General features: G+C 49.9%; 3 protein-coding genes across 4 annotated transcripts; 1 reads left to right on the forward strand and 2 right to left on the reverse strand.

Annotated features, from left to right (window-relative positions):
• The first annotated feature begins 2,568 nt into the window (after window positions 1–2,568).
• Window positions 2,569–12,242, forward strand: SHISA8 (shisa family member 8). Its single transcript, XM_054280000.1, has 4 exons — window positions 2,569–3,381; window positions 10,578–10,702; window positions 10,807–10,947; window positions 11,470–12,242. Exons 1-4 carry the CDS (start codon window positions 2,834–2,836, stop codon window positions 11,781–11,783), a joined length of 1,128 nt encoding a protein of 375 aa, XP_054135975.1. The 5' UTR covers window positions 2,569–2,833; the 3' UTR covers window positions 11,784–12,242.
• Window positions 12,243–13,702: 1,460 nt separating this feature from the next.
• Window positions 13,703–38,441, reverse strand: SREBF2 (sterol regulatory element binding transcription factor 2). Its single transcript, XM_054279932.1, has 19 exons — window positions 38,319–38,441; window positions 33,705–34,091; window positions 32,615–32,796; window positions 31,344–31,484; window positions 29,328–29,549; window positions 28,112–28,226; window positions 27,735–27,916; window positions 26,756–26,948; window positions 25,645–25,826; window positions 24,340–24,613; window positions 23,467–23,636; window positions 23,101–23,269; window positions 22,414–22,534; window positions 20,806–20,915; window positions 19,387–19,519; window positions 18,710–18,878; window positions 17,366–17,551; window positions 16,361–16,472; window positions 13,703–15,744 (listed from the first exon to the last, which is right to left on the reverse strand). The coding sequence occupies exons 1-19, from the start codon at window positions 38,398–38,400 to the stop codon at window positions 15,524–15,526; spliced, it is 3,351 nt and encodes a 1,116-aa protein (XP_054135907.1). The 5' UTR covers window positions 38,401–38,441; the 3' UTR covers window positions 13,703–15,523.
• A 1,633-nt stretch (window positions 38,442–40,074) lies between these two features.
• On the reverse strand, window positions 40,075–52,099 carry CCDC134 (coiled-coil domain containing 134). Of its 2 annotated transcripts, none has more exons than XM_054280086.1 (7): window positions 52,079–52,099; window positions 42,632–42,749; window positions 41,692–41,813; window positions 41,401–41,485; window positions 40,985–41,166; window positions 40,663–40,734; window positions 40,075–40,303 (listed from the first exon to the last, which is right to left on the reverse strand). In XM_054280086.1, the coding sequence occupies exons 1-7, from the start codon at window positions 52,082–52,084 to the stop codon at window positions 40,178–40,180; spliced, it is 711 nt and encodes a 236-aa protein (XP_054136061.1). In that variant the 5' UTR covers window positions 52,085–52,099; the 3' UTR covers window positions 40,075–40,177. The 2 variants fall into 2 exon arrangements, with proteins under 2 accessions (XP_054136061.1, XP_054136069.1); XM_054280094.1 differs by lacking the exon at window positions 52,079–52,099 and adding an exon at window positions 46,751–46,839.
• Between the last annotated feature and the right edge of the window lie 18,148 nt (window positions 52,100–70,247).

Consider the following 70,247-nt stretch of genomic DNA (forward strand, 5'->3'; position numbering starts at 1 on the left):
AGGGTCCATGGATGTTGCAAGCACGTTCTTTGATTTTTCTCCGGAGGTCCTGCTGACCTGTATTTTCCTGCGGGTCCTGCCGCTGCTTCCCGGTGATGTGAGAGTGTAGGTGCCGAGCTGCAGGATTTCCCTCTCACAACCCCCTCCCTTTGGGGATGCAGCTAGAGGCCGGGTCACTTATTTGACAAAGATGAGCTGACGGCTCAGCGGGGCTGCGGGCTGCAGCCCCCGGTGCCAGCACCGCACGGAGCCGGCCCCGGCTGGCCCTGCGCGCCGGGGACGTGCCGGGCGGATGCTCCTCCAAACCGTGCCCTTGGCTTTGCTTTCCTTCTGGGTTGATGCACGCAGCTAACGCCTGCGAGCGGCTCTTCCTCTCTCCTTCTCGCTCCCAGAGACCCTTTAATTCGGTTGCTTCACACTCAGTAAACACCCTCCCCCGCTCCTTAAAACCGTTCCCTTTCTCCCAGGTCATGCCAGGCAACCATTTTCCAGCAAACTCCCCGATTTTGGCCAGTTTTTCGCTCTGCATGTTAACAGTCTGTTAAACCCTGCGGGCCCCCGGGGCGGCTCTGCTCGCACACACGTCGGGAGCGATCAGCCGGTGCCTGGGAAACGACTGCTGGCGTTACCTGGGCAGCCGCAAACTTTGCTTGCGCAGCTTCTCTCAAGGCCGATACGGCTCTCCGCTATTAGAGGTAACGACCCCCATGTCTGCAACTTCCAGACGATGGGGCTTTTCATCAGAGAGTCCTCCGAGAGGCAGGGAAAGTGTGGCTTTTCCGCCTCACTACATTTTTATCTCTTTCAGGAAGCTCTGGAGGCTACAAGCTACCTTACCTAATGGATCTCTATTAGGCTGAGGCACTTGGGACCGATGGACACGTCCCGGGCTCCAGCTGCTCTCCTCATCCATGCTTTCAATGCCTTTGACTTTTGCCAGACTCCAGATGGGAAGTAACCGGGGGCCTGCAGGGCTCAGGCTTGGTGAATAAGGAAAGGATATTTTATCCTCTAAATCCATCCCCCAGAAAAACACACGAGTGTTTCACCCTCGATGGGGTGGGAAGCTTTTTGTGCAAAGCTCCAGCCTGAAATATCAGATTGCCATGATGCACAGGGAGGATGATGACAGAGTGCTTCATCCCATGTGAGACCCTCAGCCTGTCCCCTGTGGTGTGGCAGGTAAGGCATGGCTCCTGAGGACAGGCTGGTCCATGGGGCTTCAGTGTTGGCCTGAAGGAGGCATCTGCCAGAGGGAGGTGAGCCTCCCTGACCTGTTTAATCCCACCTCCATTATTATAATCTTTTTGGATCACCACTTGCCTGGGGGCTGGGGTCTCCTGCGCCAGCACTACGCACAGCCCAAGGGCAGCCACATCCCCCAGGTTAGAGTACAAACAGGGCAAGACAGAACAATGCATTATTCATCCTCTCAAAGAGCATGGAGGGAATGCATGTCCAAGAACACAGCGGTGATGTCAGATTTGCTGACCTTCCCTGCTACAGGATTTAGGTCTGTCTGGAGGTGATGAGGCTGCAGCCACAGCTCCCATATGTCACTGCCCCTCACCCCAGCCACCCTTGTTACAGGCTGTGCAATGTGTTAGTGCTGGGCAAGGGGCCCAACAGCCCCTCAGTTCGCCCCATCCTGCTGTTATCACAATGGCCCCAGAGCAGGAAAAGGAAATCATGCCCTTTTGGGAAGAGGAGCTGGCAGTGAGGATAAATACCACCTTTGTGGGTGCACCAGCCTGGGACCAGAGCAGTGGGTGCACATTCCCCAGAGAGTCTGAACTTCCAAGTCCAAACACACGGCCAGCCAGTGGCTAGTTGAAAATCATCCCGGCTCTGTGGAGGATGACTTTCTAGGGGTGCCCCAGTAGCCCCCCACTTTGCCTATCCTACAGCCCTCCCGTAGACAGCTCCCCTTGGGGGATGCTCTGATGTTCGCAAGGGACTGGGACTGCTGCTCTCCCTCCTTCTCTAAGTGTCCCCTTCGCTGAGGGGCTGCAGAAGGGCACCCCACCACTCCGGGGGCTCTGTTCCCTCAGCATACACCTCTCCATTACCGCCGAGTGCCCGCCTGCGGCCCCGCAGCTCCCGTCCGGGCGAGTGGGGGTGCCGCGGCGGGGCTTGGGGTGCTCGGGGGCGGGCGGGCAGCGCGGGACCGGTGCCACGCGTGTCCGGCCGCCCGCGGCGGCTGCCCGACGGGGAGGGCGGGTGTCCTGCCGCCCGGTGGCGGCGGGGAGCCTGGCATAGGACTCGGTGAAGGACCTTCTCCGGTTTCCTCGGGAGGCTGTCAGGCGGCGGGGGAGCCGAGCCCCCTGCGCCTCGCTGGACGCGCCGGTTCCCTCCCCCTCTTCCCCACACTCCTCCTCCTCCCGCTGCTGCTCCTCCTGCTCCTCCCGCCCTGGTGCGAAGGGCTTTTGCTGCTTTTCCATTCTCTCTCCTCCCTGTCGCCTCGGCGGAGCGCGGTGCCGGGAGGCGCGGGCAGAGCGCGGGGATGGGGCGGCCGCCGGCGCCCGACCCGCCCGCCCGCTCCCGCCGCCCGCCGCCGCGTCCCCTCCCCGGCCGGCGGGAGGCGGCGGCTCTCCCACGCCGCCCGCCTCGCCCCCTGCTCTGAATCTCTGCCTGTCGGCCGATCTGGAGAGAAACGGGAAAGGGGTACGTCCCCTCGCACTTTTATTTTTCACCCACTTCTTTTTATCTACCCTTTTTCGCCTTCCCTCCATTACGCCCCCCTTCTCCCCAGCCCGTTTCTCCTCCATCGGGGCTCTTCGGCGGCCATGCGGCCGGTCCCGGGCGAGCGGCTCTAACTCGTCTCCTCGCCCGGATGGCCCCCCGGAGCCGCGGGCGCATGGAGCCGAGCTACGTCGTGGGTATCTGCTGCCTGGTGCTGCTGGAGCCGGGCCGGGTGTGGAGCGGCGAGCCCAGCACCGGGGGGCCCGGGGACAGCGGGAACAGCAGCCAGGCTCCGCCGCCGGAGACCACGGTCCCTGCGCCCACCGGAGCGGCACCACCGGGGGGGGACCGCTGCCGCGGGTACTACGACGTGATGGGGCAGTGGGACCCGCCGTTCAACTGCAACGCCGGCATCTACCAGTACTGCTGCGGGACCTGCGGGTACCGCTTCTGCTGCCAGTTCAAGCCCGGGCGGCTGGACCAGAGTGGCTGCTCCAACTACGACACCCCCAACTGGGTCAACACGGGCCAGCCGCCTGCCCGGGTGGACGAGACCCCCGAGGACCCCACTCGTGACAAGACCAACATGATCGTCTACATCATCTGCGGTGTGGTGGCCATCATGGTGCTGGTGGGCATCTTCACCAAGCTGGGCCTGGAGAAGGCACAGGGGCCCCAGACAGAGATGACCGTCTCCAGGTAAAGGGGTCCAGTCCCCCCACCTTCCCTGCTTCATCTCCCCAAGGGTGGCAGCTCATGTTCCTAGCTGATTGCATAGACTCCTTGGGACTGCCAAGAGGGTGAGGTGATCCCTAAAATCCCTGTCCAGCATGCTGAAACACCAGGGGGTGGGTTGGCTGCAGCCCACTAACCTGGTGGGGAGGGCTAGCAGCCAGGACAGCCTCCAGGAGAAGGGGTGGTTGTACACCCATCTCCTCTCAAAATGACCTGCTCTGTCTCTTGAGGAGGCATGTCCCTGGCTCAGGAGTGCCAACCCACCCCGCAGTGGGGTGGGTGACATGTGAGCTATAGGATGTGGCTTCCCCCCGCCCCCAACAAATGTGTGGTTCCCAATGTCCCAGGAAGGTGAGACCAGGTCTGACTGTGTGTGGGGTGACTCTGGACTGCAGTCTCCTTGATCTCAGCCTTGCTTGCAGTCCTGGGGGAGACGAGGTGGCAATGACAGTTCCACCGTGGCTGCTGCGCCAGCTCTGTGTGCATGTGTGCACACACGTGTATGCGTGTGCCCGGGTGTGCCCTGGTCTCTGCTCTGTGCACCAGCGTGGGACACCGCCCTTGCAGGGGGTGTCCGCACTCTTATACCGCCTGGAGCACACCCTCCAGTGGAAAGTTGGGCAGCTTCTTCTTGAAGCCCATGCCCTGTGGCTCCAATCCCTGCTTTTCAGCCCACTCCTGCGGCTGAGCACGGGGCTGGCAGGGGGAAGGTCAAGGTGTCAGACACACCTGAGCACTGGAGACCCCCTGCGTCTCCTCCAACTCCTGTGCTGCTGCTGTGGCTGTCCTGCATCTTCCCCTCTCCCTCCTGATGCCAATGCATGCTTCTCTCCCCATCCTGGGGCTCTACTTTGCATTTTCCTGGTGAGGACATCAAGCCTGGAGAGAAACACATTTTCATGCCATTTTGTTAAGGGATTTTAGCTTTTAAAAAAAGGAAAAGCAGGGCTGGTGGAAATTATTTCATCAGGATGATCAGGCAACTGTCCTGATTGCAACCCCCAGCACCAGCACAGTCTCTCCTTCCCCTGGAGCACCCTTTTTTCCCCTGCCCATTTGGGACTTATGCAGCCACTGGGTGCTGCACCCAAAATCCAGACCCATCCTACTTCTTGCACCCACCCAAGGGAGCAGAGGCTGATCACCCCTGGTTGGAGGAGGGGTCATATACTGAGCCATGGAGGAGGGTCACAGGACCCTCCTGAGACACAGGAGGCAGTTTTGGGGGGATCCATGCTGTGCCTCCACCTTGGTAGGGAGCGTGGCTTGTGCTGCTCCGTGCCCACGCCTCCCCCCGTGTTGCCTGAGGAAGTGCTGGCACCTTGACAGGATCAATACGGCCTCCGCCAGCCTCCTGATCCCCTTCCACTCGCCTGCCGCCGTGTCTTTTTTTGGTCATCCCCCCCCACCTCCTGGGAAGGAGATACTGTGCTCGGGGAGGGGTCAGATCAGACCCTGGGACACCCAGACCCATGTCCTCATCCCCTGCCTTTGGGTACTGCCTTCTCCCACCACCAGACACTGGTGGGACTGCTGCCACTCGCCAGGGGCTGTTTTCTGTGGGTAGCCTCAATTCTGCGCTGCTGGAGCCGGGTGATTCCCCTGGTTCTCCCCTCCCTCTAAACTCATGCAAGCCTGAATTTTCCCACTGAGTTTGGAGAGATAGGTGCCTATTCTCCATAAAGCCACAGATCTTTTGGACACCAGCATACAAATTGGGAGAAGATGAGTTTTTCTCATCCACCTTTGAGGGACAAAATCAGAAGGGCACCTCCATCACTGCAGAAGTCAGGATAAGTCTTGCCCTCTTCTGTGCCCTGTGTCCTTCAGTGCAAGTTGTGAGCAGCTCTGGTTCCTCAGGGATGGTGACTGGAAAGCTGTGGCAGGGCAGGAGTGGTGCATCAAGTGCAGGCAGAGCCCCAGGAACCAGGCAAGACACCAGGCTGACATGACTTCGTAGGCGCTGGGCTGATGGAGACAGTGCCAAAGCCTGGGTACACAGCATCAGCATCCTGAAAGGGACACTGTCACCTCCATTCCACTGTGCCTGGGCAGCTGGGGGAATATGCTTCATCTTGGTGCCTCTGAGACAGCAGGGCTATTTCTACCTGCCTTGCCACTGTACCCACGCATGGTCCAAGGCATGGGCGGTGCCACCTTGCCACTCTCCTGGCGCCTCAGGTAGGAGCTTCTCATTTGCTCCTTGGGCACCGCATCATGGCCTTGGGCCAGCTCCCTGTTGCACGGTTGTCTTGATTTCCATTCCTGTCCCTCCCTCCTGCCGGGGTTTTTCCGTTCCTGGGGAGCACTTGGTGCTGCCCTGGACAGCTCCCATTGCTGCTGCTTGCAGGTTTCTCACTAGGGGGTTAAGGTCAACCACTTCTGCACCTCCAGATGTTGTTTGTCATGGTTCTGGTCCTGGTCCAAACCCAAGAAGAGTGACCAGGTGCAAAAAGTCCATTAGTTTCTCTCTGATGGAGACACCTGAGTCTGTGTCCAGCTTGTCCTGAGACCCCCGCACCTTGGCCATCTCCAACATGTCTTTATCTCCTCATGGGTTTGGCTGCTGGTCCACCAGGGAAGTGGGCGCTCAAGTGACTGCAGCTACCTGGTTTGTCTTCCCGTCCTCATCCGCCTTCCTCCTGCAGGACCTTATGGCAGCTCCTGCAATCCCCTCTCCTTCCTGCTCGGCTCATGCTTGGCATCTGTCCCCGGCACTTGCTTAGCCTGTCCAAACCCCGCGTTGAGTCAGGAACACCTGCCTGTGTTTTTCTTCAGTCCCCAGATCTCCGAGGACGTTGGGTCCTTGGGGGCCTCTGGGATCTGTCTGTGCCCATTACACTGAGAGCAAGCACGTGCCCCAGACCTCCCCCAGAAAACCTCCTGGGTGGGAATTGCAAATTTATAGCTGGTGTGAACAACCCTATGGGAAGAACTGGGCAAGGAGCAGCCTCCTAGGGAGTAGGGGGGATTCTGGAGAGGGGCAAAACAGCTGTTAGGAGCAGGTGCCCTGGCAGCTGCAGTAGGTGAGTGCTCAGCTCTGGCTTTTTACACCTTGGGTCTCCCTGTGCTATTTGGGGTCCCCAAATTTGGCCCCGCTGTTCCTTCAGCTGTGCTGGCTGTTTCTCTGGCAATGCTCAAGTCCAGGGCCATGCCTGCAGTTGATGTCCCTGGTAGCTGGTAGTGGTGAAGATGTAGAAAAAGTGTTTGCAGGCAGCATGGTGTGCTATCACATGCGACCCTGGCTCTCTGGGGGACGAAAGAGGATCCAGCTCCAGTAGGGAGGGACACCTGGAGGTCTGTCCCTAGACTGAATGTAATGTTTGGGGATGCTCATTTCCACTTTGCCCAAGCTCCAATACCCACCACCGCAATTTCCATTTTGCAAAGACACCTTGATAACCCCACACCTTCCTGAGCATCCCTGGGTGTACCAGCCCCACTGGGCAGGTGTCCCACAGTGCCGATGCCGCTCAGTGGCATGGATGGGCACCCCTGCCCTGGGCAGACACGCTATAAGCTGTGGGAAATGTCTCCCACAGGAGGTGAAGATGAGGCTCTCACTGGGCACAGAGGTGGTGTGAGCAGCCAGGATGCTCACCTGTGGCTGCAGCGTGCTCTGTGCCTCTTGCAATGCTGCACCTCTGCTCCAAACCTCCTCACCCCACTCATCCAGTGGCTGCCACCTTCTGTGTCCCCACCAAGGGTTCATTGCCACCAAGCTCATGGCAATGTCACTTCTCCCCATCAGTTCATTATCTCTCCTCTCTCCTAGAGACTGTGCTCCTGTCTCCCCACATTGCTCCCTGTCGCCTTGCCAGGACTTCCATACTCTTTCCTAGTGGGCTTGCCAGGTATGGGGCTTGGGCTTCCCAAAAAGTGGGTCAGGCCCTGGACTGGGCTGCTGTGCCAGGTCAGCATCCTGTTCCCACACACGCACCTTGGGGATGGATCAGGAGCACTGAGTGCTTCATGCATGGCTTCTGCTGCGAAGATCTCTTGGCCTCCATCACTATTGCTTCTGTATCTGCCTCTGTAGTTGGTATCAGGTCTTGTACTAAGCTAGTTTGCAGCATCTTTGTCGCACCCTTAAGCAGAGCTAGGCTCACCATGGTGGTGGCTGCATGCCTGTCCAGTTGATGCCCAAGCAAGCTGGGTGGCAAGCCACCTGCACACATGGCCTCATGTTCTCTGCGTCCATGACCAGTGTGGATGGAGGCCTCAGCAGTTCCATTCATCAGGACTTTTTGCAAATGAGCAGTGCAGAACTGAAGCTACATCTGCTCTTTGTTCCCTTCCTCCACCTGCACTCCCAATCCATCTTGGTGCTGCAGACCACCAGGTGACCTAGGGAGATGTGGCTTGACCTTCTTCCCACCCCCAAGCCACAAAACCAGACTGAGGCTCAAAACCCCCAAGGTGATGTTCAGTGAGACAACTCCTCCATAGTGTCACCTTCCACATCCACCTTTCCTGCACTGCATTACCTGGGGATAAGCCAGGGAAGGGGTGCAATCCCTGAGAGCCCTACTGGCAGCCCTGGCCAGTGGCGCTACTCGTGGTTCAAGGGCAGGGTGAATCCAAGTGTTGCTGGTGTTGGGGACTCGTGTACTTCTCACCTTAGCAAAAGAGCTCATTAATTGCTGCCCAAGCCATTGTTGTTAATTGTTACTGTCCACACGCCCCAAGCGGCCAGCACGGAGGGCACGTTTGTGAGAAAGAGCATTGATGGATTTATGTGGAGAGAAGTCATAGATAAAGGATTGCTCAAGCTTCATAAATAGACCCGAGGAAAAGAAAAAATAATGTTAAAAATAGGTCAAATTGCATTGGACTTTCTGTTGAAACAAGCCTGTTTGAGCGCTGGCCCCGAGGACAGGCAAGAGCAGGCAGCGTCCAGTGGGGAGGGACTGGTGAGCAGTGCACCCCAGGGAAGGTGGGAGTTGACAGGCCAGCAGCTCCCCGAGTTGACAGCCCACACCCATGGCCTCGGGGGACCTGCCTCCCCCTGCCCTGCCTAGGCACAGCCCCTGCCTGCCTAGGCTTGTGCCCAGAGATTCTCTGACTGCAGCATCCATGGCCTGAACCCTGGTTGGGTCAGTCTGTTGCAGGAAGGTTCCTGGGAAGGTGCAGGTTTTGAACAGCTGCAGGATGGAGATGCCACAGTCTCCCCAGGGAGTCTAGTCAAGCATTTAACTACTCCTGCAGGAAAAAAAAAAAGTTTCTTCTGTTTAAACAGTATTTCCCATTTCTGTTTGCACCTGTCACCTCTTGTCAGCTTGACACTGTCCTTGTTGCACCCTCCCTTCAGCTACTCATGTACATTGATAAGTTCCCCCAAAATCTTCTGTTCTCCAGGCTGAACAGTCTCCGCTTTCAAAGCCTCTCCTCCATACAACAGATGCTCCAGTCCCATCTTTGTGTCCCTTCCCTGGGCTCTCTCCTGTACATCCATGCTTCTCCTGTATTGAGCTGGAGCCAGCTCTCCAGAGATGTGGCCTTACCAGTGCCGAGCAGAGAGGAAGGATTGCCTTCCTAGACCTGCTGGCAACACTTTGCCTAACTCAGACCAGGAAACCATTCAGCGCCTTTGTCCCACGGGCACTCTGCTGGCTCATGGTCCACCAGGATCCCCAGGCCCTTTTCTGCCAAGCTGCCTTCGAGCTGGTCAGCTGCCAGGGTTTGTTCCTCACTCGTTTTCAATTTCTTCAACTCTATCAGGGTTCTCTTGGCCCATCTGGAGATTAAGTGATCCCAGAGGGATTGCTACACAAAGCTTCCCAAGAACGATGTGAAATTAACCCACAGAGCAAGTGACTCTTCCTTGTAGCTTTGCTCTTGCCCCTGCCCTGTGATGTTGACTGATTCCAAACTGGGAGGGAAAAGGCTTCCTCAGGTCCCCACAAGGATAAGCATCCTCCAGGTACAATTCATTTTTTTCTTCCTTGCTCTCACTGCTTTTCCCAGAAATTCTGAGCATCACGTTCACTAGGTTTTTGAGCACTCTGGTGCCATGAGCTGACACATCTACCAAGTCAGGATTATTCCCCCCTTCCTCTCCAATTTGCATTTATGCATGTTGAGTTTAATCTGCTGTTTTATCGTCCAACCACTCGCTAACCGTCAGCTCACGGTGTGCGTCTGTGAGCCAGCCAGAGTCTTCGAGGCGCAAGGCATGCTGACAGTGAGCTGGGGATTAGCGAGCCAAAAAAAGCCCTGAGTGGACACCCCTGCACTCTCGCAGTCATGCAAGCATGGTCTCTGCAGGGGGAATGGTGTGTCTTCTCATCACAAAGCCCTACGCCAGCAAGAGGATCCCATCCTGTTCTGGGACTTGCTGCCAAAGGCTGCAGTGGCACGTGGCTAGGTCCTGCTCCAGCACTGCCAATGTGCTCCCTCTGTCACTGCTGTTGTACCCTCCTCTGGCACCACCAGCACTGGTGTACCTTGCTCCAGCATTGCTGGTGTGCCCTGCTCTGGCACTGCCAGTGTGTCCTGCTCTGGCACCACCAGCATGCCTCGCTCTGGCATTGCCAGCATGCTGTGGTGGGACTGCAGAATCTCTGTCCATGAATGTTAAACGAAATAGGGCTCTATGTTATGTAATGGTGCTTAATGTTTAATGCTGTTACTTACAAGGAGGGTGTTATGCACAGACAGCGCCTGCGCCAGAGGCTGCCACTAGTTTATTTCCTTCCCCGAAGGGGCACAAGTGGCCTCTCTAATCCTTTCCTTGGGGTCTTCTCTGTTTCAAAGGGACCTGAGTGGAGGTGTTGCTTCCTCTCCCCTGTTCCACCAGGCTCTCGCTCCAGGGGAGGAGCCCAGAGGTGTTGCTCCATCTTCCATCAGATCAGTTTCCTCTGCCTCAGTTCATTGTTCCCTTGCAGCCTGCTCCAAGCCATGCATCTCCCTCACCACTCTTACCCACTGATGGTCCCGGCTCTGGGAGGGCTCAGCCCCAGGCAGATCCCAATTAGCTGTTAGACTCGTTAGCCCAGGCTGCAAAAGCCTGGAGGCACTCTGGGTGCATTGCTCCCAGTGGCTCTTTCCTAGCCCCAGGTTGCCTAGCTCTGCCTTCAGAGTGGAGTTCAGGGCTGGGATGAATTAGGGGTCCCAGGGGAGCAGGATACTGTTCTAACAGCCCTTCACCGCCTCTCCAGGACACTGACAGATCTGCTGAAGCAGCCAGGCCACAGCCCCTCTGAGAACATGGACAGCCTCATGGGGGGTGTGCAGGTCCCACTGAGTGAGGGGCTGGCTCGGGGTCCCCCCAGAAACAGCACAGGTAAGGCACTGGTGTGGTGGGGAAAAATAAGTTCCTTTGAGTGAATAAAGGTAGTGGGAGGGCACAGCCTACAGCTGAGCCCCCACCCGTCTCTGCCCCTCCAGACAAGCCACCCTTGAACAACGCAGTGGCCATTGCCCCCTCACTGGGGCGGCCCCACAGCCATGGCAAGCGCCTGCCGCTGGCCAGCAGCCTGGCCCTCTCAGCCCCGGACTACACTTCCTACACCACCCTCAAGGTTGGAGGTGAGTGCCGCTGCCGTGGGGGGTGGGATGGTGGCTGGGGGCATGCACCCTGTTGACCCCAGAAACCAAGTGAGGAGGGGCATGGGGCCCACAAAGGGGCACAGGCAGGACAAGCATCCCAGTTTCCCAACGCTCCTGGGGTCACTGCTCACAGCAGAAACCCTGCAGCTCCTCCACCACTCCACCAGCCAGCTGTGCCGCCCAGCCAGTCAGTGCCCAGGGTCCTCCACGGATCCACTGTGCTTCCCGGTCAACCAGCACCCAGGATCCCACAGAGCCCTGACGCACTGCCCACCCCATCAGGGTTCAGGATCCACACGGACACTCTGCACTGCCCAGCAGTCGGTGCCCTGGGATCTCCCAACAGCACTGCCCAGCCAGTATTGCCAGTATCCCTCCCTCAGCACCCGGAATCCCTCCTACAGCCCCATCCCAGCCTTCTCCACCACTGCCCCCTCCCTGCTCCCCCATGCCAGCAGAAAGGGGTGTCCCTGCCGGGGTGACACTGCACTGTCCCCACAGAGAGCGCCACCGAGGACTTCTACAGGCGGTTCGGGGGGCTGGAGCCACCCCCTGCCAGCACACTGACCTTCCCAGCCGAGGCCCCGGTGCTGGCCGAGGGCTGCCCCCTGCCCAAGGCCAAGGGCCCCAAGGTGCCAGGGGGTCTGGCCTTCCCGGGGGGCTGGGAGGGGGGCCCCCATCGCGGCCCCCGCCGGCCGGGCCTGGCCACCCTGCGCCCTGAGGGGCCACCCGAAGCCTTCGGCCCCTCCACCTCGCTGTACGGGCAGCACTCCCGGCACCTTGCCACCAACAGCAAGACTGAGGTCACCGTCTGACGGCCGGTGCCAGCGGGGACCGGGGCTGCCCCTCAAGAGGGAGCTGCGGCCATCGGGGGCAGCCCACCGGACGAGGAGAACACCACAGGACTTACACACACTGCGACGCTGGCCAGAGCGGGAGACGCGCCGTCCTTCCTGGCCCCAGGGATGGGCTCTGCCAGCTGCACTTCACCATCGAGGAGGCACTGGGGACTCATCCGGACAAGTTTCAGGCGTTCTCAGCCCACGTCCGGAAGAGGCTGAGCCGGGGACACACTGGCCGTACCCTGCTCAGGGGATGGGGGCCAATGCTGGACAGACCGGGAACAGATCCTGCTGGGGCCAGGCACCCCCACCTGGCTCCTCTGACGAGGTGGGGGAAGAGCAATTGTCTCAAAGCACCGCCTCCCTGCTGCCTGCACAGCCCCAGCAGCCCCCTGCCCTCCCCCGCCTCCTCCCTGCCCCACTGCCCCAACCTCCACCTTGTCAATAAATAACACATTAAACTGTATGGCCTTGGCATGAATTGGCTGGGGAACTTCACACTCCTTACAAAACCTTCCCCCGGGGCAGCAGGGCTCAAAGCCCACTCCCCCACAGGGCCTGGGGAACCCTCTGCAATGGGGGATGTGGTGGGAACACAGCTTAAAGGGCCAACTGCAAAACCCTTCAAGCAGCTGCACAAAAAACAGATCTCCTCTGTCTGAAGTTTAATGGTTCTGACAGAGTTTTACCAGGGGGAGCAGAGAAACAAAGAGATGGAGCGAAAGGACATTGTTCTAAAGCAAGGTCAGGTAACAGCCTTCCTCCCCTAGAGAAGCTCCTAAAATTGCAGGCTTCTGGCCCAGCTCCACCTTGCTTGGCTCTGCTCGAGCCATCATCCTCTTGAGCTGCTTCCAGAGGAGCATGGAGACACCACACTTGCTCCTCCAAGGGACTTTCACTGCAAACGGTGCCGTTCTGTTCTCTAGGTCATCCGGACAAAGGACTGACAGCTTCACGAGACGCCTCTGAGGTTTTATGTCTCTAAAGGACTTTTCAAGCTCACCTCTGCTTAAGAGCAGCTGCTGGGTGGGATGAATAGAGCTAAGAGAAAGAGGGCAGGTGGGAGGTGGTGATAACATTCATCTTTATTAGTTAACAGATGCTCAGAAGCCCTGGAACAGGGTTTTCAGACAGCAGGTATGTTCCCTGGGGAACTTCCCCACCACCAGTTGCATCTCATAGCACAAAGCATCCCTACTCTGAACTCCATGTGGATAAATAGACTTTCTTCACATAATCCATAAAACAATTTCCTCCCACCCACAAACCAAAAAGTTACAGTATATACACACACATATAAAAAAAGTTGTAGGGACAGATGGACAGCAAATTTTTGAATAGTGTAGAAAAAACAGGGCAAAGATCCCTCACTCTGGAGGGGGCAGAGACATACCAGCCATGCTAGGACCCTTGGTACTTCATGCTATTCGCTACCTGGGTTTCAGCCCAACAGCTTCTCCCAGCTCCTGGCCCAGCCAGTACTCCCTGCAGCCCAGCCCCCAGGGCTCAGACTACCATTAGTGACAAAGTGAAACCTCAGCATCGCTGCTTTCCCAAAGCCTCACCTCCCATTTTACTGAAGCACAGAACCGCCCATGTGCTGCACGCAGACCTGGAGAAATGCAAGGTAACTCAGAGGTTGCCACAGGCAAGGAGTTTCAGTATTTCAGGAAAAAAACTCCTTGACAAGGAAGACAGCATGAGAGCCACAGAAGAGGGGAAAAAAAATCAGGAGGAGGCAATCTACTCCCCCAAAACAGGATCACTGGTAAGCTCGTGAACTTGGCAATGGGCAATCAAAATGTGTCCAAATCAAGAGCTGTTCTGCACACTTAGGGCACCTGCTCAAAGCTGAAGTTGCTGCCGCCAGAGTGTCCCCTACACTGATCAGACACTCTTGAGAACAACCTCTTCCCCTCAAACAATGAGCTCCCCCTCCAACCACCGACTCCAGGAAGCAAGGGACACCCCAGCCAGTAGGACAGTACTGGCTATTGCAGCTGGGTGTCCACCATCTATTCCCCAAATAAAGTGGGGGAGGTAGGAAAACACCTTCTGGTCCCCATGCTTTTGTCCACAGCTACAGACCACAATTCCTACTGGGAACAAGCTTTGCTGGGAGACAGGTTTCTCCTGGCCCCAGTTTCCATCTCCTTGAAGCCAGGCAACTCCAGGACTAGCATTACCTGTGTTCAATTACTGCAGCACATGAAATGGCCCTCCCAAATGCCAAAAGACCCTGTGCAAAGGGAAACCACAAGCCCCTATCTTTCTCCTCTTATTTTGAAGAAGCTCATGCCTCTCTGCAAGAACTGGACACACGTAAAAGCTTCTTGCAAAACAGTCCAAGTTTGCAGGAGCTGGGCAGTAGAGGCTTGATTGGGACAGGAAGGGTTTGGATGGCTGCCTGTATCTAAATGCTTTGAGCTGCCAACATGGAGAACATGCCGGCCATACACATGGCGGAACAGCAATGCCCACTTGCCAAATGCTGGCTTCCACTTATGCACATGTGAGAGGGCAACCACTCTGCACTTCTTCTTTGGAGAGATGCAACAGGAAAGGCAGAGAGAAAGAGGGCGAACCGTTCTCTCCCTGTCCCAAATCCACCTCCCACTCCTGGAAAGTCACAGGCAATTCAACACCTGCAACTCAAACTGCTCGGAATAACAACAGTAACAAAGCTGGGAGACTTGCACCCTAAACCAGTGCCTCCCAAATCCTGCAGGAGCTGTGGAGGAGTTAGAGAAGGTAAGGAGAAACACCTGAAGACAAGTTCTGGGACTGGGAGTTGAGTAACATAAAAAAAACCTGTTTCTAAAAATTGTTTCTGCGTCAACAAAAAGGCACCAGAGAAGCATTCACCCTTCATGCCAAGTGCAGGGCACTGCATGTCCACCTCTGCTGCCACCCAGCACCAGATGACCAGGGATGCCAAGGTCTTCTATCAGGCTCTGCTTGTTGCAGTCTGCCACAAACCCACCCCGTGCTGAAAACTGGAGGCAGCTATCACAGGAAAAGACGTATGAAGCAGAAGGGAAGGGAAATCTGCTGCATTGTTCCCCATGTTTTTGTAAAGCCACAAACATTCCTATAAAAAAACCTGTATAAAAACTGTAGAGAAATTTTCCAGGCAGTACTGGCCCCAAGCGATACTCCCAGAGCACCTAGGGAAGTTGGGTCTAGGGGGCTTCAGTTTCCTGACACACAACTCAAGGAAAGCTGGTGCCTTCCCCTCTCTTTTGGGAACAGCCTTAGGCCCCAGCAGCCCCACGGGACAAGGCCTGAACAGATCCTCTGCCCTCCCCAGAGATTTCCTTTCTGCAGAGGTGTTTGGAAAGGGAACAAAATACCCCTGAGGACAGACACGGGATGTGCCACTTCTCTATGCCGTGGGCTTGTGGGCTTCTCTCCCAAGCAGGGACAGGTGATTTGTGTTGGGGCAGCGCTTCTCAACAGCCCCAGGCATAGTGACAAAAACCACAACTAGACAGATTCCTGCTGCAGTGCCTGAGAACAAGCAAGGAAGCTAGTAAAGCTAAACCTGGGGCAAGTTTAGAAAAAAATCAAACCCAAAACTCTCCCTCCCTCTCCCACCCCATCCTGATCCCACCAGCACAGCCCTAACCTAGCACTTTTTCTAAGGTCCAGAAGGGAAGTCCAGGCCGATGCTCAACCAGGCTGTCTTTGCACAAAGGGAACCCCTGCCGGCATTAGGAGGCAGCGATGGCCGTGCCCCCACTGAGCTTGACGATCATCTGCTGGCAGTCGTTGCAGGAGCGCTTGTCCCCCACCTTCTCCAGGGTGCGGGCAGCCTCGGCCAGCAGCACCGCGCGCTGGCCCGGCGACGACAGGAAGGACAGGGGGAGATGGCGGCAGGCCAGCAGGATGGCCGTGGCTCGCTCCCTTTGGCCCGGCAACGTGTCCAGTTCACCTAGGGGCAAACAGTGAAGAGAGAAAACTCATGACAGAGCAACCACCTGCATGAGAAAACCCACCACAGAGGCCCTCAACTGCTTCTCTGGCTGGCATCTCCTGGCTGAGCCAAGAGCAGGGGGCACCCTGAGGGCCTTTAGGCTAGCAAAGGAGAACACTGAGCTAGAGTCAGGTAGGAACTGTCAGTATGGTCTTCTACAGAGGCAGTTCCTTTCAGCTCACTTCCTAGGGCTCAACCCAACATTGGCATTCATGCTTCCCATTCCCTTATATCCTTCATCTTTTGGCTCTTCCGTTTAGAATTCCCAGCTTCTGCCTTTGCACTGACTGCTCCACACCCCAGACTGCCAAGTTCTGTGCACTTGTAGCTTCATGAAGGCAAATGTTTTCCAGTCTGTTCGCCAACACCTCCAGCCCAGGGCTCGCAGCTCATGTTAGCTGGCTTGTAGAGAACATGGCAGAAGCATTGCCTTGAGCCACAGGCTGATGGCAGCTCATCATCCTGACACAGCAGGAGACACTGCAGGTTGTATCTATGCCCCCACACCTTGCCCAAGCACTGCCCCCTCCCAGTCCCACATGCAGTGGGTCACTGCCCGGGCCTCAGGGCTGACCTTGTTTGCTGCTCTGGGGCGTGCGCCGCCTCAGGCTGTGCTCCAGCAGCTGGTGGGTGCGGGTTGGGCTGGCCCCTGCCATCAGGCGCACGGTGGCCTCGTGGAGGAAGACCTGGAAGGGAAGGCAGGATGGAAGATGAGAGGTGGGCTGGCACAGGGACGATGCTGTGGCTGAACTGTCATCCCTCAGCCACGACATTTCAAGAGCAGAGCACTGACACCTTGACAAAAACAGAGACCCGTTTCCACGCTCCTCCCTCATCCTTCCACCTGTCTCTGGGGAATTTGCAGGTCAGGGCAACCAGGAGGAAGGGGAAAAAAAATTGACACCTAACTGTGAGTGGCCTGGAAAGGGGAAGGATTGAGAGCAGGGAACAGGGTAGAAAAATCTGAGAGCAAAACTTGGCACTGCGGTCCAGGCAGGATTCTCAACCTATGCTGCTAGTGCAGCGCTTCGGTAACAGCATCAAACTTTGAAATAGTTTGGACAACACCAGGACAACTCTCACGTCCAAGTATTAGACTCTACTTCCTCTACTTCCTCTATAGAGGCTTAAAACTAGATGAGCTGAAGAGAAGCTGGCAAATGCCAAGAAAAGCACCTGGGGCTCTACAGATGCAGAAGGCATTTGACCCTCCAGCCACTCAGCAGAGCCAACACGGCTTAGGAAGCTTCCTTCCACACTCCCCAGAGGGACAGACCCAGTCTGAAGCCACCTTAATAGACAGGATGCCATCGTTTTGGCAATACACATGTGCTGATGGTTTCCCATGCAGAAACTAAAGTGGATACTTCCCCACATGCACTGAACTCCCACAGGAGCCTCCCTCATCCCCCACCAACAGGAAGTACAGAGGCTGGTAGAAGAAGAGCATCCCAACCCAAGTATCCAAACCATACAAGCTCAGATACACCCTGTGTTTCCAAGGGCACCAGCTTCCCATCACCCCAGGAAGGGCTACAGACAAGCTGGAGGTGGAGCAGGCAGGGAGGCGAGCCATCACCTTGCGGTAGGCGGGTCTGAAGCTGTGGGCCAGCTTGCGCAGGCTGCCCAGGTCGCGCTGGAAGCCCGTCAGCTCGGGGGCCGAGGCGTGGTAGGTTTCCCCCAGCGCCTGGCTGGCGTTGGCCTGCTTCTGCCACAGGCTGGTGCGGAGCGAGAGCAGCAAGTCACAGGCCAGCAGCTGGATCATCTGCAAGAGCCAACATGTCCGGGCACAGGCTTTTAGTAACACATAGCACTGGGTGAGTAACAAACTACATGGCTGCTGACACAGCCCATGGGAAGGAACCATAGCACCTCCTGTGGGGCTCCTCTGCCCTCCCCGCTGTGTCACCCTACCACAAGGCACCAAAGGGAGCAGGCCTTTGCATTTTGCCCAAGTGGCATCTCCCGACCAAGACAAAGAAACGTGCCAAGGGCGCACTGTATCAACGTTACATGCCCTTGCCTGCACCTTTCACTGAGATCGATGCTAACAAACACAAACTGATCCCATGGAAACACAGCCTCCTGCAGAGGTTTTCCTGCCCAAAAAGTGACACTAACTAGTGGAAAAACAGCAAAGACAGCCGTGCCACCTGCAGAGAAAAAAGAGGCAGTCACAGCACAGCCAACAGCGGCACAGCCAACAGCGGCTGCTAAACCCCCTTTTCCCCATCTGCTGCTGCCCCCTAGCACCACTCCCGGCTCTGGGAGGGCTCTCTGCCTGTGCTGCTGAACAGAGAGTGCCTCTGTACTGCACTGCAGAAACATTGCACAGTCACTGCCACAACATGCAATGCAACTACAATGCACTACAGCTGCCACCCAGCAACGACGAAAGGGACCAGAACCACGTCCCATATGCCATGGAGGGAAGCTCCAGTTTTATGTAATCCTGGAAAGAGAAACAAGCCCCACACAAACTCAGGAGTAGCACAGCAGTCACAATTCTGTGTCAGAGGATTCAAATATTCATGAGTGTGGCCTGAAACCAGCAGACTTGACTTAGTGATGTCCTGTTTTACAGGTATCACCAACTTGACCAGGAGGAGAGAGATGGATACTTTCCATCTATGCAGGACCAAATTCAAACTGGTCAAAGCACCAGAAAGGGGTGACAGCTATTGGCACAGGAGGAGCGAGAGCTGACACCGTGCCCAGGGAGGTGACACTGTACTTGTGGCTCTGTTCCCCCATACAGCAGAAACAGAACAATGGCAATGCCCTTTTCAAGGACAGGGAAGAAGCCTCCCCTGTAATCCCATGATCCACAGAGTGAATGGAGAATGTAGCTACAACACCTGCAGCAAGACCAACCTTACAACCAAGACAGACCATGTGTTATCTCAGGGCTTACAATGCTTACATTGTTGAGGACAGTGCTGGACGTGCCACTGCTCATGTTGAGGCTGTTCCACAAGTGACTGCTGGCCCTCTCACAGTGACCCAGGGAGCTCTGCTGTCCATCTGCCTTTCCAGACAGAGAGGCCTGCATTGCTTTACACATGTAGAAGGTAGCTTTCACCAGGGCATTCCTGAAAGAGAAAGCAGGTTGCTTTCAAGCAATATCATGTCATGCTGCTACAGCATCAGCTTTCACTCTCCCACCTTCAAGAGATATCATCACTCCTTAGACAGAAAAAAGACGGCAATTGTTCCTCACCTACACAGACAGAACAGAGAAATAAGAGAAAGCTGGCAAAGATTCTTTAGTGCAAAAGAACAGAGATGGTGACACCATCCTTTCCATCATCACGTGAGTTTTGGTTGATTTTAGAAGGTGGGAGACTGTGCTATTAGAACAAAGCCAAAAGACATCCCTAAAGAGGCAGTTATGACTGTGACTTCTAGTCCACAGCTTTCCTATCAGTATGCAAGCCTTGACCTACACGTGAACTACTGAGCACACTGGTACTTGCAAAGCGCAAGAGACATGCAGCTCCAGAGCACAGGTAGGTGTGACTCCACAGAACAGCATTAGGGGAAGGAGTCACCCCTGTTTACAAGGAGCAGCAGTTTGAAAAGTGTATGAGGCCTACGCACTCTGACATCTCCAGGGACTTTGGCATGCGCTCCACTTCTGCAAAATGTGATCTCACAGCTGCATCGTCCCCTCTGAGCCAAGCGATGGCCATGGCCACGGCTGCCGACCACCACCGGCACACCACGTCGGGACCTGCAAAACAGAACCAGCGCCTGCAGCCCGGGAGAGCACCTGGCTCCCTCACACCTGGGGAAGTGGACAGGTATCACAGGCCCTTGGCAGTGCCTTCCTCTGGGATTGATGCTAATGAGCCCAAACTGATCCCATGGGAACTCAGCCACTCATGGGAATGCTGAAATGTGCTGCAAGAACACAAAAGAACTTGGCAGCATGCAAACACCCTACATCTGACTGCAAGCAGAGTTTTGGATGGCACGTTTGTACCTTGTCAACAAGAAAGTATCGCATCGCACCATCTTGTCTAGAAATTTGTTGACTTCCTTCCTGACAATGATCTCCACTCACCACCCCAAAATAATAACTCCACTCATATATACACTCATGATTGGCACTGATGACCATTAAGACAGTACATTGGGCTCCCTACAGAATTGCCCTCGTTATTTAACATCCCCTCAAAAACTTCCCAAAGCCTGCTTAGGGCAAAAGGATGTTCTGCAACTCTAACCTGCTTTTCAATTCTACGGCAATACTGACCCAAGCACAGACTTCCCTTTTAAAAAATAATTATTTGGTTTTCCTACTATGTTTGCTCTATATATTTTAGGTACAGCAGTTAATCTGTGTCTAAAGCTGCACCAGCATCCCATTGAGCTGCCAGGTGCTGTCTGTACCAACACCAAGCTAAACAAATACTGCAGCAGCCTGTTACCAACCCAGCCCAGATGAACACATAGCTCAGAGGGATTCTGCAGCCCTTGCTGTCCTCTAAATATACACCAAGGGACCAAAACAAGCCTTCCCAATATATGCTCGGAGCTTGCTTACAGCAGAGGCTGCAGGTCTCTGGAGACTGAGAAATATATCTTGACAGCCACTGTGAAAGTGGGGGCAACCCAGTTCAATAGGTAATAAAATGGAAAAAAACCCTTCCTGTACTTCAGCTGCAATGCTGCTGTGTTTGTTTACATACTCCACCCTTCCTCTCGCTTTGCATTGCTAGGAGGAAGCTCTCAGGCGAGGGCACAGGGTTCAGATTGGAAATAAAATATTGCCCAACAATACAAATAGCAGCAGTCCCTGGCTGGGCACTCAGCATTATAACACAGAGCCAAAATTATAAGCCTTCTTAATCACTTTCTTCCACTCTGAGCTGTGGTACCACACTGGCGTGCAATCAGGACTCACTCCAAGGATTGCACTTCTCCTTGACTAGAGTTTGAGAGGTGGTAGGGAGAGGAAATTTGTATTGGCAGTAAATCCTGCATCTGAAAGAGCTTCAGCTCTGCCAGACTTACCCAGGGCAGACTTGAGTACAGAATTGCTGGCAAAGGGTGGGGCTCCACTTCCCATTGAGTCCAAGAAGGAGTTGAGCAGCTTCAGGTACTCCATGGCACCCGAGAATTCACTGAAACAAAGAACAAGGCAGATCTTTGCTATGCTGTCAAACAGAAAATACCAAGGCACTTCTCATTCACAAGTCAAGTTTAAACAGTGCTGAACCTTTAAGCCCACAGAAAGTTCAAGGTCTGCAAGTAAAACAACACTGGTGGACTGAAGAGACCACCCCACGATTAGAAGTGCAGAGCAATGTGCTGAGAGGAACAGCTTCACATCTCCCCTTTCATGACCACCAGCGCAGAACTAGATTTAACCTCAAGGCTCACCTCAAACACAGACATACATTACAAGCTGATTAGAGACTCCTTTTCAGTGACTGCCTCCAAAAGAAGCTGAATACGCTTTTTTTGATTATTTACATATATGCAAATATGCAAGAATGGAAGTGACAGCATGTTCTCAGCACTGGTCAGAGAAAATAGCATAGGCAGCAATGACCTAATTTAACTGGGACATGCTACAGATGAAGATCTTGAGCTCTCACCCCTAGAGTGGGACAAAAAAGCTTGCTGTTGTACTAGATCTAGTCCTTCCCAGGAGGAGACAGGACTCCCAAAGTATAGTGACAATCCACCTCCCTTACACAAATCCTTTTACCTTCTCTCAACAGCAGCATCTGATCACAAGCCATTTAACCAAACTGTTGCTTGTTCTCTGCCAGGAAACAGATTGGGAAAAAACCCAAAGCTACAGAGTATTTTTCCTACACAGGTAGGGAAACTGGATTATCTTCCCATCTGAGGCTTTAGCCCACACTTTCTGGGGACAGGATCCTTACAGAGCTTCCCATATATGTATGTAACATTTGCCTGGCACCAGCATATCTGGAGATCAGCAAGAAACAGTGCTGAATTACTAGCAAAGGCTGGGTTCCGGCTTCCTGCAGAGTCCAAGAGAAAGTTGGACATGGTTCTATACAAAAAGCTGCTGTTTCCCACCTATTTTCTCCTTTCATTTGGTCAAAGAGCTTAGAGACAATGACAATTATGTTCAAAATCATCTTTCCTCCTCTTGCCACACGTCTGTTTGGTTCTTTACTGCAGGTAGATATCACACTCAGTCAGAAGAACACTCATGCACAAAGTAGCAAGCTGGTGGGTGCACTCTCTGACCTGCCAGACCTTCATGCTCTAAAAGCCCTGGACATAGGTCCTGGGTCTAAAGAAGAGGTAGGTGCACACTCATTTTTGTCCTCCTGAACATTAAACTTTTTCTCAGCAGAGAAAGTGCCATCTATTTAGTTGTGCAATCAACCAGTATTACCCCAGCTAACACCAGAAATCCCCACCACTCCCAGGTTCACCTTTGACTTGAGAGGTTTTAATACCAAGAGGCACAGCTTGCTCTGCTAATAAACAGCGGTGGTCAGACTAGCATTGTCATTCCAAGCCTTTAGCAAGGACTAACCAAGCATTTTGCCCCACAGCACTGGGTCAGTGGTTATGAGCTCTGCCTCAGAGCCTGCTGCTGCAGCCAGCAGTGCCCAGTGGGCCACACATACTCACCATGACTCCTCCTCCTCTTGTCCTGCTACCTCTTTCCTACTCTGAGGCTTCACAAGTGAATCCACTGCTCGCTCCAGTAGGTTCTCACAGAATGCCTGATGGACCTGTGCAATGGGATCCGCTAGAGAAGAAGGATAAACCAAATCATTTAACTTGCATATTGCCCCAGACACCTCCCAATACACTCAGAAAGAAGAATCAAAATGTAGGAAAGAGTATGATGAAGAATAGTAGAAAGAAATTCTCAAGAAACTAATTGAATTATTCAGAGACTAAGTTTTAGGGCTTTTTTATCCTTTCAATCCCCTTGTAAAGCTGCAGCCTTTGACCAAAGATCCCTCTTGCACTTCAGCCTCTCAGCAGAACAGTGAAAACACTGCTCTGCAGACGATAAACCTTGGCCACCCCAAAGTCACTCCCCAGACATTCAGGGCCACCTTTGGATTGTGTTCCAGCAGGTAAAGACACAAGCAGTATGACACAGCATAGGATACAAAGGGTGGCAAGCCAGACCCTGCAGGCTGAGGAGATAGCTTCTCATGCCCTCTCACCCATCAGAACCACAAGCAGGATGGGCATAAAAGAACACACTCTCAAACATGACACCTGCTTTTGTCCCAGACAAGAGTGGAGAGACTGCCTCAAAGCACTGGGATGCCCCACACTTGGGAAATGAGTGTCTCTCACCAGGATTCCTTTGCGTGCAGTACAGGCTCTCCTTTGCAGCAGACTTCACCATCCAGCTGCGCTCCACAAAAAACTTCTGTCCCAGGGGGTGGCACAGCCAACGTAACGAGTCAGGAATGGCACTGCGCTCTGAGCTGCACAGGCTCTGAGCCTGGCTGAGAAAGTAGCTCTGGTGAAAGGAGGGGACAAGAGTGAGAACAGTGAGGAAAGAGCAGCACCACCGAGGACAAAGATCGTATCATAATTGCAGGTCATATTGTAATTGTAGTGCTAGTAGATGCCCTCCCCAAGATACAGCAATGCCAGCTTCCAGGCTTTCCTAGATCTCTGCTTGAGGGTGTGATCAGGGAAGATAACACAACTCACCGCCAGGAAACCAAGCTTGCCTCCACAGCGGGTTTTCAAGCCAACTGCTGCCGTCAGGTGGATTTCTGCCATTGTGCTGGGTGGGATCTTTTCTTCTGCACACTCAGCCAGATTCACAGCACACAATGCCATGTGCAAGCCCGAGTAAGCTGAGCTGGAGGGAAGTTTACCTGTACCAGAAGGAGAAGGAAAAGTGTTAATTTTTAATCAGTAGTACCAGCTACTAAATACTACCACAATTTGCAAGGCTACTATCCTAAAGAAACAACAAGAACCTGCTGATGTGAGAAGCTTACACTGCTGCTGCTTCAGCTGTTCTTACAGAGTTCTTTTATTGCATGAACCAACAACTAAACCAAACAATAAGCCTCAACCAACAGCTGTTGCTACCAGCACTAGAAGTAAAAAGTGCACAAACAAGACAATCAACCAGTAAATGATGATGATGATGCAAAAAAAAGACCATCAACGCTTCCTGACATAAAATCAAAAGTCAAAGCAACAAGCATAAGATCAGAAACCAGTATTGAGTCCTTTTCCCTAAAAGACCTTCATGGCCTACAAAAAAATTACACTCAACAATCTAAGAAATCCATAATTAATTAGTTAATCCAATTTTGAGATGCTCCAGGAGAAACTACAATTCTAAACAACACTGAAATGAAACATTTGAAATCCGTGTCATATAATCCTGTCATCGACCAATGAACCTGTTGTGTTTTATTAAGTGGCTCCTAAAATTTGTCAGGCTAATTTCTAACAGCAGCCCTCCTGGAGGAGAGAGGCTGTAGTGCTCTCCATGAATGCTCCAGGATCAGCTGAGTCTCCTCATTCAGTAACACCAGACAGCAGATCTGCCACCTCTGCTCCCACCTGTTATGTGGAGCTGATGGAGCTTGTGATATGCTAGGGCAGCATCCCGAGCGCTGGTCTTGGCCTCATCCTCGAACCCAGCGGTGGCCTCCCTCGCCCGCCACTGATGAGAAGTCCTCTTCAGCAGCCACCGCACCAGGGCCAGCTTCTGCAGGCTGTAGCGGATCACGTTCCAGGACAGGCTGCAGGCCAAGTCCAGGCGGGAAGCTGGCAGCGCTCGCCCGAGTACTGACAGGCAAGTCTGCAGGTTTGACGCAGCTGCAGCAAAATCACCCTGCCAATGACACAACGAAAGGTTTAGCAACAAAAATCACTACCAGAGACACTTTGGGACCTCCTTGGCACTGGGAGCAAGGCAAACTCATCTGCAAGTCCCTCTTTAGCAGAGGGACATCAACACAGAAACTGAAAACATAACAGCAGTTTACACCAGCTTGAAATCTGGCCCTAAATATACTTTCTACATATGGTTCTGATCCTGTACTCTCTGAGAGACACATCAGCACTAGATGAAAAGAGCATCCTGCTTTGTCAAACGCCATGGAAATTTCAGGGTCCCTTAACAATATGTTGTATATAATGTTATAATGTTGGAATGTTGGAGGACACAAGACAGATGATGGACTTTGGACCTGGTTAACATAAGAGATTTGATAACAGGATGCCTTGGCAAAAGCAAACGGAACTTTGAAAATTAGACTTAAATTGCAAGAAGATTAAATCAAACGGGTTTACCAGAAAAAGAAAAACCCATTAAACTCTGCAAGCAAGAGATGTTGTTATATGCATAAGTTTGTGTATGTGATTTTAACCTAATCACTGTAGTACACATTACTAGTCTCCCTGAAATAGTATATAAATGTTTGTATCCCACAATAAAATCAGATTCTGATCACCAAGTCAGTCTACCCGTCTCTCTCCATTGCCAATATTATAATATAATGTTTCCTCAACCATAAAGAGGACTTCCAAGACACTAGAAGATAGCAGGCAGACATAGCAGAGGCCAGACTCTGGATAAAACCCAAGATGTTGCAGCCAAAAACTAATACAAGATGCAGCAGCTAGCAACAAGGACAGAAATTAGGAGCCTCTTCCTCCGCTTCCATGCCTCACTAACTTAGGCTGAGTAGGACAGTAATCTGCTCAGAACAACCTGGCAACAGCTTCTCTGAAATCACACAGGATGATCCACTCAAGGAATACAGTATCTAGCAAGTGCCAAGCCACTGCCTCATTGGGAAACATTTACCCACAATCCCATCTAAAAGATGCATTTGATGCAAAACAACGAGTCAGCTTTACCCGTGCCAAATCCAGGTCCGCTTGCTTGCGGTGCCTCCAGAAGGTGACCGAGGACCTTGAGTGCAGCCGGGTCACCGGCTCTCCGTGCACGAGGAGCTTTATGAACACACTCAGTACAATCACTCCATTCACGAGCCACAGGATTAGGGTGGGCATCACCCAACCGAACCAACCAGCTGCATCTACAAAGGATGTCCCAAAAAGGAAAGTTAAAATCTAACCTGGACACCAAAAGCCTGGCAATACAACGAGGGCAGACTCCAAAGGGTGTCTTGCTATGCTTGCCATGTGTTTAATCAGCTTTTGCAAAGAGTGCAGTTCAATCAGGAAACACCTATACCCACACCTCTTAACCCAAACTCCAACCCTCAACATTCCCAACTAAATGATTATTTTTACAATATTGTTGTATTAAAAAAAAGATCAGCACTTAGTTTTCCAAGAGCTGTCTTCTGATTTTTCTGTAAGACACACCCACAGGTACTCAATACTCCAGTATCATTTTCCAATCTTTTTAAATTTGCAAAGCAACACTGAGGAACCATATTTACCAGTCAGGAAAACAATTGAATGCCTACAGCATCCCCCCACCCTCTCCTAAGCTGAACTTTTAACTATGAATTTCAGGGAATGAGTGTATCAACAAGCCCAGTTGCAAGACTCCATAGCAACAGTGTAGTAATACTCAATCATGAAGTGACAAAAATCAGTCAGTTACTTTAAAACCAAATACAAAGTGAACATGCCTCAAAGACTGGTGAAGACAGGAAGACGCCCTTACCCTGAACTAATTTTCAAGGATCTATGCCAAAAACCCAAGCTGCTGGGCTACAAATAGGTGCCACCTCAACCTCACCACGCTGCGCCATGGCTGGTTTATGCAAGAAGAACACTGGATGTGAATTGGAGCCACATCCAAGCTGGCTCTCCTTCCATGCCCTGCACTGCAGTTACTGCCCTTCCCCACCCACTAAACAAAGGTCATACAACTCCCTGAGCACACAAAGCCATCCTGCTGAACCACAGCCACCCTTCACTTTGTGACCAGGTGGCTTTTAGGGGGACTGTAAGGCTGGACATCCCTGTGGCCCAAAGCACACCAGCCCTTTACCTGACTCGATGGTCAGCACGCTCCTGCCGGAGCCATGGCGCACCAGGCTGTCGGACTCGGGGCTCCCGCGCACGTCCAGGAGGGACGTCAGCGGATTGAAGGAAAGGCAAAGGAATGTGAGAGCACACAGGAGGATTCGAGAGCGATCCACCATACCAAGCGCCACAGGAGGAGAGTCAGGGTCATCTTTAACCTTCAAGGGAATAGGAATGGAGAGAAAAAGGGGAGCAAACACAATGTTTACCATTCTGGAGCACAAAAAATGTTTATGCCAAGGAAGGGGTAGGGAAGAAGGAGAAACAGAACATGGATAAATTTGGTTTTGAGCTCCAGATAAGCAAGAACTCCAGTAAAGCTTTTCTTAGCTTAGTAAGATAAGGCTGAAATATTTGACTGCCTTCAACTTCCTTCTGTGTTCAGTCATGTCAAGTATTAACTGTAACTGTATCCCTGGGTTAGGCTAGGATTAACCTTTGCTGCCCTTACTCTTTCGAGGATCTCCCAGAAAACCCACTTCTGTGATATCCATAAAACAAACCCATAAGCCCAAGACAGCTAACAGCTTTTTGTTACTCTGATTACTTATGGTCTCATTAACCACAACTGATGTCATCATCCATTTCCAAGTTCTCCTGCTTTACTCACTGGACATACATATCCTGGAAAGCCATGGGCTCCTTGGGTAATGAACACGCACTTTAAATCCACAGAGACTGTACAGGGGCTGAAGGAGAAGTACAGTTCTTCCAGCAACTAAAGGTACAGCTCAGGTAATACAGCTCAGGAAATAGTCTCAGTAATTTAAAGAAAGACAGAACACAAAGATGCACCCTCCTCACCCTTACAAAGGATCTCTAGGCCCTGCAAATCTGCTTGCCAGATGTCTGCTGGTTCCACCCTTGAGAATAAGAACTCAAATTCTGGCTCTTCAACATCCTGAAGAAGATAGCTTGTATTTGACAGTTAAAGTCACAACTACCTTTGCATCATCAAGAAGAGGGCTTCCTGGCTCTGAATCAATGGAATAGGGAGAGAAGCCAGCCGGAGATCCTGAATCAGACGCTGGAGGAGACATCAGCAGCACGTTCTGGTTGAAGTCATCAATCTTCAGGTCTACATCGTTGTCAACCAGACTGCTCAGGTCAATGCCCTTCAACAGCTCTGAAAAAAATCAGAGTGCATTATGGACATGTTACTCCATCCTGACTCCTGTCAGTAGCTCTCAGATTGGCTCAGTCATCTGGAGTAACACTGGCCACTATCAATACAACCTCTGTGAAGGATAAGGAACTGCAAGATAACATCCTACATTCATGCTGACTGCCTCCCATCTGCTACAGAGCCTCCACAACTTACTGTTTTTTTGGTTAGCCAGCTTCAGAACCATGTTCTCCTGCCTCAGCTTATGGTTAGCTTGCTGCAGGTATTTTATGTAGTCAATGGCTTTTCTCAGGACTCCAGACTTGTGCATCTGTAAGGAATTAAATGTACAAAAAGCAGTTTATATTAAGAGCATCAAAGGATCACTGCTGCCTGTAGGAATACCACAACCCTTTGTATTATGTGATGAAAAAATGGTATAAAGGACTCTCAGCAGCTGCAAAGCAGCCATTAGCAGAACATGCTCTGTGGGCAGGGTATCAAAGATGGACAAGGATGAGGTCTCTCTAAGATCTTTTAAAAACAGTACAAGAGAAACTGATTAACATCCAAATAACAATGGAGTTCACACTTAGGTTTCAGCCAGAAACAGTCCCTTGAAAGTACCACAGTTTGTAAATGAAGTGGATCAGTTCTGGGACAGAACAAGCTGCCTAATCACCGATAAATTCTGAGATAAGTAGTTCCCTCCTTGCCTTACTCACTTGGCCATCTCCATGCAAATCTCTGCTTCCAGCAGCAGTGGGCAAGTTTATCTTCTAAACATAAGCCACAAGTACTATGAAGCCACTGCACAACATACATGTTTTCAAAAGCTTCCACTTCCAGCAATAGGAGGTGACTTCACTAGTGCACTTATTTGTGCAGTAGTCACAGGAGGCATCAAGAATACTACTGCCTGCCTCACCAGCATGAGGTAAAGCAAGTGGGAACAAACCCTGAATATGTGGTGCAAGAAAGCTTCCAATATTTGAGCAAGCAGGAGTTTTTACAGCTCGGTGTCTAAAGGAAATAAACTGGAAAGCTCTGTAAACCCTCATCCTTACTGCAGTCACATGGAAAAGGAAACAACTGAAGCAAGATCTTGTTTAGCTGAGTTATCAAAACGTCCACTTGGATATTCTACCTAGAGGGCCTATTTTAAGTTAGATCTAATTAATATAATAACAAATGCATAAGGTATAGCTTATTTTCAAGAAACAGTACCACTAGCATAGTAAAATTAACATTTTACAGATGACCCTTCCTGAATACAACATGGAACACAAGTGATTCTCACCAGCCTTACCCCAATACACGTGTGCATGCTACTAACAGCTGCATGTACCCAAATGCTTCATTTGGTAGAGCAAATGAGCACCTGCAGACAAGTATTTGTGATGCCACATTTGCACTTATCTCCCATCTTTACCTTGGCATCTGTCCCCATGACCAGGTCCTTCAGCTCAATTATTTTGTCATTTATGGACGACCGGTAGCGCTTCTCAATGATGTTGTGAGTTGTTCTCCTCTCTCCTTCTTTGGGTGGTTCAGGTTGCTTGACACCCCCAGGAACTTGTTTAATAGGCACCTTTTCTTGTCCCACCATCACTGGCATTGTGGTCAAAATGGTCCCATTGCTCCCAACAAGGGTCTACAAAGACAAAGACCACACATACCAAGTGTCAAAAGCAATCACCCAATTTAGATAAGGTTTATGATGGCAAAAGAAGGAGTAAACAGGAATCAGGAAAAGTTGGTACAGCTCATAAAATGTGTGAGATGCCAAAATCCCTCAATCTTTCTTGGCTGGCACAAGCACTGGCACAGCAACACAGGAAAAATCTGTCACTCTGGCTCCCACACTGGTCACTGTGGAATAGGAACATCTCTTGTTCTCCAAGCACATCAACATTTCTGCCAGTACTACGTTCTGTTCATCCATTTAAATAGAGAAAGGGACTAAAGCTCCCCCTTGTTCCTACAATCTTTACACTCCAAGTGTCAAAATCCACCTTTTCTCTGGACAAATAATCATGAAAACAGCAACAGCCTACACTGCTTCCACTGATACAACAATAATGCTGGAAAGGATCCAACTATGAAAAAACAACCTTTGGCTTAAGGAACACAGTTCAAATTGATTTGAATTTCATTAGATGAAAAAAAAACAAAACAACCCATAAGCTATAAAAAAAAATAAATGCCTTAATATGAGGAACTAAGACTAATGAGGGATCTACAGCAGAATGGAAAGCTCAAATTTGGGCATCTAGACGTTGGACAGACCATCGAAGCAAACCAAAGCAGTATGTACTCAGAAATAAAAAATTATGAATCCCACCAGAACAGCTGCACAGAGGGCTCGTAGGACAGCTGTAATGAAAGAAAGTTTAGACTGCTTAATCCAGCAAAGCAAGATTTAGAAAGGCACACGTGCTCTCTGAAGTACACCAAGGATCAGAGAAGCAAGTAGCTATGGAGAGTAACAGTTATTTCTGTCAAGAAAACAAACATAGTAACTAGCCTAGAGCAACTAGCCATGAGAATAAACTAGTAATGAGCAATTTCAGAAACAATTTCAGCTGAAATAGTCTCCTAATTGGGATACAAAAAATTAATTCGGTTTCACTTCAAGCTGGAACTTGACAAATAAGTGAATTTAAGTCCTATACCTTTCCTTGGCTAATATCCACCTAATTTCAGTGTGTTCAAACATGCCTCATATAGACACAATCTCGTAAACCTCAAGTTGTGTAAAAACGTCATCTAAAAGCAAGCAGATTATTGAAGATTTTAGCGTGGCTGCTAATAAGCATCTAAGAAGCCTACCATGCTATTGCAAAACAAGTCAAAATTTAGGTCCACACTGACAAGCTTATCTCCCCCAGTAAATATTTATACAAAGATATCTGTTCGGAACATACAAGATCATAATAAATGTTTCACTGGGGGCATAAATTTCTAAGACTTGATTAGAAGTGGAGGCCATGAAGTACAACTGCCACCTCCAATGAATATGACAAATCCTCCCTGCAAATGCCTCTGAAAAGTAGTTTAATTAGTTGTCACAATTAATGTACTACTATTAGACACTACTGAGGGGCAAAAGGAAGTTCCACAGGTACTCTGAGCAAGTTAGCTTTTGGCTTCAAGTTAAAAACTAGACTGAGTTTTTAGGTCATATTGCTCGTAGTACCAGAAAAAGTTAAACAGAAATGTGCCCTTGATCTTTGCTTACTGGCCATGGGAAGGCAGCCAAACAATACAATCTGTGTGCTTACCCTTGACAGAAACAGGGAATTACTTGCCCTGGACGTGTGTACAACAGCCCTCAAATCCCCCTCTTGTCTGTGCCACTGCAGAACACTAAAGCACAAATCTCTTCCTTGTGTTAACAGCAAAGGACAACAGTGAGGAGAGGGATGGAAGGACAGCCATAGGGTACCTGCAGAGCTGTGGTCTGAATGGGAGCAGTGAGTGCTGTCAGTGCTGGGTTCTGTACTGCAGCCATAACAGGATTGCCATCTGTTTTCAGGGTTGTCAACACCAGGGAATCAGTTTTTATGATCTGAGGTTGGACGAGAACCTAGGTTGAAAAGAGTTACAGGTGAAAAGGAGTGCAGGCTCAAATTTCCCTGCTGATCTCAGTAGCCAGAGGTAAGCACTGACAGAGCTTTAATAGCTTTACAACTTGGTGGCTGGCAAAAGAGCAAGGTATTTCTTTGACTTGTACCCTGCATCACCTGGATGCTTTCCAATACAAACCCTGAGTAGGAGACAGGCTGAACAGCAGTGGATAGAATGGGGCACAGGAACCACCAGGACAGTGGTTTTCAAATCAGTCACCAGAAGTAAACAAGTATATAAAAACACAAAAGAGCTGATGGAAAAGCTGCTTTCCCCTCTCCAGTTACACCTATAATTAGCTCTCTACATTAACTGTCTGAGTATTCAGTCTAACACAGCTAGGACAGTCTGCTTTGGCAAACACCCATAGTAGCTTACCCTGCGATTTCACTGAAAGGATCTGTGCCTTTAACATCAAGTAGATCAAAATCCACTCTAGGTTATTTTGCTCTTATTTCTTTCAAATACCTTGTTGACTCTCTGAGAACACCAGAGATGGCATAATACAACTGAACCATAGCAACTTTGTCATACTGCGTCTCATAGACAAACATTTTTCTTTAATACAAAGATGCACAACAGTGAAAAAAAATCGCATGGCACAGTAAAACAGTAAAACTATTAAAAAAACATGACAGAAGAATTAAAAGAACACATTCCACTAGCAACCAGTCCTTATAAAATGTGGTAGAGGTGATGGACACGCAAAGAAGACAGCGAAAGTCAAAGAAAGTCTGTTCAAGTAAAGTTTCCAACTGGGTTTGGCAGTACCAAGTTAAAAAATAATTTTAGACTGAATTTAGTTATGGTTTTACTGAAGACAGTTGCTGAGCACTGCCCAGACATATCACAACAGGAACTCTCACATATGACCTGCATGAAGTAAAATGCTTCTGGGACACAGGCTGGCTAGAACCTCTCAGGTTTCTAAACCTCTCAGGCCTAGAAACATTTGTGCAGAAGCAATCCCAGCCAGGATCGCCAGCCCTACAGCTTCACCACTTCTCCCCAGACGAGCCAGGGGACCAGACACACGAAAGCACCTTCTTGTTCTGCTGGATCCCCCCATCATGCTGCATTTTTACTTACTGGAACTTGCTGAACCTGTGGTGCAGCAACAGTCTGGACCGTGGCAGGCGTTAAGGTCTGGATGGTGCCGTTGGCAGCCTGTGTCAGCACTCGCTGGGCCTGCACAGTCTGCACCTGCTGCTGGATTGTCACCGGCTGGACCTGCGAGGATGTCACCAGGCTCTGGACCTGAGGCTGGAGAACTGAAAAGCAGAAGAGATGTCAGAAATGGTCAAGAGACACACATCTCCCTCCTGGAGCCCAGAAACACTCCTAGCATCACTCTTCTTCTCACTTCTTCTTAGTAGGCAGCATTCATCTAACACATCCCATATGTTGGGAGACTTCCGGCTGCTTTGGTGCTTTCTGCAAGAGGGCACTGCACCTAGAACAGCAGCTTTCCAGGAGGCAGAGGATCAGCTAAGAGAAAATAGAGCCAAAACTCTTTAGGCTGATAGCACAGGACTCTGCTTCAGTGGCATTACACAGGCCATCCAAATTGCACTTTCCCACTCCCCCTGGTCTTGGTGGATCATGGATCCTATCTGTCATGTAAAGAATCAAAACCTACTGAAGCGGATCAAATCATCCAGCATTCACAAAGGAAGATTACTAAATATTCCTACAGGTGTGTCTGCTCAGTGCAAGCACTGAGCTCCATAGTTTGGTAGATAAAATGTGCCTTCATTCCAGACTGCTGTGTGGGACAGACTGGATCTGCCCAGTGTACCCATCAGTGGGAGGACAGGGTTGCCAACAATGATGTTTTAAGACATCTTTTCTCAAGCCTCCCAAGAGCCATAGGGGAGAAGGCCAGGCCAGAGGAGAAGAGCAAAACAACAATTATGGTAAGAGGTTGCACAAAAACACTTAAGATCTCATTCCTGACAATTTCTCATGCTCCCCAACTCCAAAGCCACACAGGTAGGAGGACACCCCACAGGCAGCATCACAAGAAAAGGATGATCAGGCTTGTCATGGCTGAGGGTGCACTTGGAGTTTGAACACTGATACCATTTACTGCAAGTGCACCAAGCACATCCACAGCCTGAGCATCCTGGAATCTCGTGTGCACCAGGCACACTGGTAGCCTGAGCACCTCAAGCACTACCTTGGAAGCTTGTGGCTGCATTCTGGTAGATGACTGGCTGCTGGATAATCCTGGTCTGGGGAGCAGAGCTGAAGGTTGGTGTGATCATGACGGCCTGCTGCTGGAGCTGAGGCTGCACCGAGGGCCGCGGCTGCAGGACCGGCGCCGAGCGAGGAGGGGCTGCAGGCGCCGTCTGCGCCGCTTTCACGGGCAGGCTCTGGAGCTGGGGGGATGCAGGGGGTGCAGGGAAGGCCTGCAGCTGCACCTGGCTGAAGGGCTGCTGCAACTGCGGCTCCAGGGTCCCGCTGCTGCTGCCACCGCCGCTGCTGCCCTGGAAGGTGCTGGACAAGGGATCCATAAACAGGTCCGTGAAGTCTCCTCCCTGGTTATTGACAAACTGCAGCATCTCTGCAAAACAGAAGAGAATTTGTCCAACACTATTTCGTCACCTGCATACTTTGACACCTGCCATTTACATCATGGAATTATGGTGTGTGCACAGAAGAGAGCTCTGGGTCCTTCAAAACCTTCAGAGAACATCACACCAATGTAACACCTCCAGAGAGACCAGGACGTGGCCAGCAGCAAAGCACTGCTGCTGCTGTTCAGGGCAAAAAGTAAGACCCTCCCTCAACACTTTCCAGAGAACCAGATCCAAGCACAGACTAGAATTTAAAACCATCTCCAATATATATCTAAAATATTAGAGTCTTGTTCCATCACTCCTTCAGTCTAACCCTTGCAGAAGGAAAAAACGAAGCACCTCCACAATTCCAGCACTAATCATTTTCCCATCCAACTTTTGGGAGCTTTCCTGTCTGTACTGCCCCACGGAGTATCTGGAAAAGGAAGAGACAGGATAAGAATTCATCTTATCTCTCTTTTACTTACAAGCATAACAAAAATTTGGGAAAAACCATAAAAGGAAACACTACTTTGTAAAACTGTACCAGGACAAATCCATGCATGTGTTTAAAACATCAGAATAACTTTTTCTGTTGGTTTTATGCCTGCAATCACTGCACAACAGGTTTTCTCCATCCCACTTTTTCCAGAATTTTATGAACCCACAACAAGATGCTCCTACTGCAACACTGCCTATAGCCTTTCCCCTAGAGGTGAACATTTCACAACCAAGAGATCATTGCTCAAAAGTAGAGCTTCTTCTTCCCTCCATCTAATCCAATTCAATACCTTAAGACATGTGAATGCTTTCCCTGATCTGTGTGCAGGCAGTGGCACGAGGAAACAGACATTCTTCCCCACCCCAGGACCTGTCCCTGCTGCACTGGCTCTTCCATGGTCTTCTGAAAGTCTTATATCTTTTTTTCAGGAAACAGGAAAAGAGGGGACCCACAAACCTAAGAGAGATTATACCAAAATAATAAATATGGGTGTAGGAAGCAAAAAATAGATTTCTTATTTATAGGAAAAAATACAGCAAAGGGCTTCTTACACCAGGACCTTTCTCATTCACAAACCCCAAAGGATGTCACTGCTGTGACTTATGAAGCAGGTTTGAAGCAGTAAACTTTTGACAAGAAGTTTCCACGGATTATATCCCAGCAATAGGAGGGCTATTAATTTGTTCAGCACTCTGAAATGCCACCCACACATTATCCAATTAATTTGTCTGACACTCCTTTGTCTGAAACAGAGCAAAGGGATGAATCCTCCTCCAAGCCTCCTGCTCCCTCAACACACATTTCAACATATTTCTGTGATACTACCACTCTTCCCTTTGGATAGCAATCCCTCCACACCCTGACACACATTTAAGCACTGGCCATGACCACTGCTCTCAAAAACTGGAGTCTGTTGGAGGGAAGAGCTTGGGAGGAGATGTGTCCTCCTGACCTGTTCACAGCCTGACACCAAGTGCACATGTCCCCCAGCACGAGGTACAGCCAGCCTCAGGGACCAGCTGGACCAAACCCTTGTCTCCACTCTTCACTAGAGGAATGAAAGATATTTTTTTAATGCATTGCTTTAACTGGCTTTCACCAAACTGTTTCAAGATCAACATCTAGCTGGATATTAAACAGCTCTTCACATTCCAAGTGACTTCAGCTAAGCCCATCCCAAATAACCCTCATCACGATAAAACTGATAATCCAGACTACGTCCGAAACTCTGCATTTGATGGTATTGCTATTTCACTATCAGACAACACAACTACAAGTAGGGAATAAACAAATCAGATGAGATTTGCTCTGGAAGAGTAAATTCCAGCATAAGAACAAAATTTTAAGCACTGTGTTTTAAAGAATGTTGTGTTCAATGCAGCAGATTTAACAGATTATTTTAAAAACTACTCCTGCTCTCACAAGTTAAATCACATCTTTATGACAGACTTAACTTTGACTAAATGCAAGAAGTCTTAAGCTTAATTTTTAAGAATTAAGACTGCCAGGAAGTCTGCCACTCTTAATTAAAACCCACCTCTTTTAAAGGGCTCAAGAGCTTTCCTAATAACCACACACAAAAAATTAAAAGCAAGAGAAACAGACAACACCCAAAATCTAAATCTCTGCTTTTTAAAACACCTTTGCCTACTCAGAAATCAGAATATCTACACTGACTGTGAGAAACCTCAGATGCTTCTGGAGCCATCAGTGATAAACCCAGTGTCACCAGAGCACTGGCACCGTCTGTGCCAGAGAGGTATCTCAGGCCCTAAAGCAGAGTGACCTTACTGCAGAACAAAATCCCAGCCCAACTCAAGGCTAAAAAATGTCAACAAGGTATTACAAAACCAAAACTGAGCCCACCAAGGGCTTCTGCCACTTTCATCTGCCCAGGGCCTGAATACCAGGCAGAAAGGCAAGGGCTGGGCTTCAGCTGCCTCTCCCAGGCAGCGGCTCAGCTCTCCAGCACAGAGGCTGCTCTTCCTCACACTCCTGGAGGTGCTGCGCTCTGAGAAAAAGAAAGCAGCAGAGACCTCAACCTCAATAGACAGAAACAACCTCTGTCCTGACCCCTGATGTGCTTTGACCTCCCAGACACTCAGACCTTGAACTGTGATGCTGCCCAGCAGTGCCGGCCAGCAGGAGATGCCCATGGCTGGTGGAACAGCTTGTGCTGGGGCAAGAGGCAGAGTGTCTTGTGCCACTCTTGTGTCCTGTCTGGAAGTATGAACCCAGTGAGCAGTGACATCCCAGAGCACATCCACCACAAAATCCACACAACAGGCAGTGAGGAGCCCCCTCAGTCTGAACAGGAGAGGAACATGCATAAGACAACTTAAAAACCAAATGAAAACCCATGGAAAATTTCAAACCCTGAGATGAATCCATGCTGATGCACAAAAAAAGCAGGATTGTCACGTATCCTTCCCCTGCCTTCCCCGGGAAAATCCACCCCTGGAGGTGGGGAGGAAAGTGAAGCTCGTTTTCCTAAGTTACTCATGGCTCTGAATCACACCTCCCAGGGCACACCTCAGTTCAGAGCCATTGCTGGGTTTATCAATTCCTCTCAGTTTCCGTATGGAACCTGAGACCTCATTACGTGGTGCTCAAACAACAGCAAACACCTCCTCCAATGTGCACTGTCAAACTTCATGAGCAATAAGCAAGCCCATTGCACTCTCATGAGGTACATTCTTCTTTTACAACCAAAGAAAGAAAGGAGTATAAATTTCACCCCAAGCCATGTGGCAAATCAGTGTCAATTAGAAATCTAAAAATACTGGTAAAATTTCATCTTCCAGCTGCTAAACAAGGATATTTTGGACACCACCAAAACTGAGCTCTGTTTGGGATTACAGCCCAGCAGAGCAGTGAGTTAAGGCAGGAGCTCATCTCCACCAGCCTACAGCATAGACCACACCGAGAAATGTCATTTTAAATGTGGCTTTCAGGAGCTGCTCGGTGTCGCCAAAAATACACATAAAATAGGCGTCACACGCAGGCGCCTCGTTTTGCTGCACTTCGGCGGAAAACAGGGGTTTTCTCACAGGTCTGTGCTGTGCCAGCGATGCAGTAAAGTTTCAGGATGACAGGAAAAATGGGAAATTGAAGCAGTTAGAGCTGTTTGGATGCAGGAGGGCTTGGAGGCTCGGCCTCCCACGGGCACTAGTGGAGGCACAGCCTCAGCCATCGTTTATCACCTACTTTAAAGTAGCCACGAGGGAACACGGGGGGACCGTGGGCAGCGGCGGCAGCAGGGGGACAGGGGCAGCGCTTTCCCCGACCCCTCCCCAGGCCGGCCACCGTGGAAGGGCGGGCTCGGCAGCCCGGACCCCCACGGCCTTCCTGCGGCTACGGCCTCCGCTCCGGGCGGGCAGTAGCCCCGCGAGAGTCGCTCAGAAGCGCTCCCCTGCCAGGGCGGACACCCGTGGCCGCTCCCAGGCGGGCGCTGCCCGGCGGGACGGGCTCCGCTGCCTCGCCTGTGCCCACCCGGGATGGTGGCACAGGGGGATGCCCACTCCCCCCGCGCCCGTGGCAGCCCGAACCGCGTGGGAAGCGCCCTCACCCCGAACACTCCAGAAGCACGATCCAAGGACCGCCCGCCCACGCCTCCTGCCCCGGCAGCCGCGGGCCCGCGCGGGGACACCCGGGCGCTCCCCCCAACACGCGTGGGGAGCCCACGCGCGCCGTCTCCACCCCATCCCCCGCTCCTTCCCGCAGCGCCTACCGTCGATGTCGCCCAGGGTGAGCTCGTCGCTCAGCTCAGTCAGGGTGTCCATGTTTTCGGCGGCCAGCTCGCCGCCCTCCATGGCGCAGGGCCCGCCGCCGCCCCGGGCGCTCAAGCGGAGGCTGCTGCTGCTGCTGCTGCCGCTGCCGGCGGACGCCGCCGACCCCGCGCCATCTTGGGCCGGCCCGCGGCCCCGCCCCCGCGGCCCGGGCGCGCGCGCCCCCCGCGGTTTGTTGTCAATGAGACCAGGTCGGGCCCGGCCAATCGGCGGCCGCGGCGGCGCGTGGTGTGATGGCGCGTCAGCGATCAGCAGCTTTCATTAGCATAGCCCGCCCCACCCCCGTGCGCTGAATATTCATGAGGGGGCGGGGCAGCGCCGCGCGTGGGAGCGGCACCGACGCCGCCGCCCCCGGGAAACGCGGCCGGGGCAGGGCTCGCGTCCCGGGATGCCGCCAGGATGCGCGGCGGAAGGGCCCGCTGCAAGGCGGCGGTGGATAGAGCATGGGGCTTGTCCTTCCCTCCGCAGCGCCCACGGACCCTCGCCTCCTGAGGGGCCAGCTCGACGCTCTCTGCCGTATACCCGCTCCCACCAGGAACGGGAGCAAGAGCCACGATTCTTCTACTTAAAAAAAAAATAATAAAGTCAATTTTATTCAAGAAAAACCAAATGCGCCCATTGCCACCCCCTCTCCTCATTGGAGGGACTTGGCTCTGCTGTTAAAAAATCCGGGACGTTTCCCTTTCCTCAAAGGCTGTGATGCTGCCAGCCCGACGCAGAGCACCGGCTCCTTGGGGAAAGCCCCTCTGCAAGAGCCCGCTCTGGTGCAAAGCCATCGCACAGGTGAGGAATCACAGCGTGGCTGTGCCGGGTCCTGGGCCAGCCCCTCAACTGCCCCCATGGCAGCCCAGACGCCCGTGGAAGGTTGCAGCCCCTCAAGCTGGCTCCCTCCCTACTTCGGCCCGGCTATTGCCACATGCCCTTGTCTGGCTGTCCCCTGACAAGGGGCTTCGGGGACTCATTCAGAGAGCATGAGCCCCAAAGAGAAAGGATGGGGCATGGGCTGCAGGATAGGCTCTCAGCAGCTCAGGCTGGTTCCCCAGCATCTTCAGCATCAGCATGGCTTGCAGTACAGGCACCACTGGCTGCAAACAGGCCAAGTACCGAAATTCCTCCTGTCCAAAAAATTCACCAGGCATTTGCCTCTCTGAGGAAATGACCTGCAGTGGCCCCGAGATGCCATCAGCCAGGAACAGCTGCTGCCATCGGCATTTTCAACTATGTCTGGACAATGAAACACACGTTGCTCGGTGGAACAGCCGCCGGGAAAAGGGAAGATCCTCTCTGGCAGAGGTAGCAGCTGTGCAGAGACCAGGTAGAACCCAGTGGGGGGTGCCAATGAGATCACCCGTTTAGCTGAACGAAAAGCAAAACTGAGAGAAGCAGCATTGCTCATGAGGCTGTTTGGTGTGACGCACACCCCAGCCCACCGGTGTTGGAGGAGGCACCTTCCGCGTGGGGTGTGCTGCAGTGAGGAGAGATCCCCGGGCTCCACCAGAGGCGTGTCCCCCACACCCTACTTCCCCACAGGCAGCAACACCCTGACCAGGAGATGGCCCCAGTGCTGTCCTGTCTGTGCTTTACCTCCGTGGAAGGGGTACCCCACTTTAGCCCCTTTGGGCCAACCTACCAGCACCACCACGCAACCTCCACTGAACAAAAACAAAAGGCAACAAAACAAAACCCACAGCACAAATGGAAAGGGAACGGCCAGGCACCAGCCCAAAGCTGCCGAGAAGGGAGCAAGCCACTCTGTGTCCCAGTGGTGCCACCCCCACTGCAAGGCACAAGTCCCAGCCTGCTACAGCTCCGACTGTGAGCGGGAGATGCGTGGGCCCTTGCGGATCTCCTTCCGCTTCTCTTCCTTCTTCCTCCTCTTCTCCTCATCCCGCAGCGCCTTCTGAAAGGTGTCAGCACTGGGGAAAAACTGGGGGTTGACAGAAAGGAGTCAGCATTGGGCAGCACCCACAGCCTCCCAGAGGCACAACCCCTCCAAAGCCAATGTACAAGCCTCGCAGTCCAGGGAGCTTTGAGCACAGATCAGCAAGTGACAAACAGAGTCTCAACTACGAGGCAGGTGGCCACAGAAGGGAAGAGAGGGCACCAGGTGCCCAAAGTAGAGCACAGACAGGGAATTCAGTGTTTGTGTTTCAGCCATGCTTAGTCAGTGACAGGGGCATTTGGCAACTTCCCACAAGCCAGCCATTCCATTCCCCAGCCAGCTGCCTGGAGCTGTGACACGGATGAGAAAGCCCATGAGACAATCTGGCAGCGTTGCCATCTTACCTCTGACTGGTCCGTTTTAAAGGGATTGCGGTAATCAGGCGATTTCTCACTGATTCCTAGCTCCTGAGCCATCTGCAGAGCAAAGGGGAGACCTCACTGGGGAGTGGTGCCTCCCACTCGCATCACCCAGCTGTGTGACCGGGGTCCCCTACTCTCCCACCAGTCCCATCTATGCTCTCTGCGCTTCCCCCATCCCTCAGCTCAAGGACAGCCCCCAGACATGGTGGGGGCAGTGCCCCTCCCTTCCTTTTACCCCCAAACCCTCAGCTCCCCCAGCCCAGCAGCAGAGGGTGGTCACGGCAGGGGGGACGAGGAGCCATACCAGCCGCAGGACCTGGGAGTGGGGTCCCTGCTCGAACACACCCGTCAGGTTGCAGAATCCGATGCCCCAGCGGATGAGGCTGTTCCAGTTGGAGTTGCGGTCGAAGTAGTGATGCACAATCTTGGGGAAGCGCAGGACCACGTCCCCGAAGAAGGCAGTGTTCTCCACCACGTGGGAGTATGCTGTGGGGACAGCCACCAGCTCCATCAGCACAGGCTGAGGGCAAACCAGTAGGCTCACCAGTATGAGCTGGTCAGAGAGGCAGCAATGGCATCCCCAACAGACAGGGAGCAGCCCAGGTCTGGTCTGGATACACAGGGGTTTTGCACCTACCCCAGCACTGATCCCAGGAAGAACGTCTGTGGTGCACCAGAACAGAAGAAAAAGGAGGAGGGTAAAAACCAGAGAGGACCTACCATCCTTTATCTTCTCATCCTGAGGGAAGGGCCCATCAGGAGGCACATCAGCAGCGATGAGCACAGCACGGGAGTCCTCCAGCACCTGCCAGAGTCCTTGATTAGTGTTTTGTCCTGCCAGTCCTGCCCTGCACCCTGGAGGTGCTGCCACAGCTGCCTCACTTTGAAACCCCATGGCATCCTCCCTTCAGGTCCTAAGGCTCACCTGCCACACACTCCACAGAAGCCCCCAACCCTTCCCATTTCTGCCCACCCCTGTGGGCTCAGAGTGCAGCCTGCACTGTGGCTTACTTTGAAGAGTCCCTTGAGCATGATGTCAATGATTTTGTACTGCTGGTTGATGTCATTGAGCTCAATCAAGTTCTTCAGAGCATTCATCTGGTCCTTGCGCTTCACCTCAAACAGCTTCTTATCTGCACCACTGTCAAGGGCACTGTCAACACTCTCCCACCACAATGCTGCTCTCCCTCCTCCAGCAGGCCCCTAGCACCATCCCAGCTCCACTATGAGGTGTTTGAGGGGCAGCACCTGAGCCAGGATGGAACACAGATTTCCAGTGAACCCCTTGCCCAAACACCTCAGCAGGGCCCTTAACAGTGCTAAGAGCTTGTGAGGAGCTCTCCACTTGCCAATCCATGCCCTGACTGATGGGATGGAGGAGGAACACAGAGGAAGAACATGAACTGCCACCTTCCCCATGGGTCTCCACATATTCATCTTTTCATGCTTTGCCTGTTCACCAGGGGATGCTGCTGTGTGCTAAGAAGGGCTTGCATTAGCCCATCATCTCCTCATGAGCAAAAAGTGCCTGTGGCACAGAGGAGACCAAGTGCCACAAGCCCAGGAGTCCTCTTCCACCATCCCAGTTGGTGATCCCAAAGCACTGAGAAGTGCAGGCGTGCTCTGCCTCCTGGCTGGCCATGCCACTTCCAAGAGCAGACTGGGAAATGTGCTCAGCGCTCAGCACAATGGAGCAGAAAGAACACCAGGCATCACTGCCATTTCTGCTCCTGCACCAAGCCAGGCACTTGGTTAGCAAACCCAGGAGCTTGGCACAAGCCCATCTACAGAAGGACAAAGCAGCAACTTCCCAGTGCTTCTGGATCCTCTCTTTTCCACTTCCTTGTGCCCCTTTCCACGGTCTCTGACCCCTTCCCTGTGCATGTGCTCCCTCCAGCCTCCATAGCCATTAGTGCACATGTGGTCATGAGGGGCAGGCTGCAGAGGATACAGATTTCCAAGCCAGAGTCTACTCTCTGTTTCTCCAGGTCTGTGAAGCTGCCCTGGGACAGCAGCAAGGCCAGCAGAAAGGGACAGATGATGAGAAAATCCATGTTGGCCACTGCAGCCTGGAAGAGAAAAGACCAACAAAACCAATGATCATTGAGGAGACTTACCAAAAGGAGAAGTCACACAAGCCACTTGGGACCAGTGGCACAATGCCCTTGGCACCAGGCACCAGGGTCCTTGCCCATCTCTCCCTTGTCCCCATGAGGGGTCTGAGGGATACAGTGGCCAGAGCAGAGGCACATGGTGATGCTGCAGCCAGCCTGCTGCAAGTGAAGCCCTGGTCTCCCTCTTCTCTTTACCTGCCTGCACTGCCAGCCCCAGGCATCTGACCCAGCACTGACCCAACAGAAAATTTAAGTCCTACCCCTTCTTCCAAAAATAACAGCTAGGTTTTTGCTGGGTTTGTGAGGCAGAGCAGCCCAACAGCCACAACAGCAGGTCTGGAAGAAAGAGCGGGATCACTGAGGGGTTGAAGTCCATCTCTCCTTCAAGTACCAGTGCAACCAGCTCAGCGACCTCCCCTCACCACTTGGGGTATTGGTACCTGGACCCTTTCCCTCACTACAAGCTGGGTGCCACCACACCAAAAAACCACAGTTGGGTTACCTGGTGGTAGCTTCCCTCTCCCTCCAAACAAGTCTCTTCCCAGACAGTGTCTGAGGCTTTGCAGGGATGCTCTTGGGCAGAGCTGCTCCTGACCACAAATGTCCCTCAGACAACGTCAATGGCTGGAGGAAAAGGTCCTTGAAAATGAGGATCCTCTTGGGCAGTCCATACCTGGAAAAGTCTATACCTGGAGCTGTTGCTTAGTCTATACTGAGCAACAGCTCAGTCCCCAGGCAGCAGAACTCAGGGTGGTCTGTCCTTAGGCACAAGGTTTCCGTGGAGCTGAGCACAGGCAATTACAGAAGCAACAGCTCCTTCAGAGGCATCATCTGAGCCACCTCTGCTCCCGATGGAAAGGCAGATGTCTAAAGCCACCAGAGCTGACCTCACCCTATAACCCACTGCCCTCTTGAGTCCAAGTTTGCCTGCCCAGCTAAACTTGTCTCTGTAATTCCCTAACACTGAAACAAAACCAAATCCCTTCTTGCTCTTTTCTTGTTGCTTTTCTTTTTTTAAACAAATACAATTTCTTCAACTCCAAGCCCATGAAAGAGGCAAAGCAGGCAGCACCAGCAGTTCTCCCAGCCCTGCAAGGATCAGCAGCAGGTCCCACCATGTACCTCCTGCTGAGGCCAAGCCAAGCATCTTCACACCCCTGGCAAAGGCAGGGGAGCAGTGTCAGACAAACATGAGAAACCCATATTCTGCTGTTGTGCTTTGTAAAAGGCTGCACCCCTGGAAAGGAACAGACCAGAGTAAATACAACCAGCATTATTGAAGAAGACGTGGCTGCCCCTCGTGTGGGCTCAGCAATGTGCCCCATATTTCTGACATGGTGTAGAGCCAGGACAGCAGCACAAATCCTCATGCCAGGTTTGGGATCTGTCCCCTCTTCCCACTGTGGTGTGAGGCTTAAGCCATATTCCAGCCATCCTGAATGCCACAAAGCACACCAACAAGCCAAGGCTGTAAGGAAAATTCTCCAGCCCAGGTAAACAGATGTTCTGTTGGACCTAACAGCCTGGTCTGCTTCCAAGAGACTGCTTCACCCTGCCAAAAACAATGACCCAGGACCCAGGGCCTGGCTCAGTGAGGTGGCACAGGTCTCTCCTCTGCAGAGCCCCACAGGTGCTCAACACCTCCCAAGGTCTCAGGGAGGAGGAAGTGCAGCAATGCAAAAGCACAAAGAGTGACTGCCCTGGGACCAAGCTCCTGTTTGCCCCTTGGATGATACATACCAACATAAAGATTAGGCTGGCAATTTGCCATGCTCATGGAGAACTGGAAAGAGAAACTGGAGGTAGCCAGTGGCCTCCAGACTAGGCTGGAAGACAAAGAGCAGAAATGCTGCCCACAACAGCTCTGCCATGCTGCCTGTGGCAGCCCCAGCATGCCTGCTTAGGATAGGGGCTGCAGTATCCCCCATTTCCATCACTGGAGTTGGGTGGCTGGAGGATATTCCACAGGTGCAACAAAGGGGAAGACGAGCTGCAAAAAAACCTGTTCCAGGCAGAGCAGAGCAAAGCACAGCTCTCAGCTGAAGCAGCTGCTGACCAGCCAGCTGCTGCAGCACAAGGGCCACCAGCCTGCCTGGCTGCTCACAACAGTAATGGGCTTCTTCAGAGACACAACAGCAGATGCTGGGGTAGGGATGGTCAATGTTTGCAATTCAAATGTATTCAGATCCTCCTACACCAGCCCTAAAGATTGTCCCATGGGACAAGGTCAGGAGTAGAGGACTGGAGAACCACTCCATACTGGAAGCCCATCACTTTTTCATCTGGTCTGCTGGCACTCATTCTCACATCAGAGCTATTTATTTGCCATTGTCCATCAGGGCTGAAACACACTGGGGAAAATGAAGCAGGCCCAGTTGTTTCTCTCACCCACAGGGAACTTGGGGCTGCTGATGCCATGTGGGACCACCCCAGATTAATTTCCTTCCACTGCTCTGGCAATTTCACCCCATTTTAACAGCAGAGGACATTCCTTCCTCTCCAGGCCACACTATGTAACGGCAGAGATGCCAAAGCTCCTTGCAGATGTTCCTCCATGCTTTCCCCACAAACTCTCTCTCTCATGTCTTCACACCCGCTGAGGGATGAGATGAAACACAAACACCGCAGAGCTGCTCCTCTCTTTCCTCCCTGCTCCTCCCTGAATTGATTTCTGCTAGAGACAGCTCTGCCTGATGCTCCCAGAGCAGTCCAGGGAGCCAGGGCCTGGCCTGATGCTACAGATGGAAAGGAGTTTCCGCCAACATTGCCTTGCAGCCCTGGCCAGCTGGCTGTTTCAGCAGCAAGCCCACCAGTCTGTCTCACTGTCTACCAACCTCTTAATTTAGATGTGTTTTCCCAAAGACATGACAACAGATGCCATGTAATAGATGGTTAGTACTTCCCATTAAAATGTTTTCAATTACTTTATAAATTTTCCTGCAGGAGCCCCATCTGAAGCAAGCATCCCTGAGATTTATTCACTTAATGAGCTTGCAAGGCAGAGCCATGCTGCAATGCTTAGGTTCCCTGGAGAAACTTTTGCATGACCCCCCCACCTCCCCTCTGCAGGCACTGAAATGTAGGGGGAAGAGCACCATCCTTCACCAGGAGCACGCTGTGGCAAAACAAGGGATGAAAACTCCTAGCCCTGTGAACCCAATCCCGAGGCACTCCTCCAACAACCAGATGAGGATTTATCTTTTGTTACAAGTGAACCAAAAGCTTCAGAAGTGAAACACCTCTGCTCAGACTCCTCTAGGAGGACATATCTATATGGGGCTTACAGGACCAGCTGCTTCAGTTGAAACAGTACTGGCCATTTACACCTGCTCGTCTCCAAAGTCTCCCAGCCACCCAGCCCAGAAGCTCGCGTACCGCACGGTTTGGCAGCCCCGATTCCCTGCTGTGATTTCCAGCAGGAATGGGTCGGTTCCAGCCCACCCTCGCGCCGGAGGGGTTCAAGAAGCCCCCTGAGGGGCTCGGGCGGCCGCTGGCACAGGAGATGCGGATTGCCCCGCAAGCTTCGCTGAAAGTAAAGGCAATCACACGGGGACGGTGGAAAGGGGACTAGCCGAACCGACCCGGCCGCGCTGCGGGAAAGCCACCCGGAGCTGTGTCAAGGGGACGCAGCAGGCGGCACCCGGGAGGACGCGAACCCTCGCGGGGGACGGCAGCTCCCGGGAGCCGCGGGGCGAGCGGGCGGCGATGGCAGGCAGAGCCCGTCCGGCACAGTCCCTTAACCCAGGCTCCCGAGAGGTGTCCCGGGGCCGCACTGCCCGCCCCGCTCATCGGCCACCCCGCTGCCCGGGAGGACGGGCCCGTGCCGGGTCTCGCTCGGGGCGCTCCGGCCACCTCCGCCCCGTCCCCCGGAGCGGCCCCAGGGCTGCTCCCGCCATTCCCTCCTGCCCCGCTGGGCCTCCCAGCTGATGGCTCCGGGGGGCGCGGCCGGTCCCCACCTGCGGGCCGGGTGCCGGCTGCCGGCTGCCGGGTGCGGGTGCCGAGGCCGACGCTCACGCCCGCCGCGCTGCCATGCTGCCGCTGCTGCCGCTGCCACCGCCGCTCCGCCCCGCCGTGTCACTTCCTGAGCCCCCGCCCCGCCCCGCCACCGGCACCGACCACGCACCGGCGGGCACTTGGAGGGTCTGGCGGCAACGGGACAGCGGGAATGGGGCTGCAGTCGCAGGGGTCACTCGTGACCTGGAAGAAGTCTCCTCATCCCTATGGGACACGTATCTGCTTCCCCCGGGATCCTGGCTGAGCCCCCACCGCCCCTTCCAGTCCAGAGCAAAGGGACCATCCCGCAGCCCTATAAGCCACGATGAGTGAGCAGAGTACCTCTTCCACAACGCCCCTGTACGACATCATTTCCCCAGGCAGGACTGTATTTTGATACATGAAGGGCATCAACCAAGCCTTATCCCGCACAGAAGGGGAAACTGAGCCGTTTCAGTAACAGAACTTTTTAATTTCAACAAACCTTTTTCTAAAAATGAGTAACAAGTAACTTCCTTTGTCCTTCTTCTCCCTACTACTCACTGGGAAGGAATGACAGGATGGGGTCTCCTCCTAGATTCTTGATTTGTTCCTCTGCTCTGTGCACTGTATCTTCTCATTTCAATCTCCAATGTGTGAGAGAGACACTGCCACGTTTCCCAGACATCTGTCATTGACAGCATGAGTGGAAACCAAAAGAAAGGCATACATGCTATGGGAATTCCCACATTTGACATATCACTGACAGGAGGTTTTCATTACTAAACCAACCCTCCCATGGAACCTCACTGCCAACATACGCGAGAAACATCAGTGTAGGTAAACCTGAAGAAAAGTCAAAGCTCCATTTTGACCAGAGGATTTTGTCTTTCGTGTCCGTAACAATCTTATTCACATAGCCCCCTGCTTCACTTCAAACGCATCTAAGATCCTTCCTTCCTAACCACCAAGATTTGAAGGTTTCTTAATACATAAAAAAGTCAGAAATGAAAAGTAACTTCAGCAATGTAACAAAACCTCCCATCCAAATTCCTTCATCCCTGTACAGAGAAGCAAAATGGAGAAATGGAGTGGAGAGGTACTTTGTGGGGCCCAGTGGCCTCCACCAGGACAACTTGCCCTCTGATTGTTCCACAACAGAGCAGTAACATCACATTGGGGGTAAGCATGAGGACAAGCTACTCCTGACAGGACAAACACCTCACCCACCACGTACCCTACCCATGGCTGATGACAGTGCCCCACAGTGAAGGAAGTCCCCACACCCACAGGAAATCACTGCCACGTCCACTTCCATCACTGCTACACATCTGAGGCAATGCAGCACGATGAAAACAGGAAGGCAGAAAAAGTTTGAGAAACAAACAAATACTGTGTCAGGTTCCCTCTTTCTCCACAAGGCATCTGGGAGTGGCCTCTGCCTCTATCTCCAGGGAAGAGGATTTAGTTCACAGTGGCAGACTAAGCCTAAACAGAATAAAATCTGCTAATTCCACTCAGTGGTTCCCAAATGCTCTCTGCGTTTTGGAAGTGCCTGAGTCATATCTGGGTTTCCACTACTTCATGGGCATCCTGGCACTAGATGGCATGCAAACAGAGATTAACTCATTGCTCATCCTCCAGGGAAATCAATACAGGGATTGTTACTGCTTTGAAGCCAGAGACTCCCAAGCCTGTCCCTCTTTCATCAGATCACCTCTGCTTTATAGATGAATACAAGCCCAGCACACAGAGCCTTCTTTAATCCCAATTGTCCACTCATTTCTGAAATGTCTTCTCAGATTAGGACATGATGAAGTCTTTCATCCCACAGTTAGCCAACTGTAGAAACCACTCAGGGTTTTTCAATTTTGTTTGCCTTCAGCTGCAACAAGAGAAGGAGCAGCAAATTAAGTATCTTTTCTACCTCTGTTACACCTGCCACACACATTAGTACCAAAGGATACACAATGTCCTGATGCTTTACACACACGGTCCTCTGTCCCAAGAGACGATCCAGCAAGGTCTGAATGACCTCTGACTGTTCTGGCTCCACCTGGTAATGACTATTCTGAATCTGAGGGGTCAGAAAAAAAGAATGATTTCCAGACCAACATAAAACTGTTGGGCTTGTTCCTTCATACTCCCTCCCTCATCTCCACACAGACCAGTGAGATCTTCAAAGGCCAAAGCAAACACCTAGGGACTCCATTCTCATTTTCCTAAGCAGTCACTGCTCTCTTACCTGAGAAAGGAAGAGGTGAAGAGCATGAGACGTGGCCTCAGGCAGCTCTGCTATGTTGGCTTCTGCTGCCTCCTGAATAATCTGGCTAATTTCTTTTTGAGAAATAATATTGCTGCTCTGATATCTCACAAACTTGAACAAAGGAAAAAATAGAGACATTAAATAGTGGAAGACCCACAGAGTGCAACAGTGACTCATCACTTGCAAAGACCTCTTCTGTGCACCATTACTGCAGCACCTTAACCACAGGCCTGATTTTTATACCACTTCTAATGGAACCAGTGCAAATATCTATGTTGATGGGGCTCTGATTTATAGCCAGACTTATTTTGGTTTAAGCTGGGAAGGAACTAAAATAAATGAGGTAACCTTTTAAAACTGAAATAAGAACAGCAAATACTCAGAGACCCAATTTATATTTGGAGGGGGAAGGTTCACTTTAATAACCCCTTCCTCTCATTTACTGCCATGAGGGGTTTATCTTCAGTATTTCTGCTGGGTAGGATCACATTCCTCCTCTAGCCCACAGACCCCACATACAGCAGGGTAGAATATGGCACTAACTCCCTGCCCTGAAAAGTCAGGTCTGTAAGGCTGAGACGGGAGACAAGCTGCAATGCCAAGCAGCCACCTTGCTCCCTGACTGGTAACAGCAGTTGCGTGTTCTCTGCAAGTTTCTCCTCTCCTCCCCAGGGATACCAGATGATATAAATAAATGTTACCAACACCAGAAGAACGGGAGGTGCTCACTAACAGCAGTCAGTTTCTGCAGGGTGTGGAAGTTCACTTGAAAGTATCATTATTAATAGAGGGCAGGAATGCAGTCCCGGGCAAAGCCACAGCAGTATCAGAGACTGTGTTGCATAGCAAGTTAACTACCAATGACCAGCCTAGGTGCATTGTGCCAACATACTGGGAAAGATGGGGAACAGTCCACCCTTCTGCTGCTCACCAAAGTCATCAGCCTGAGAACTTCTGGCTGCAGAAAGGACTTCTGGCCCCCACTGAGTAGTGTGAAGAGGAGGAATCGGTGCCATGGCTGCGAAGCAACGTGCAGAGCTGGGAGAGAAGGAGAAGCCACTCAAAGACAGCAGTAAAACTGCTAAAGTGACAGGCTGAACCCAGCTAAGGACAGCCTTCAATACTGAGCCCAAGTTTTCTCTCCTAGAACCCATGCTGTGAAACACTAAAGGGTTATTTTTCACTGCTCTTACTTGCTTTTTAATCGGTCACTCTCTGGGCAAGAGTTCAGTCAAGAGGACAAAAGCTTAATAGCTTTTCAAAGCAGAAAACACATATTGTCCATCTTTGTGCTGGTACAGGAAGAAAAACCTTCTCCTGGGGTGTATGTCATAAAACAGAGAGAGAATATCTTTAGCCTGGGGTTTTAAAAATAATACCCTCCAGTTTCAATATGAGGACAACTCTCCTGACCTCAGTTTTTATTTAGCTGCAGAATACCCTTTGGGTAATGAAGAAAGCCCTATAACAGAAGCTGGACAAACTGAGGCTGGATCTATATCAGACAGTGGACTATGGGGATCAGCCAGGCTGATGGTGGCAATGCAGTCAGTAGAGAAAATGCTCTCACTAAAGAACAAACATGATAACATAACATGTATTAGGTAAGGCCATAAGTCTATGATGGCATGAAGTCTTTCACTGAATGCTGAAATTAAAATGTTATTACGTTGCATTTAGTACAGGTTAGGAGCATGGGATGGACAAATAAATCAACTGATAAAACTTTTTATACTATAGCAACTCACCAGAGTGTAGAAAAGGTCTCTTTTCCACTGGCAGTCACATAACCTCCCTACTGCCACTACAAGAATATTTTCCATAGGAAAACAACACTGAAAAATAATGTCAAATATTTTGGGGACATCTTTCATCTGGGGTAAATGAGAAAGTACCAGCACTGTGCATGAGCCTGCTCTGCACATTTGGAAATATCTCTGGACCAAAAGAGGGTTTTAGAAAGCCTCAAGTGAGTCAACTCCTAGAGGCAGAGTCCAATGTTCTTGCATCTTTCAGCCAAATAAAGCTTGACCCTCATGCTGCTTGAAATAAGGAGACTTGTTATTGTTGTTCTGAATTTCAGCACCACAGCAGCCAAAGTGACAGGTTCAGCTGTTGCTGCAGCAGCATTTCATTAGTTTAATCCCAAATTAGCGAAGCCTCCCCATAACATTTTTTGTTTTTTAATTCAGCCTTTTAATTGCCTTTCTTCCGGGGAATGACTGGCTGTCATTCATCTGCAGTATTACATCTTTATCCAACCACTTCCTCTCTCCCACCAGTGCCCCTTTCGCCTGGTGTTCATTCACTCCATTCCCTCCTCCATTGGTGTTTAACCAAACGAAGTAAACAGGTCAGGGTACAGAGAAATTTCTGGTTTAAGAACAGAGCCAGCACCTGAACTTCACAGCAGGAGGCTGACAATAGCAGAAGGGTCTATTTTTCCCCCCCAAAAATATACATGGTACAAATGTACAATGCAGTGATATTATGTTATACTGAAAACATGGTGCACATTAGGTCTGACATGCACTCTGGAAACCAAGGTCAGAATTCACCCCTGGAAATCCAGAATTTCCATCTTCCATTCCCTAAGGCTGCCTAATATCCTGTTTTTCCTTCCCTTCCTTCAGGGCCAAACCATGACCAACACTGTTCTTTTGTAGGATACACCATGTTCAGATCCTCCCTCCCTCCCTCCCTCCCATATGTTTATGGTCTAAAGGTTTGATACAATTGGCCTGAAGGTCAAAGACTATTCCTATACTCCTTCCATTCCCAAACCTTTCCCTCTTACAGGGTTGGAGAACTACTTTTTGCCTTCTGGAAAGCATCTTGGTGTCCAGAGCCAAAGTTCATGCAGGGGAGCCAGGCACTGTGATCTCATCCCACAAAGCACAATATTAACTTTAGGCACACAAATAATTTTTCTTATTTGGCATAAACTCATCACACATTTTCTCCAGAGTGCTACTGGATAAAGAACAAAGAGCTCAAAATCACTGCAGGAGGGGAACCAGGAGAAGAAAGAACATGAAGACTTTACCAACATCCTGGTTCTTCACATACAGGTATTCCACTAAGGTTTCTAGGCAGGCAACCACCGCCTGAGAGAGCAGCAAGTCTTTCTGGAATACCAAGAGAAAGAAAAAAAAACAAAAAAAAAAAAACAAAAAAACAAAAAAAACCAGTCAACAGCTATTGCAAGAGGAAAATTCATAAAGTGCCAGGATCAGAAGAGTATGCAGCACAGGAAAATAACACCTTTCATCTCCTTCAAGGAATGCAATGTGCTGCAAATTATCTGTCACATCAAGGAGCCAGACAGAGCTACAACTACTTATTTTGAGACTAAAAATAATAAGTAACAGCCTCCAAAGAAAAAGATAGGAGCCCAACACAGCTTAAGTGTTAAATGGAAACTGATGTACTACCCCTGGAGCCCAGCATCACTTGAGCAAGTTAAATGTATGCTGATGCACTCACTAGCCCCAGAAGCACCTTGTCAGGGGCATGGGGAATGGACTGGGATTTGTTATACATTTCCCACATCTGTCCCTATGGATGTGGCATCCCTGCAGAGAAAGAGATGGGAAGACAGAAATTGTCATTAGTACACAGAATTTCAGCTACCCAGTTGAGCAGCAGGGAGTACTGCATAGCTTGATTTACCTTCTCTCTCACTGCACTGTGCTGCAGCAAGAGCATTTTCCCTCCTCCTCATCACATATCTGTAAGAGGTTGAAAATGCAGACAGAAGAAAAAACAAGCAGGCAGCCCCATTGATTCTGCAGCAGGGTGGTTTCTCCTCAGGTTACTGTTCCTGCTTGAAGCCCAACACTACTGTTGTTCCAAAAATCATATTTTACATACCTGCAAGTGGACATGCACCAGAAGGTTCTGCAGACTGACAACAAGTAAGAAGACCTGATGCATGGCAAGGGGGTGCAGGGCAGTGTCCTGCACTGATGATGGCTGTGGTTGAGCAGCATTTGGGGCTGTGTTTTGGCCAACAATCACCAGCAGGGCGGAGGAGAAGTTCTGTCGCAGGACAGCTCTCAGGAACTGCATGATGCTCACTAGACAGGGAGATGCTTATTAGCGTGTGTCAGTGTTTTTCTCTGCTCTACCCTGTGTGTTGGTGCCTGTGCAATAGCATGGGAGAGGGTGATGAGAGAATATGTGAGTTTAATAGCCCACCGGAGTTGTCTGGCAGGTGACAGCTGTAGACAGGAATGGCAACATGAGTTTCTTTGTAAATCTCCTTCTTTGAGACACTAACACAGTTCACACTCAGTTCCAGATGTCACTACCAACTTCCAAGGAAGATCTGTCCAATTACAGAACTTCCCTTTTGCCCCTTCTCACCACCAGTTACACATTTACAACGTCAAATGGACCAAAGTTTCCAGATTCCCTCCAGCACCCCCACCATTCCACTCCATTCCATTCCATTCCATTCCATTCCATTCCATTCCATTCCATTCCATTCCCTAGTTCTCCCCTGCTGCTTGTATCATGGTACTAGTGGCTGCTTCCAGACAAATCCCCCTAACAGATGTAAATACCTAACAGCAGGATTGGCTTCTTATTCCTGAAGATGACTGTATTCAGGACTTCTTTAAGGTCTACAGAGAGTGTCTGGTGAACCTAGAAGAGAATTAAATAGAAGAGAATAAGTGGTGCTGGTTTGGAGCAAATAGAAAGCTCCATTATGTACTTCTAGTTCCTAGACAGTATCCCATGATGACCGCTGAAAACCAAGGGAACAGAAGGGAGAGTTACATCATTGGACCCTCATGTTTCCCTCACCACTAGCCTGAGCTGCACAGCTTCCAAACCGCAACCTACCTTGTCTGTCTTGTTCTCACTACTCCCTGCAGGACCTCTGGCATGTGGCTGTCAGCCTGCCAAGCACATGAAGTGGCAGAAACAGCCACCACCAAGGTGGCTCTACCTTAGCCACAGAGCCAGGCAGCAGGACTGAAGAGCCAGGCAGCCAAAAACCAGCAGTGGCCAGAAGCTGTCCTTGCCTGCTGCAGCTGGGGCCTGCTGAGAGCCCAGGGACAGGAACTATTGCATGGGTGTAAGTGGCAGAGGAGTTTAGGGACTTGGGAACTCGGTGAAATAGGAGAGGGGGGTTGAGAGGGAAATCTGCAATACATTGTTTCCTTCACAGACCAGCCATTCAAGAGCAAGGGCATGAAGACTCAGAGAACACCAGAAGGGTTCAAACTCTTCAACAAGCCAGAGAGTTGATATGGGAAGGCAGGCAAAAGGATCACAGGACTGATTTCTTTAAATACTCTTCTGAAGAGAGAAATATTCCACAGAGAACTAGGAGTAGCTCCTGTAACATGGTGGCAGTGGCTACTCACCTTAGAACTGACAAGCCAAAGCCACAAATAGCCTGCCACCCATGAGCCCTGTTTATTCACAGAGTAAAGCCAGCAGCAGCAACACAGTTAAGATGTAAGTTGGCTATGGCCAGACAAATCCTCACTATTAACATCAGCCTGAGATGAATGTGGCCATTTCTTGAAGCCACTGTTCTCCTCTAAAAACTGCAGGCTCAGGGAGAGAGCCTGTCATCAGCTCACATTCACAGCCACAAAGGTGCTCTTATGAGTCTCCATGATGCTTTGTGCAGCTCCAGCTACACTGAGCAGCAGAAAGAAGCAAGAGAAGTGACTCTTCTGCTTCCTCCCCTTCAACAGAAGATTAGAAACACTGACAATTAGAAATGCTGGATTAGAAACATTGAAGCAGCCTTGAAGCATTTCGATTTCCCGGCTGTATCTGCAGTTTCTGTCCTCATCTCTGGTGCAAAAACATTTCTGGGTTGTATATCATAGCACATCAAGCCAGTGGTATTGATAAAATCCAGCAACAGGCCTATAAGCTGCTAAATGATTGCACTTCAAGGATCAATAGGAGCTGAGAGCATCAGTCCCACAAGATGAAGCTCAATACTTGACACTTGACACTAGAATGTCGTTTGGGACTGGCACAGCACCAGACACAGCCCTGACGTGGAAAGTGAGAAGGCAGGCTGTACTTAGCAGCTCCCAGAGCAGGGCCAGGCTGCATTCCCACAGCTGACAGCCTGTACCAGTACCATGCTCTGAGCCCTAAGCAGAGGCTGCATGCTGACAAAGTAATGAGTGCAGACTTGGTCTGGGCTCGTCTTCTGGAAAACACCTTCCCTCAGCATTAGAAATCCAACCCTCACTTTTCTGTGCACATGCATGCATGTCCTTAATGTGATTTTATCATCTGCAAACAGGTGTTCCAACTCCCAAAGAGCATACTCTGCTGGGCATAACTGCAAGAGCAGAGCTCACAACTCATTATGTGCTCTCTAACTCCATACCAAGAGAGGTCTGGGTAAGTACTTCAAAAGGAAACGTTTTACTTGTATTGACATTGGAAAATGCTTCCTTCAAAGTTGTAATTCCATTAATAGCTGACAACTCCAGCTTAGATGTCTTGTTGGACTGCAAAGCATCAAATACAATGACAGCTGCCCACATTCATAAGAGCTTGCTAATATTGAACACTTACTTGCCAATAACAGGTTCTATCTCACTATTGATCATTTTAGTAACAAAAAAGCAGCTTACCACATGGGAGCTGTGCCTTTTACCCCTAGTCTTCCCTTGAGAAAGGTTTTAAAATATATTTTGCTCTGTCCTGAAGAGGAAAATTATTTGGATCAGGAAAGCTGGGTATGCACTTCTCCCCACAGGATTTGCACCCCTCTTTAACTCTTCAATGATTCGTGTCTCAGACCTTCTGGGACATGCTAACTTCCAGTCCTGCTGGAGAGGTGAAGCAGGGAATAACTTGTGGACAATAACAAAAGAGAAATCAACACAATCAGATTACAGGCCAAAGCAAAACACTTTCATACATATATACTTACACACATATTTATTTTTAAGGTTTATCCATGTGCTGACTGAACACTGGAGGGGTTTAGAGTGGTTCTAACCTCAGTATTGTAGCGATGCTGATAAAGCAAAAGGGATGCCACCAACAGCCATCCAGAGCACAGCAAGGCATCTTCAGATGACAAGGAGGCAGGTCTGGAAGGAGGGGACCACAGCCAGGTGCACTCCAAAACCTTCTGCAGGACTTCCAGCAAGGACACATTGGAGAGCAGCACAGCTACTGCTGCATGAGAGAAACAAAACCAGAGAGGGTGATGGGATGGCACAGGTTAAACAACCTTGACAAGCACAACAGAAGTGCAGAGCACACCCCTGCTGCAGTGAGGTAGCCCAGCTGCCACAGCTCATCTGAGTGAGGCTGTCCAGCTACTGGTATTCATCTCCCAGAACACAAGCAATTGCTCAGCCAGCTAATCAACTAACAACACAGTAGGAAAGTCAATTAGAGCTTTTCCCTAGTATTGTTTAATTTTTTTGAACTATGACAATACCAGGATATTTCAAGATAGGCACTAAAGGCCTACTGCTGCATCCATGAACAAGAAAAATACAGTGATTCTGTCTTTCAGCAGCCAATTCTTGAATCATGAGAAGGCAGCAAAACCAAACCAAACCCCTCAACCTAAAAAACCTCATCCAAAGTATGAAATGGTCTTTAATTATAATGCTGTGTCTGGATGGGGAAACATCCACTTTACCTGCTAAGACAGTTAGAATACAGTCTCTGTCAAGCTACATCCTCACTGAAATTAACTTAGCAATCAATACAATCCTTCCTCACCTCTCTGTTGACTACAAGGTGTTGTCTGATGAAGGCTCCAGTACAGAAAATTCAAGGATGGCTGCAGGAGGTCAGTGTCCCTTGGCCTGCATTTCCCACAGAGATTACAGACTGGAAACAAAAGAACAGGTGTAACAAGGACACCAACTTAACAGAGCACCTCAGCAAATGAAAGAAGTCAGTCAGTGGGGAGGGAATTCAGACAAAGTGAAAATAAACACAGCATAGCACAGACAAAGCAACAGGTGTTTGCTCTATAGTGTTTGCTTTAGAGTGGACAGTGCAGTGAAGGATGAGTGCAGAAGCGGGGAGAGGAATTGAAAAAGGTACATTAGAGTGCATATATCACATTGGGCAGTAATGAACCCAAGAGCAATGGACTTTAGGTCATCTGTTTCCACAGAGAAAAAACTGCAGTGTGAGTTATCTGCTTCCACAGTGTGAGTTTGATCCCAGTACTAGAACAAGCATAAACAACCATGTGACTGTCTCTCATGGCAACCAGACTGGGGAAAGCCATGGAGAGCTGTGCTCCTCCACTCTCACCAATTTGCTCACACCAGGAGTAAAATGTCATGTTTGTTGTAAGCACCAAACACTTAGCAACAATGTTTAGTAAGAGTTAGGGAGGGAAATCCAGGACTGCAGGGCTCAGCAAAACTGTCATTGGAGATCTTCTGGAGAGCTTAAAACTTGAGTAAGCAATTCTCAGAACACACACATCAACACGCCCCTTCTATCTAAGAGGCCTCATTAGAGAAGTGTCCTGCACATCTACCCCTAGAGAACACAGCTGGGAGGCCAAGGGGGGAATAAATGGGGTGGCTGGGGTAGGGAGAGAGCTGTGTGGAAAAAGAACAAAGGAGAAAGCAAGAGCAAAAGGGGCTTGTGGCTCTTGGGAGAAGCTGAGCTGTGTTCTAAAATCACAGCAGCTAAAAAAAGCTGGGATAAAGAGGCTGTGGTTCCTCCACACTCACAGTTCCCTTGGCTAATGAATGTCTGAGAAATGCCACGTCTTTACAAGGGCAACACAGGCAGCTCTGAGATATGAAACATTTCAAATTGAAGGGGCTAGTCCTTCAAAGTCTGCTGGAGAAACCAATTTGTCAGAGCGGGGAAGAGATGAGAGGATGGATCAGCTGAACTTTCCTCATATTATCTTTTCTTTTTTCACAGCTATATGAACCTCCAATAGCCAAGTAAGAAGGCAGAAGCCACCAAGTAAGGATCACCAGACAAGGCAGCAGGTTATGACATGGTAAACACAGCCTGCTCTTCTGTCTGTGGGGTGGAGTGGGCAAGCCCTGCAGTTGCTTGGGAGCCATATACTCTGAATCCACATTTCAAGGAAAGCCCAGTTTCACTAGACTGCTGGTTCCTGATAGCTGATTAACAGGACAAGACTGTGGCCTGAGCCCCACCAGACTGTAATAGCAAGGATGGACAGGAATGAGTCAGGAAGGACAGCAGCCATGTGGTCACGCGCCAAACTAACGACAGCCACTGACCCTGAAATCTTGTCATGGTCAGGGGAATACTTTGGCCACCTTGTGAGGTTTCAGAGAAAAAAAATTATTGTAAAAGCAAGAGGAAGAGAACCTGGGCCTTGTTAACTGAGTTAGTTACCACAACTCTTTACAATGCTCTGGCTATGAAAACATCTCAAAGCAACCATTACTATAATGCAAGGTCAATCTTCTCTCAAAGGACAAGGAGCAAGCCCCTAATCATCTTATGGAACAATAAACAAACACTTCCCTGGGAGAAGATGAATGCACATACTCACCCTGGTGAAGCAGCTTGAAGTCTGTGCTGTCCAGTTCCCTTATGCCCTTGCTCCGCAGCTGCACCAGGAAAAGAAGGCTCAGCAAAACAGGCAGGTTCCTGTTGGCTAAGAAGGGCACAGACAGCTCAGCTTGTCAGTGAACTCCAAACTGTTGTACCTTAAAGTGTGTCAGGAATTGTTAATTTTCTGGCTGCAGGATAAGGACACACACACAGACACACACACAGACACACACACAGACACACACACACACAGAGACACACACACAGAGCCCCAATGTTTTTCTCATCTCTACAGTCCCCTCTGGACCAGGTTCCCTGTCACTCTGGCTTGGCCTGAGCCACACCTGAATCCTGCCAACACAATTTTAGGAGCAACTAAAGAAGGGGGACAAAAGATCATTCATACCCTTCATGAGCTATGTAGGGAGCATGTTCTTCACACTTCGAAATTGATCCTGCTAATAAACTAGAAGTCATTAGCCCTTTCTAGACTGCTCCCTTCCTGCCCACTTGACCGTTGCTGTTAGTTTTGACAACAGCCCAGCTGCACAGCATTTGCTCTCCTCCATCTAGTGAGACTGCAAAAATGCTGTCCATCCCATCCTACAAGGAAGGGCAGAGACAGAAGTGAGAACCTCACACATTGGGCCTGTATGTAAGGAAAATGGGGCTATTCAGACCACCAACCCCACAGAGCAATCTTCACCCTATTATTCACTTTTTTACAGTGCTGTAAACAGGTTAAGATTTTGTACTGTGTACAGCCATACCTACAGCAAGCAACTATCACCTCCAGTAAATGCTTTCACAAAGGCACATGAGTTTTCAGTTTTGAGGAGAAAACACTTATGGGTGTCTTTAATGTTAACATATTCCTGATGGAGTCCCACTGTTGGGCCTCCTTCTTGTCTAAAAGCAGGCTACTGTTTGAATAGGGATGCAGATCCCCTGGACTTAACTACCCCAGGCCTCATAGAGCTGTCTGTGTGCTGGGAGACAAGGAAGTCTGTCTCCAGAGTACATCTGGTGTTTGACTTTCTGCATGGGTTTCCAGGATGTCACTTAACAAGTTCAAGATGCAATACAAAGAAGGGCTACACATATGAGCAGCAGCAGAAGGGCTCAAATCTTGGAAAAGCTCCTATAGCTCAGCGTCCTACCTCCATTACCAGTGGTTTAGAGGAATAGGTCTGACTCCCTATAGGAAATGGACACTTTTCCTCCCCACAGCTCCTGGCATCCCTAGATCAGCAGCAGAGGGATATGCAAGTTCAAATGTGCACAACTCCAAACAAGATCAGACTTAGCAGATCTTGTAGCCTCATGCTCTACCATGCCCCTCTTTCAATGCCCTTCCTCCAGCCTACTGACTTTGCTGGAGGTAAAGCAAAAACATTTTCCATTCCAACTGCTGCCCAACAAAACATTCCAAACACAACAGAGCTGTTAAAAGCATCAGTGGCCCCCTCAGGAACAAATAAAAGTTGTGCTAAGTCTCTATCCTGAAGGAGCCAGGGACATCCTAGCACTGCTCCCTCTTTCAGTTCAAGCTCACAGACTGGTTTGCACAGGACCTTTCTTATTGGGACAACAGTTCCAAAATCACAGACAGGGCTAGTAAGGAAAACAGGGACTTCTCCCAGTCACAGCCTTGCTCCCTTTGAGAGACTTAACAGAGTTATAAGATCTGGTGATACCACAGTCCCTTTTTTGGGATCAATACCATGAATGATTCAACCCTTGCTCCTGATTTCTGTGTCCTGGGAACTGTGTATCCTCAGGCACACCCAGCTGTTTTGCACAAAGAAGAGACAAAAAGGAGGATGTTTTTCAGCCACCTCTTGGGCCCCTATTAAGCAGGAAGATTTACCAGCACAGCTCTCCATTTGAACACTGACAGCAGTATAAAAGAACCTTGCTTTGGTTTAGCAATCACAGTTTGAAGCCAGAACAACCTAAATTAGAAGAAAGGCTCTCACTTCAAAATGAATCTCTGAAAAAGGAAATTAAATTAGTACAGTTCTGTCCATACATTTCCCCATGCAGGTAAGTACTGAAGCTACACCAGCAGTTCAAAACCACTTTATCCCAGACTGTGTCCCTACAGCTAGTTGATCTTACAGCAAGACCAAATCACAGAGGTGGGGTCACCTTGTAGGGTGGCTGAGCTGCTCTCCACCAGCAGCTGTTGCAGAATCTGTAAAAATCGGCTCCGAAGGAGGTCACAGACAAGCACATCCTCATTTCTTTCCAGAAAGGTCCTTAGAGTCATCAACACCTTCCAAGCCACTTCCACAGAGCTTGAGCAGACCAGGTCCTGCAAAGGAAGAAACAAACACCTTACCTTTCTACCCTGATTAGGCAGAAGTCACCACTGTTTAATACCATTATGGTAATCTGGTGCCTTGGGAAACAGCCTAATAAAGCACCATTAAGATTAAGTATGTCCTGATTAAACAGAGAACTGAATAAAGCAGAAGGACTCATGTCTGTTAGGCACCTCTGAGTAATATCCCATTTAAAGAATGATCTGTGAGTGTTAGGGTAACATACATTTAAGGTCACAGTTTTAGACAAAGAAGAACTAAACAAGAGAACAGAATCTCTGGTACCGCTGCTCTCCATGTTGTTTTGAAAAATCAGCTTGCATATTGAAGATGCTTGTCTAAAATCAAGCTTATGAGTCAGTCCATAGTTCCTAACTTTCAAAAGGCTGGCAGCCTTGTATGTGCAGTAGTAACATAACTGAACTGCATGAAACATAGTTAAGTTGGGCAAGCAATCAATCACAGGAAAGGGGAGTCATGTACACAGCTCACGAGCCTGCCTCTTGACTACAGGGCTTTTTCTGGAGTCTCTGAGCTGAATACCACAGCCAGTAGGCTTAATTTGGGCATAGTCTTCATGTTGAGGTACATAACATTAAATTGCACAGCATGTACAGAGGCAGTTGTATAAATATCAGACAGAAAATGCCTGGTAGTGCTGACATAATATAACCATCTCAACACAGGTTAGGCCAGCACTACCTTTCCTCTCTTCCTTCAGTAGTCCTGGCTACTGCATTGCAATGGCAGAGCTGAAGAGGTAAACAGGAAACTGGTCTCAGCAACTGAGCCTACAGCCTGCCTGAACAGCTTGCTGCCTCCCCCAGCTGCCCTCCCCATCACACAGCAGTAATGCATCCAGGCTTTGATGATGCAGAGAAAAGGGCTGTGGGACCCCGTACCCAAGGAAAGCAAAGAAGGAAAGAACAGGCTGTCTGTGCCAGAAAAAGCTCTCTAGTTCTGAGATGAGTTCCTCACTCTAGCAGAGACTTTCACAAACAAAGGGCAGGGAGATGTTGGCACAATCATCTCTGCTGACATAGATGTGCTTCATATGAAGTTCAGGAATGTAATCTAACGTCTCTGCTCTCTGAGAGAGCACCTCAGACCTGGAGCATGGAGAAGACAAGTGGGACAGTGTGTCAGCATGACTACATTCACTCCCAGATGAGCACACAGAGCACAAAATGACATGAAGCAATGGCCACAGCCTCTCTGGTCCTGGCAAATGCACCATTGTGTTAATCAGTTCCTTCCTACCCAGAAGCCCAAGGTCTCAGATGAAGTCACTAACCATCTGTTATATCCAATCCAGGCAATTATTTAAAGCAGATAAGCAAAGAAGTCATCCTTGGAAGGACATTCATTCTTGTTTCACTGTACCATGCAGAGGCCTTTCCAGTCCACTAGTGCATTCTGAGGCTTAGCTTATTCATCTCATAAGTTTTCTTTCCATCTGACAGTATATTTAGCCCTGCATATTGCACTGTTTTATTAGTCCATCTAAATTCAGATTGATTATGCTCTTCCACAACTGAAAGGTGAATTGTCAAAGCCTGTGACTTATTACAACTTACTTTAAAGACTGGAACAGAGCTAAATTAATTTATTTCTGCAAGAACATATGGCAAGACAGAGAAAGGAAAGCAGGAATGTTGTACAATACAGGGAAGGGAGACACCATTTATGTTTTGCTTATTGACAGACCTGCTTCACTTTATGGAGTGACAGGTTCCAGAACTACTGCCAAAGGTAACAGAGTGGACAAGCCTCATGGGACACTTCACTTCCTTAATCTGTCCTGAGAGGTGAACTCATTGCTCACTTTTACTAATGCTCTGCAATGGTATCAAATGCTTGGATGCTGTTACCTACCCTGCAATATCATCCCAACTGTGAAAGAACTGCCCCATCTGAGAGGCCTCCTGACAGTCATTTCAGTAACATCAGATATTAAAATTTAGCCAGAGCCTCTTAGATCAGAACAAACATGTTCTGTAATGCCCAGTGGATGCCCACTCAGAGTTAAGCCTTACTTCCTCTTACTTCTTTACCATCTGCTGACACGGGTTTGCCTTCTCAATGATAGTTAGTTTTAATTTCTCTAAGGGATTGGAGAAGAAATATCAGTTCTTAGCTTTTGCCCTTACAAGCAAATCTCATGTTCTTCTGTGGAAAAGTTAGCAAATATTTACTATATGATTGGCTCAACAGTCATGGGACAAGAGACCACTGATGGGGAGGGGTGATGAGAAGGTGGGAGCAGTGGAAGTGAGAAAAGGCCTCCAAGCAGCCATCAGGACACAACTGTGTCATGATTACATGGGTTAATAAAGCTCATCGCACCAGCTAGAGGCAAACACACTAGCCTGCTACTCCAAGGCCCCTTTCTCTCCTGAACTGATTAATTTTCCCTGTCACAAGACTATTATTTTATCTTTTAAGAGCAATAAAACATGTTATTTGCAGTCCTAAAAACTCAAGAGTACTTCAAAATTCTCTGACAAGAGTCTCCAGTTAAAACAAGACAAAATGAAAACCTCAAACAAACAGAAAGCTGTGCCCTCAAGACCTGTTCTCTGCACACTGCTTTATCAAAGTTCTTGTTCATTATACCCTTCTCATCTATGAGTAGCAAAGCTTTGCTCCCAAATTTGCAAAACAGCTTCTTCAAAGGCTGGCACTGAAGAATCTGAAGTACCCAGCTGTGTATCTGAATAGAGGAAGGAATGGGATTTTTCATGACATACACCAGCATAACTCCTCAGATCCTTGTCCAGCCAGCTCTCAGAGGATCTCTTCCTGTCACAGTGGATGGATGACAGAGAAAGAGATAACACACATACAAGGTCCCATTTCCCACATAAGGCTTCCCTGGCAGGTGGAAGTCTGTGTACACACACATGGCCCTTCTATCAAAATCCTTGGTTTCATAACATCACTAAAAGCTTTAAGAACCAAAAAGCCCCCAAAATCAGGGCCAAGATAGCAGCCTGTCCTTGTGAAAGCCACATACCAGTAAAATAAGCAAAATGCTGGAATTGCTCTTCAGAATGGGAAGCAATGGATTGGCACTGTTCAGCTGATCTGATGAGCCAAGATCAGATTCTTCAACCTCAGTCTGCTTGCAGTCTTCCCAGGAAAACCAGAGTTGGAGGACTTGGTGTCCAAATCTCCCCATGAGCTCAGGGTAGCGCAGGAAGAATTTCAGCAGGAGAGGACAATGGACATAGACCAAGCTCAGATCTGGAAGATTATCCAGGATCCTCCTTATGGTAGACAAAGACCTCTGGTAAAGAGGGAAAGGGGAAGTGAGACAGAGAACAAAATAACCGCTAATACTGAATATAAAGCATCTGAAGTGATGAGACTTTACTGCAAGAAACAGTCACACTGCCTTTTCAGTAGACAATCAAACACATCAGTTAAACATCATTTTGTGAAGCCCATTTGCATCACAAAGGCTAAGAAACCTGTAGGCTTTATCCAGAGCTCAAAGCTGTGCAGCAGCAAAGAGCCATATGGGAACACTAGAAAGCCTGCTGCAGAGGCTGGAGATGTGTATGGGAGCCTGAGCTATGAAATTCAATATATTCTCTGTGTGAATTCACAGCCTATCCAACGCAGTTACACTTCCCACACATACACAAGTTTATTCTGTCATATCTATATTCCCCTGTGGATTTACATAGTTAACTTTCCAGGGTATAGATGCACTGCACAGTCTTCACTCATTCACTGCTCACCACCTATGCCAAAATACTTTCTACAAGAAGGTTTATGTATGTGGGGAGAAACCTTAGTTTCAACAAAAAGGCTCCAAGAGGTAGGAATGAAATCTTTTACCACATCCAGGGCTTTGCCTTTGTCCTGACAGACAGCAAGGAGGTAAAGTGCAGCTCTGAGAATGTGTGGAGGGAGACAGTCTCCATGGTCCTGTGCTGACAGGAGAAAATTTCTTACAGCTAGAAATAATTCTGCATCTGGAACAAACCTGCATTGAAGGAGATTGGAGTAGAAACAGTAACAATAGATATGCCTTACCCACCAATTCATGGTCACTTGCTTTGTATAGTCTTGGCTCACCTGTCCCCAAAGCTGTAGGCAAAGTATAAGAGCAGTACAAAACAGTGCTGGTGGCTGCAAAGAGACTGATCCAAAAAGAAAGGCTCAGGGGTTTCAGACAGGAGGAGAAGGCTTTCAGCAATGGTGTAGTTTAACTGAGGCAGACCCTTCTGCAGGAGCTCAGACATCTCCTGCTCTAGAAATAAAAACATAAGGAAATGATGAGCAATGTCTATGGAATAACTCCACAGTCTGCATACACCAAGCACACCTCTGTGATTTGGCATCAATAGTGGTGTGAAACCTGATTTAACAGAACTGGCTTTAAGGATGAAAAGACACTTTAAGGATGAAAAAACACAATCTGTTTGAGATTCTGAACCCTTTGCTGATGCTGCCTGTATGGTAACCAACCACTGCTAATGGGAAAAGTGGCTTTTCTGATGTAGAAACTTTCACCTCATTTGTTTGGGACTTACCTATTATGGAAAGTTACAGTACAGACAGGAAGGCTTTATAGAGTATGCCAGAGGGAAAAAATTACCTTAATCTGCAGATATGCCACTTGACAGTGGCAAGTAATTTTGTTTCAATTAAGCATGCACAGCTGTGCTAATAAATGCCCCCATGTAAACAAAACCATAGGTAGATGAAATGCATTCTTTCAGATAGGGTTCCAAACTCTTCAAAAGGAATTTTCTGAGCATTTTCTGTGCTGGTCCTTACTGGACCAGCTTAAAAACAAGCTGGGGAAAAAATTCTCTCAGTCAAGCTTTGTGTGTCCTCCCTTCCCTTCTCCTTTGTCCTTTCCTATTTTTTTTCACCTGTTGCCTAAACAGAGGGTGGCAGGGCCTCAAACTAAATTAAGCAATTTTTCTCTTTCCCCAAACTTGCCTTCCTGAGAAGAAGTTCTCGTCTTCTCTGTGGCTGAGTAAAGGTTCAGGCACAAGCTGCAGAGGAAGCTCGAACAGGTGTGATTCAGGACAGGATTACTGTGAAGAAGAACAGAAAGAGACAGTAAAGGAGGCTAGAAAAATCCTCTTCCTACTTCTGATATCATACACTGTCTGCCAGAACCTCATTTTACAGAATGATCACACACAAACACCTGTCCCATCACAAGAAGACTCTAGGAGCCAGCCTAGGTTTCCAGGAAAATTAAGAGTTCCCAATGGACTGTCAGCTCACAGATGTGGGGGTGTGTGCAGTGACAACAGTGAACATGTTCATACCTTGGGCCCATGTGAATACAGTGGGGTACTCCCACAGCCATCACACCTTGTCTACACAGAGAGTCCTAGAAGGACAGCACCCTAACACTGCAGAGAATGGGAGATGTTTAAGGGCAGCTCACAATACAATGATTCCACCGGCAAACAACACTTGGATTTTTTTAGCAATGACACTGCCAGGGATGAACAGTGAAGAATGCCAAAATAGCAACTAAAAGGGTGAGAACAGCTATTTCCAGGCATTGCTTTCTCTCCAACCATTTCCTTGCAGAACAGGACATAAGCAGACATCTGTAACACACCATCCTTGTCACAGCACAGGGCTCTATTCAGAAACCTGGATCACTCCCACCACACACCATTCACAGGCACAAATGCCCTCACTCGAAGTTCCACACTAGTAAACTGGACTAGGAGTGCTCTGTGTTTTGTTTACTTTTAAAATGAGGTACAGTCACAGGAAAGAGGAGGTAAAACATCTCTGCAGACACACAGAGAGTCTCCCCAAATACTCCTCAACCTAGAAATCATAGCCTCTACGATACATGCCACTGAAGCTATCCTCCTTCCCCCCATTTCTAATATATTACCACACCATGAGGAACAACAACAGTGGTAGTAAATGCTTAGGAAGCCAGAGTTCAGATGGAACTGATGCTACTGGTACTTCTCTTCAGAACACCCACTGATCTGACTACTCCAAAGTCAGGCTGCTCTATCTGTGCAACTCACGACAGAGCACAGAATTCTCCCAATGCTGTGTAGATCCATCCACCCCCTACCAAACTGCTTTTCCCTTCTCCCACATCAAGCTCTTCCATTGTCAGTAACCATTTCCATTTTTCAGTAAGACACAACCATTCCTAAGTCTTTCAGCCTCTCATCTTGCCTAATCAGGTGTATTAGATAAGGCATGATCCACTTTCCCATCTGGAAATTTTAGGCTCACTAACAATGCACACATCACAATACCTCTGTACAGAGCAAAATCTGGCCTTCAGCTCCAGTGTCAGTCGGATGAAGGACGAGGATGCTAGGCAGAAAGCAAGACAGAGATGTCAAAGGAGCACAGAACATGTATGATAAGAAAAAGAGTAGGCAGGTCCCATAACCACCCCCACACATCTCCATACAAGCCTGGTGAAGAGGGCAGGCCATCCCAGTAAGAATATACATATTAGGCTGCCTCTCAGAAAGTAAACTACTCCAAGTTTGGGTGTGAGGAGAGTATCTGAGGTTACTTTGTTTTCTCAGGAGGAGAAGTGAAGATTTGCCCATTTCACATGTTTAAAACAGAGGAATTGTCTACATCACCTCCCTGATGTGTGAAGAATAAGGCATACATAGACTAAACTAGGATTTCTACACAGGAAAATCCCACCAACAATTCCAGCATAATCCCTGTCTACAGGAACAGCCAATTCAATTCTGAATTATTCCAGAGGGAAGGATAAAGTTAACACAACATTCTTATCCAAAATGAAACCTCTCCCATCATCATTGCTAGACCAAATAACTTTTCCATCCTGCTGAACACAACTATGCACTCTATTCTTATTCTATAATAGAATAAGAATATTCTGTAATAGAATCCTCCACATGAAGTCTCAATGTTAGGCTCCTTGCCTCAGTAATATGCAGTAGCAGCAAGTTCCACCAGTTAAGAGCACAGAGAACATGATCCCACAATACCCTCCTACCCAGCTTCTTGGAGAACTTATTCCTCATGCTTGGCACCACTGTAAAGAGGGTACTGAGTGCTGAGATGAAAACCTCTGTCACTGACGGGCTGACAGCCCTTTCCAGATAGCTCTGTGGGAAGAAAATACATCAGGTGCACAAGGTGCTATAAACACTGAAGGCAGCAGCTTCCTTCCAGCCTCCTGCCTGCCCAGAAAGTCAGGTTTCTAAATCCAAACAAATGGAGTAGCAATTCTTTAACGAAAATGCCTGGCAGCAGAGCAGGCTCACAGAGCACTGTGAACACAACTAACTCCCCCTGCCAGCGCTGTGAGCTGTGCTGGTAACTCTGCCAGACATCCCACCAGATAAGAAACTTCTCCTGGACTCCAGCAGGCAACCAGTTAGGCCCTCATGCACAGTGACTGACCCTACTGCCCACATTGCCCTGGGAGTTACTGCTCTCACAGGTCAGATGGATAATTCTCCTATACAACACAGGATATATGTTTAAGTGCAGCTGACCTCAGCAACATTTAACACCTGTGCCTCAGTGTTCCACTGAGCAGTGGCAAACACAGGCATTTGAGCTCTCTACAGAATCCAACCCTGAACTGTTTAGAACAGAATGACTCAACTCACTCTTGTTGAAGGTCACTGGACAATTTTCTCACAGTCCATTAATTTTTACCCAAGTTCAATGAGCAAGAAACAGAACACTGACTTCAGCTTTGCCAAACTGGACATGCACTGCACCCTCCTGTCAGGGAGGAAAACAGCAGTGCCACTGCAGCAGCCTACCAAGAGTTTGGTTAAGAAAACACCAACCAAAACATCTCCAAGCTCCTAACTGCAAGAATGCATACACCAGTGCCCGCCACAAAGCACAAGCAAACTTTACTAAATGTTAGGAACCACAACAAAAGTCCCATTCTTTTGACAATTCTGCTTGAAGTGTCTTAGGGACAGGCCTGTATGGAGCACTAAAGCACTCATGAGGCTCCACAGCTACTTTTTAAATCATGTCACAGGCCTTACTGAGGAACAATGCTCAATACTGCCCATGCACACTGGGCAGCCTCATCAGTACCTTCTGGGAAGAAGCATAGAAATGAAATTGCAGGTGCAAATCATGGAAGCTCTCTGGGACACTGGCAAGTTTTGAAAAAGTGGCAGAAGGGGAAACAACAGCTCAGGCACCCTTCATTTTCTGACACATCTGGAGCTGCAATGGATCCCACAGCATGGTAGGTAGGCTATGGGATGGCACAGTCTGAAGAAAGACACTGACATCCACATGGAAACTTTATGAATTTTTGCACCCTCTGAGAGCATACACTGCCATTTGCATGAACTATGTAATTCCATACTTGGCTGTGAAAAAATGGCAAATGCCACAACTGTTCTTGGTTTACTTGACATGTCCTCTTCCCCAAAAAACCATTTGTGCAACCCACTCTTGGTGCCTTGACAGCACCTTTCCAGGTACCCATGGAACAGACGAAGTTCAAAAGAAATCCTACCATGACCATGGGGATGCAGAGACTGTCACAAATTCTCAACAGGAACTCAGAGAAGTTGCTTAGTGTGTCTTTGCTCTCAGAGTTGGGGGCAGTGAAAGCATTCTCCTGGGCCATGAAGTCACCCTGGAATTCCACTGCTAACCTACAAACACACAGTGGATAACAGAGGGAAGAGGAAACCTCCTCACTCTGTAAAGGAAGCCAGGAGATACTACATTTTAATCACAATTTTCACCATAAAGGACCCACAAACACTCAATGGGTTGGAAACAGAGGAATCTGGCAATCACATTCAGTTACCTTTTGAGTGAAGCTATTGAAAGTCATCAAGGTTGCACAACAGTACACATTGGGAAAGGAAGACTTAGTTTCTGTGAAGAAAGCATGTGCTGTGGGAAGATCTGGTGTGGCAAGACTGGTTTTCAGCCATACCAGAGTGCCTGATGCACAATACAGCAAACCTTGTGAAAATCAGCCAAGGGACCATTCAGCTGATATAAAATCCATGACAGAACCTGAGTGCCCTCTAACACAACTCTGAGACTCTGGGTCAGTGCAGAAAGGCATGTCTGATTCTGACTGAATTATCTCAGCCAACCCAAGTGATACAAGGCAAAAACTAATTTGGCCAGACCACCCTAAAAACTCATCCTGATTCATTCTGATTCATGCACAAACTCATCTACCACTGTCTGATGTGCAGTTAAGGGTGCCAAATACTCTGATCCAGCAGAAAAGGTAAAGTTGGTGCCTATAAACCCAATTCCAGTAACAGGTCACAGACAGAGCAAATCCAAGGCCAGCATCTGGAGGAGATATGCATTTGTTAAATGGTTAATCCCCTCTGGCAGTGAAACCACATAGCA

The sequence above is a fragment of the Melozone crissalis genome, unplaced genomic scaffold (assembly GCF_028551555.1).
Source record: "Melozone crissalis strain CALT ecotype California unplaced genomic scaffold, PUWL_Pcris_2 ptg000004l_1, whole genome shotgun sequence".
Taxonomy (NCBI): domain Eukaryota; kingdom Metazoa; phylum Chordata; class Aves; order Passeriformes; family Passerellidae; genus Melozone; species Melozone crissalis.

Excerpts from the sequence above, each read along its gene's own strand:
- SHISA8 (XM_054280000.1), top strand. The coding sequence starts at position 2,834 with ATGGCCCCCCGGAGCCGCGGGCGCATGGAGCCGAGCTACGTCGTGGGT. Across the intron at positions 10,703-10,806 it reads TCCCCCCAGAAACAGCACAG|ACAAGCCACCCTTGAACAAC; the intron begins GTAAGGCACTGG and ends CTGCCCCTCCAG. Across the intron at positions 10,948-11,469 it reads CACCACCCTCAAGGTTGGAG|AGAGCGCCACCGAGGACTTC; the intron begins GTGAGTGCCGCT and ends CTGTCCCCACAG.
- CCDC134 (XM_054280086.1), bottom strand. Across the intron at positions 41,486-41,691 it reads TGCTCAAGGGACTCTTCAAA|GTGCTGGAGGACTCCCGTGC; the intron begins GTAAGCCACAGT and ends GGACTCTGGCAG. Across the intron at positions 40,304-40,662 it reads TTAAAACGGACCAGTCAGAG|TTTTTCCCCAGTGCTGACAC; the intron begins GTAAGATGGCAA and ends GTCAACCCCCAG.
- SREBF2 (XM_054279932.1), bottom strand. The coding sequence starts at position 38,400 with ATGGAGGGCGGCGAGCTGGCCGCCGAAAACATGGACACCCTGACTGAG. Across the intron at positions 27,917-28,111 it reads GCTGGCTAACCAAAAAAACA|AGCTGTTGAAGGGCATTGAC; the intron begins GTAAGTTGTGGA and ends GATTTTTTTCAG. Across the intron at positions 25,827-26,755 it reads CGTGCTGACCATCGAGTCAG|ATGCAGCTGGTTGGTTCGGT; the intron begins GTAAAGGGCTGG and ends CATCCTTTGTAG.